Here is a 72089-nt window from a genome sequence, read left to right as displayed (position 1 = left end):
TTGAACGAGATTAAACATTCTGTCAGGAAGGGTAAAAGCGAGAACATGACTGGGAGAAAGAAGAAGAAGAAGGAAAAAAAAACGGGGCGGGCCGCCGAGCAAATAATCAATGGCTTCGAATGCAACTGTGGGTGAGGATGAGTCAGTAAAGTGTGTGCACAAAAGACATGAAGGCCACAGAGTCAATACACGCCGGCTGCAGCAAAGCCAGTTGTGTGAACACTGACGGCTCAGTTGTCCCTGCCTGCTGAAAGCACACAGGGGAGCGGAGCGTGGGTTAGAATGTGAACTCTGCCACTGCTCCTCATTGGTTTGTACTTCACTGTGCAGCACTTGAGAAAAAAAACCCTGTACAATTTGTAACTTCAGCCGCCAGAGGATTTGTCAACAAAAACAAAAAAGGACGGTTATGTCACAGCTTCTTCAAATATGGCCGACAAATGAGTCCTTTCATTCCGGGTGGATACTTCCCAGCAGAAACCAATCCCAGGATTCATTGTGCTTTGATGATGAACCGTTTTAACCGGTATTATAAAAAGAAACAAGGGGCACTCAAATTTTCACAGCAATAAGGCCGGGACAAGCTAGTGATGCCTCTGTGGAACAGACCGTCTCATTTTGGGTCAGCCTTTGCGGTCCACACGGCCCATGAAGACCACGTCCTCAACGTGCTGTGACCTTCAACGAAATTGGGGGATTTCTCCGGTTTTGATGATTGTTGGAAACGTTTTGTATAATAAGTACACAAGTCAACAAAGTATATGACAAAGGTCTGATAGTTTTTACACATTTTAATGAAGAATTCTTCCATGTCATATCTTTAATGTAAAAAGAGGAAAAATGCAAGGATTCGTCTGTCGTAAAAATGACATGTTACTGAACACGGTTGACTAGAGGAAGCAGAAAACTAGATTTCTGAACAAATGAAAAGGTGGAGCACTGGTATATTCATATATAAATTCTACTAGAGTCTGTGCTTCGTGTATTGTACAAGCCTGGTAGTGTGGCTTTGGCAAACACATGCTTTAATTCACTGAGGTCTGCTGCGCGCTGTTAAATATTAAATGAAAAATACTGGGAGGCGTTCCACGTTGAATTACATATCATCCTCAAAGCCCCCCCCCAAAAAAAACATGACAAAGTGGGACGAAGATATAAGAGGGTATTTTTAATTTTTCATACCTGCTGCGGCATAACTCTGCCTCGCTAAGCAAATATCCAGACAGATTTATGTTATATTCAGGGACACAACCACAAACACACACATCCACACATCCACAAATTCCCAAACACCTCCTCTGTCCTCTCAACGTCATTTCAAATCAGCTCTTTCTTTTCCCCTCTGCCTCTCTTCCCCTTTTCTCGCCTTAATTTCAGAAATTAATCACACATCACTTTGCATTACTCCTCTTAGCACGGAAAGCATTGAAGATGGTTCGCGCTGCTTTAGCCAGGACGTTGTTTTTCTTTGTTGTTGTCGTCTTTTTCTTCCTGCCCTGGTTGGTTTTAATGTGGAGCTCCAGCGGCGCGGCTTCAAGGTCGGAGTTGATGTTTGTGCACGGTTTGGATTTTCTGGCCTGATTCACAGCCACGAGCTGTCCATTTTGTTTCTCTGTCACTCTGACTGTGACTGTAGTGTCAGGTTTACCCTTCGTTGTGTTTAGCTTCGCTCTACCCTCTCCAGCTGAGTGTGCATCTGTCCTCTACACTTTCAGCACAACTTCTTCTGACTGTGTGTGTGTGTGTGTGTGTGTGTGTGTGTGTGTGTGTGTGTGTGTGTGTGTGTGTGTGTGTGTGTGTGTGTGTGTGTGTGTGGCCTCGTCCTCTGTGCTCTACATGTAGAAAGTACAGTGATGCAGGATGCTGGCTCAGTAGGGATGCGGCCGCAGGCTTTCAGTGCCATGCATTGTCATTGTCAAGATTCCTGAGTGGGTGTGTACACAAGCAAGCCACACACACACACACACACACACACACACACACACACGCACATGCACACACGCACACACACGATTACCCACCATACAAGTGTAATTTGTATTTCTTGAGGCTGACTTTTCCTCTTTACGTCTGCTGACAGAATGTTGACCCTTTCTCCACTACCACTCTTTTTCCTAACACCTTTGTGCTTTCAGAGAACCTGAGACATGATGTGTTAGTGAGAGTTCACCAGAATCTGACAACACACATCGACAGGATTAAAACACAACTGTGGGGGAACTGTCATTCCTTCTCCTGCAGATGTTAGTGAAGACACAGACACAGACATCGAGATATTTTCTTCCTCCAAAATGTAATCAATGCTAACTCTTGTTTTTCAAAAAGCTGTTTGTGATATCAATGATGATGATAATGATCAATGGCATAAACGGTGACAGTGCAGGGGAATGTGTAAATCATATTTGTAAAGATAAACCTGACACTCTCAATATAATATAAGATCTCTCTGGAATCTAAAGGCCAAACAAGGCTGTTATTGCACATCTGATCCCTCCCCTATTTCATTAGTAACTTACCATTAAATCTACTTAAAGTGTAAAGAAAGAAACAAATAAATAAACAATAAACTGGTTTTAAGTTTAGTCCCATACACTGTAATTAGAAATGGATGACGTGGCTTTACTTCCAACCCTCTGTACAGCAATGAAGCTTAAATATTAAATATATATATTAATATAATGATCAAAACAAACACGTTAGAATACATCAATGTGATAGGAATTTCAAATCCATCAAAAGTTATTCATCACAAACTTTGACTTTTTTACTTTCATCTGCTAACATGGACCTATGTGGCAACCAGCCTCCAGGGGGCGTTCGGGGGCCTTCATGTGCAAATAGAGCAGACATACAATTGTTATTGAACCTGATGCAACAAGAAAATGACCTGTCTCGACCTTGTCCTGTTGAGGCTCATGCGTTTGTTAGAGAGTCCACCTGCCATAGAAAACCTGTCCCATCACTGAAGCAGCTTCCATCACGAAAAACGCCATTTGCCTGGTTGGACCTTGAAGGATTCGGTGGTTTGTGGCCTCCTGACGTCTCTGAACGACTCTCAAGCTTCATGCGGTTTGAGAACAGAGCTCATCTGCCCTAATTGACCCTGGAGTGCTCCGGCAGGGTGCCAGCAGACCCCACTGCCTCCGCGGCCTTCAGTCTCTAATGCCCACTGCCTTAAGGATCCATCTATTCATCGTATCGTATTACGCTAACGGCACATTTCAAGGTCTGCTCGTCGTAAATAACATAATCCCCACATCTTAAGATGGTAGAATCCCTGAACCATCATGGTTTATTACTTTATGAAGTGATTTTCCTCCTCATATACTTATGTTGGTTGATCACACATTTACTCACCCACTTTTATATGAGCCATCACTCTTTGGAAAGTGTCTAAAGACGAAGGCGCGTCTCGGGCTCTAAAAACAATTATAACAGAGAACGGCGCCGGTATCGTATTTTAATCCTGTGCTTATAAGAGACGCTTATTGTTGTTGTCGTTAAATATATTTATGTTTTCTTAGAGTGTAAATTTTGGGGAAATAAACTCAGAAGTGGGAGTGAGTGCCAACCTCTTGTCTGGAAACACATTTCCATGGAAATACAATTCCACCCCGTACTCACCACAGCGCAATAACTTGAACAGATTTGTTTTGACATGATTTATAGTTTCATTTATATTCCATCAAAAGATGCCTTTAGGTCACATCTTCTCAATGCACTGTGCTGAAACCCGGCAGCACGCTCCTCCCTCATCCTCGCCAGCTTTGCGCATCTTATCGTCTTCTGGATTTCCTCATCCTCCCTCGCTTTTCTCGATACAGGAGCGTTGAAATGAAGAGCAATACAAAGTTGACTCCCCGGCTGTGACGCCCAAAGAAAAAGCCTTTTAAAGGACAGGTAGAGGGGGAAGGGAGGAGTCCTGTGTTTCAACTTCAGCGCTCAAAGGAATCAACAAGGTCCCTCGGGGAAGGGAGATAAGACGGGTTATACACAACAGTAATGTGTCAGCATCACTTAGCATCTTAACACAACCTCTGTACTTGTTTCCCATAAACATCATGGCCTTTTCAATATTTTATGATATTGGCAGGTTTCTTTCTTCATTCTTCAGTCAAAGGAAGAAGGAAAAAAAAGAAGTCAGAAGAAGAAAGTTTTCCTAGAGGGCGGAGTGATATTTAGAATTGTGACGATCTTTCAAGGTCACGATTTTATATCTCGTAGTTTTCATCCAGCCGGCTGCATCGTTCGGTTTATAGCAGACAGATTTTATGTCTGAAAACAACTTGTGACGCACCAAAAAAATCGTTCTCATTTTGGTGATAAATATTATTTTTCGTTCAACTTTTAAGGAATAATTTTGTCATCTTTCTCTATTTATTAAATATGAGGCTTGCTCCCTTTTTATATTGTTTTCTAAAGCCTTTTTTTCAATTAAGTCCAAGAACAAATAGAAAACACTTCTCACTGATTATAATTGCATAATTGATTGAGACTGGGATTGTGATTTCAGTGCAAACTTTTTCAAATCAAGCAAAATCGTTAATTTCATGAACACTGGCACAATGTTGTACCAACACAATATTCAGAAAAGACTTTCCCTGGAGCCGCACAACACATTTTTTTATCTATTAATGTTTTCCACCACATTCATTCCCATTCTATTCTTTGTCTAATCGTGGTGTTTGTTTAATGACACAGAGCTGACATGGCCCTGGGCACAGTCCTCATAAGTTACTTATAAGTCTGATAACACTGTGCTGGTGTGAACACGCGCAGAATTAAATCAACTCTGTGTATTCTTCTGTCATTGCCTTGCTCATGCACACACATGCACCAAACCGAACCCTCCCCACTCCTCCTCTTCCTCCCTTTCTTGTCCTTTTGTCTTGTGTGCCCTGCTTCTACACTTTCATTTCATTTTAATTTAGTTTACACATCCGTGTGTCAGCCTCAATCCTCCCTGACCTTGGTGCGTCCCTCTCCGCTGTGTAAAAAAAAAAGCCCACAGTGTCTTCAGGCCCTCGAGGATGGCAAACAGTCAGAACCTTGCCCATCATGACTTTCTACAGCTAATGCAATAACGCTTTGGAGGGAGTGTGGCAGCGAGCCCACTGCAGGCGACAGGGGTCCTATCTCTGTGGAACTATTTGTGCTTATGTATGCATTTGTAATGTGCGTGATTGTGCACCTGCACGTTTATAGGGGCTGGAGTGTGTGTGTGTGTGTGTGTGTGTGTGTGTGTGTGTGTGTGTGTGTGTGTGTGTGTGTGTGTGTGTGTGTGTGTGTGTGTGTGTGTGTGTGTGTGTGTGTGTGTGTGTGTGTGAGGGTTTAATGAAGCACTCTTAACTCCCCCAGGCAGGGGCGACTCAGGGGCAAGGCTACCAGAGTTTGCACGAGCACACAAAAGATTGCCTTAGTTCCGCGCCGCAGTGTTAAAACAAAGCGTGCACACATCACTTTTACTCGCCAATCCTATTCCCATAATCCTACTTTTATTGGACCGCTCGATACCTTGTGTGGGGGTCGAGACGTTTTCACAGCTCACCTGCACTTGCACATGCACGCCGTGACTCTCCGAGGCTCGATTGATGGATGCGAAGCTGATATTTCAGCCTCTTGTCTCACTTCAGGACGGCGTTGAATCGTTATCTCGATCAAAGGGAAAGAACCATGGTTTGAGCACATATTGATAAACAGGACGCCGCCGTGTCTCTGTTTTCTTTCATCAAATATATATTGTATCTGCATGTCTGCGTGCTGTAGAACACATGACAGCCCTTTAGAGTGCACTGAGGCTGCTCATCAAGTTTTATAATAACCTCTCCTGCGAGTTGGGGGTTTGTCATTATTAATTCAGCCTAATGCTTTTAATGCTTAGTGCTGAAATGTTTAGTAGATTCATCGGTGATTGATTGACAGAAAGTTATTATTTCTATGTCAGGTTATTTGGATTATGGACAAAATTATAAAAATTATAGACTTTATGGTGACGTGTAAGTGAAGGCAAATCATCTGGATGGCCCCCTGGTGGCTGGCTGCAGTACAGGTCATACACCCTGCCTCCTCCTGGTTATTAGCTGGGACATGGACTAAACCCAAAAGTCAAAGTTCACGTTAAATTGATATAACTCGAAGATAAAGATGGCTTCTGTCGTTTTCGGTAGTTCTTATCCCACTGATGGTTCCAATGGTAATTGTTCCATTAAGTTTGGTTTTAATTAGTTAATTTGATGCTATGAAAATGATGTGAAACCTCAGATGTGATTGGTCAAACGTATCGGTACGACCTCGATACCGCGGCTCGCCACCACCATCACTCCTCCTCCTCCATTTTCACTCTTCACAGATTTTATGGGCCAAATAATTCAGCAACTAACAAAAAAATTACGAGAGTATAATAAAGAAAATAATCATAATTTGTCTATATACATGTCTTGTCAAGCTCGGCCAGCAGTTATGGGCTGTTACCTTATAAATCCTGATGCAGTGGGTCGTGACTGGATGGCTACATTGATTTGCCCAAATTAAATCCACATTTTACAATTTAAATATGGCTATTCTGTCATATTTAACTTTTCATTACACTAATTGAAAGCATAAAAGTACTTAATACATCTTTTCCAATGTTTTTACAGTGTACGTGAATGACGAGTTATCATTAAACCTTGATAAGGAGGCATTCATGGGTCTGGCAATTAATTAGCAAAAGTATAAAGTTACAAGAACAAAAGCACTAAAAATCCGTTGATCCAATCGTCCCTTGGCTCGGCCTCCAAACTCCAGATTTACGTGATCGTGAGTGTTTGTCACCGCCCCCGGCTTCTATTGATTTCCGTTGGCAGCTTCCAGTTTGCATTTTTATGATCAAGTTGTCAAACAGTCCCACTCCCACTTTGACTTTGAGGACAGCTTAACCAAAGCTGTCATGCAAATTAGACTAAAATATGGACAAACTGTCTTTGAGGTAAGTGGAGTGATTGGAGGCAGAGCGCAGCAAAGAGAGTGCCAACGAGAGAACACGAGCGGGAAGGGATCAAAGCGGGACCGCTCGACGGGTTGAATACCAATAGGTGGACATTATGCCAGATACAGGACGGGTTTATGGTCTCGCTTGTATCACATTGTGAGGACCAAAAATCTGCTAGGGATCTTCTGTGGCTGCAAAAGGGATCCGGGCAACTTTAGGTCCAGTCTTGGTTTTACCCAATGGTTTTGACAAGCAGGAGGGTGTCAAGGGACTTTAGGGTCCCCAGACAAAAGGGACCCTGGGGGGGGGGACACACCAAGACACCAAACCACATGATTCCAATCTTCAGATGGTTCCTAAAAAAGTGCATTCTGTCTTTACATGTAAACAATAGTAAAGTGAAGTTTAATTGCAAACCCCCACCACCGTCATACACATGCATTTAGACGTCTTCAGCCAAACCTCTAAAATTACAAAGCTTTTGGCTGAATGTTCATGGCGTGGAGCCTCGTTCGGGCCGTTTCTGACCATGTAGTCATTACCGTCTCTTGTATTTATAGCCCATCATAGAATTAAAAGGAGTTCTGACAAAGTTATCATTGCTGTGGACTAATGAACACAGTAATTTTTTGGGTAGGAGCCCTCTCATATCAGGGCCCCCCCCGGCTATTGCCTGCTTTACTTACCCTGCTGCAACCCCCCTGTGGATAAGAAATAACTGTGTTCAACAGAGAGTTCCCGAAGGAATAGATTGGCAGCTTCTTCTGTTTTTCTCCCCGCGTTTGAATGTCTCCATGTGTGCGAGTGCTTGTTTCCCCTCATTATGGAGAAATCCTAATCAAACGCTGCTGAGGATCTGACCACCTGCACCCAGTTGTTCGCCAGCCCCGCGTCAATTGCACGTCTGCCAGCGTCTCTTAAAAAGAAAAAATTTCATCAAGTGCAATTCGGGTTTGTGCTTATTCTATAATTTAACAGCCACTTTTATCCAGAGTGATTTACAAAACAGAGTGCGCTGAAAAGTGCCCTCGCAAACACACTGCGAGTGCAGCTTGGCAACAAACCGAATCAAATCTTTTCACCGACTCCGCCGCACAGAGCCAGCGCTGAAATTATCCTTATTCATCCGTTTATTTCTCTGTCATCTCGAGAGGTGAGTTGGCAAAATACAAAATCCTCATTAAATAAAAATTACACAAATCAACCTTTTGTATCATTTGTAGGAAAAATGTCACAAAATGAGAAAAGTACATCTCAACAGAACGGAGAAACAGTGATGTTATTGTAAAAGGATATTGTCGCTGTTCCACTTGCTTAACGGTGACATTTAAGTTGATGCTGTGGTTCAGTGTGGTGTGTTCTCTTTGTGCCACCGGCAGCCAGAACCCCACTTTAGCTTTGTCGTGCTCTCGGTTCAGCCAAGTGAGTGACAGCCCACGTCGCAAACCAGCAGCACAGTCCTGGCAATCGACAGTTAGCTTGGTAAACATCAGTGGCACAGACGCCATTCTGTCAGATATAATTGGACTCCTCGGGGAGGGGTGGGGGGGGAGAATGATTCATCAAAGTCAAAGAGAGAGGGGAAGGGTTGCATTCTGGGATGAGTAAAAGAGCAGGGGAAGAGTGTGTCTCTGACTCGGATGTGTTGTAAAAAATAATGGTGAGGCGGTGGGTTCGGGGTGTGGAGAAAAGGGGGGAACGGGGACCAGGGGAAAGAGCAGAAAATGAGAAAACTGTGAATGATAAATGGAGGGAGTGCGAGTTCTGGAGAGCAAGGGATACAGGGGGGGGTGTTGCGTAACATTTATTCATGCGTGTGTGCATGTGTATGTCTGTGGGAATATGGGCACATGCACGTACCAAGCAGGAATTTTCTGTGTGTGTGTGTGTGTGTGTGTGTGTGTGTGTGTGTGTGTGTGTCCTAATCGATTCTCCCTGTGCCATCGTGAAGCCCCCCCCCCACTGCACCCTGCCTCGGGGATATTTGTGTTTGCCTGCAGTGTGCTACTTTAAAAGAAGCCCTGGGTAGAAAAAAAATAAAAGATAACATTTTTGCAGGAGACACACGAGCGGCAAACCCTCACACAGAATGGAAAATCAGCAGCGTTTCTCACATCTCTCATCGCTCCTCATCTGTCTCTCTCTCTCTCTTCAAGGGGACGTTCTCTCTGGCACCAGGGCACAGGGAGTACCAACCAACTGAGGAGGAGCCCGACTGCCAGTTTAGCAGCATCGTGGCCCCCGGGCAACACTGCCTTGTCCACTTTTTTTTTAACTCACTTCAAGAGATCCGGACACGAAGATAGGCCTCCTCTTCCGACAGCAGAGAAATGGGTCAAATGGTGAGAATGTTGTGGTGAGAATCGCTAAACACAGACGTCACCTGTTACCTAAAGGCTGTGGTTTCCAGCCCAGGTGTTAGTCATCTCCAAGGGGCCCCGAGATAAATTCAAGCTTTTTTCCGCTCATGTTACTTTTTATACTTTTGCCTCCTCAGTCTTCTAAAAAGTGTTGAAATAATAAGGCCAAATTAACTGGTCGGTTCATTTTCTCACAGCTAGTTTCCACAAAGGCCTCTCTTCATTTTAAGGGTTCACAAGCCACAGGGGGTTGGGAGGTCGTTATTAATATTTCACATCCCGCACATATAATATGAAACATCATCAGTGATCAGTGTCACGGTGGAGAAAACGTAAAGTAAGACAAAAGGAGTAAAAAGTAAGTGCCTGCAGGTCATCGGACAACACCTCTCTGCTATAGCTGTTAAAACTGAATTAAACTACCATTATTTATTCGTATTAATGTTTTGTTATTTGAGATTTATATCCAAGCAAAATTGGTGACTGTGACTGAAATATCTCTCCACAAATGGATATTGAACTTGAATGGCAACACATTTAAATTGTCTAGATACAGATTTGGATTTGGATCAGCACCAAAGTGAAAACTCTCATAGATATCAGTCCCGTAAATATATATTATTTTTCTTGGCCCATGTCCCATCCCTCCACCAAGTGTCATAGAAATCTGTGCATTGGTCTAGAATAAAAAATTGGGATCGTGTGAATCGGCATAGAAAGGTCTGGAGTTGACCCTGAGGTGGGATCAAGAATAAAAATGTACTATCTGAACTTGTAAATGTAAATAACATATATATGCATTGAAAACACATTTGATACACCACCTTTTACTGTTCTTGTGAAAATAGGGTCAGGAAGGGACAACTGGAGCCAACATGTTGCTGTGGGAGAGGCTGCGAGGTCAGAAGGCAGAAGCATTCAGACCCACAGTGCGCGTGGATCAGGGGCCCAATCGGGAAAATGCTGTCCTCCTATCTATAATTACCAGTGGCCGATCTTCATCTCCTCGGGCGCACCACTGTGTGCACGTGGAAATGTCAGACTCTCCATCAGCCCTGAGCGGGTTAGCTCTCTGTGTTAAACACTAGTGGAGGATGTTTCTGTGGTTTGGAGGTGAAACCGTGTCACTGCATCGCCCCGGGGCGTTTTCGTCGAGCAGGGGGGGGGTTGTCAAGTTTATCTGTGACGTCACCGCCTCACACAGAACAGACGCCCAGGCTCAGAGAGAGAGAGAGAGAGAGAGAGAGACACAGACACAGACACAAGCACACACACAAGCACACAAACAAATTATATAATCACAAACTATGACATGGCACTTGTCCCACAGAAACCGCCCTCCGGATAGAGAGGAGCAGAAATGGGAGCGTTAAGCTAAAAGAGGAAATGAAGGCAGCGACTGTGGGGAAATGGGGTTAGAATCGGAGAGAGAGAGAGAGAGAGAGAGAGAGTAGAAAGCATAATTAACAAGAGAGTGTGTGTTTGTGTGTGTTTGCCTGAGGCGAGAGTGCGGGGAAGGGAAGATTGAGCCGAGTGGATGTAAGGTATGAGAAGTGCAAGGTGCTGGAGCCGGAGCTGGAGGTATTAACTGTCTGATGACGACTCTAAAGCCTTAAACAAACGCTGCTCCCTGGCTGCCTCTCTCTGTCTCTGTGTTTGTCTGTGCAGCATCAAAGTTTTAAGGCGAGGGGATTTGCTGCCGCTGGTGGTGAGGTTATCGGAGATGTGCAGTCTATCCCCACCTCTCTCCCTCCGTCTCTCCGTCTCTGTGCTGTGCCCAGCGGATGTTTATCCAGGGGCCCTGAGCACACGGCTCTCAGTCGACTGGGCCTTCCACCAATCATACTCAGCCTGAATACCAACACGTAAACAGACAGCAGCTGCCAAGCCACTTGTGGTAAACCGCACGGGGGAGCGAGACGGAGAGAGTGTGCGTTCTGTGGGAGTTTGGGGGGTTTATGAAGGCTGGATCTAGGATTCCTAGGAGTCCTGTAGGTGCGTTTCAGCATCACCCTCATCAACTTTTTCTCTTCGCCTCGTGTTATGATGCCTGCGTGCCTCTCATCACCATCCAGCTCTGTGGCCAAGAGGTGATCGCTGCTGTAGCTTAATTTAAATTGCCCATAACTGCCTCGGAGATATTTTGGCTGCTGATTCAACTCCTGTTGCGATGCTTCATTTTATGTACATGGCAGCTTTACAGCCGAATCAAAGAGGGTTTGTTGACGGCGCTGAGCGTTCGCTGCTCAAGTTTGCTCTCACTGCGGAATGTGAATCAGGGATTTGATAAAGAATCGAGTTGGCCCATGTGGGCTTTATTGTCTTGATACTCTCTTTGATCCTCACAGGATGCTGCGGTTCAGACATGTTGATTGACAGCTTCCTCCGTGGTGCAGTTTCTGGCGCCGTTTGATGTCCTCGACGTGTTACATCTGTGTTATCTGACGCCAGCCTATACCCGACACTGTTTGGGGGTCTGTGACGCAAGGCTGCTGCTCTTCTAATCTGTGTTCAGAACACAGGGAGACTGGTATTTGCATGTGAATTGCTTTTCTGCTGCGTCTGATGTTGGGGCACGATAGCATGCTGAATGAGCGCCCTATGGGAGGAAAAGCAATTCTTTTTTTTTTTGGGCCCCCCCGCTTCTTTTATGTCTGACTCTTTTGAGGCAAGAGGAAAAAAACAATAGGTGAAACAGAGGCTCTGCTGCTGCATTGCTGCAGTGGAAACTGAGTAAGTGCAGGAAGAATGGTAAATAGACAGATTGGGGCGTGTGAGTAGTGTTTCGTTAGATGCTCAGCTGGGAGAGTTGGGAAAGACCTCCCAGACGTCCCATAGCTCCTGGTAACCCGGCATCCTCCCCTCACTTCCCTTCCCCCAGCCCCTATTCTATATCCTCAACTTCCCCAGTCACACTTTCTTTCGTCTTTTCTTTTTTCCTCGCTCCTCCCCCCCCGCCGCCCCCCGCTGTTTCGGAGCCAGCTGTGTAACTCTGCTAATGACGCTGAGAAAGCATGCTGTCAGCACATCCTCCGAGCCGCCGGGGCATGGTTACATAAGCTGGTTAACAGAGCAGGCCCACTGCCATGTCAACCCCTCATCATTATTAGGAGGAGGGGGGAAAAAACAAGGGAGAAGAGGAAGAGGAGAGGGACACGAGTGAACTGAACATATGCTGCTCACTCACTTTATCTCATTTCCTGTCTCCCACACACACACACACACACACACACACACACACACACACACACACATATAGACATGCTCTTCATCAACAATCATCATCCCACCCCCATCATCTGAAACGCAACCTCATTTTTCTAACCCCCCTCCCACCCGTCCTCCTTACATGGCAACAAAAATTATCACATGCCAGCAAATTCTTTTTCATCTTGTCTGCTTGGTCTACCACACACACACACACACACACACACACACATCAATACACAAACACGTAGACACTCACTGCTGCGGGGGCTTCATCCAGTCTTTTTATGTCTCTTTCAGGACCATCAGGAGGGTCGAGCCTCTCATGGTATCAGGGGCCCTAATTAGAGCCATCAGGTAATTAAGCACAATTAGTGGATTAACAAGTATGTTGGAATTGAAACGAAAGACCCCCCACCAACTCTTGCCGACGGCATACAAGGAGGAAAGTATGCCTACACACACACACACACACACACACACACACACACACACACACACACACACACACACACACACACACACACACACACACACACGCACACACACTCTCATTGGCCCTCCCCTCCTCCCTTTTCCCTCATCTCCCAATACTATCGTGGCTCAGCTTTAATGTATCTTTTAAGACCTTTGGCATCCCTGCTTAAAACACTAGATTCTTTAACAATCTTAAATCCCCCTGTTGTATACTCCCCCATCTAATCTCTAATCTTGAGCACAGCCGCAGAAGAGCCCCCCCCAAATAAGGAAAGAAAAGAAAGGCAAGCATTGCAGCACAAAGAAAAAGAATATGTGGATAGAGTGTAAGAGCCCTGGAATGGTTTCTGTGTTTCTGTGGCCCAGCAAAACAAAGTCCCTCTGACTTATAACGTTATTAGTCGGCTAACAAAGAGGAATGAGCTGCTTACGTGCGACAAATTGAAGCACCGCCCGAAACAAATGAAGCCTCACGAAAACACAAGCAAGGTTTAAAAACACGGTAATCCATCTTTCATATGTAAAGATTTACATTTTTCCACTGCTGCTCTCCTGCAGCACTTCTGGAAGCATTTGAGGGCTAACAAGTGTTAGGGTGGCACGGTGGTGCAGCGCTTAGCACCGTTGCCGGTTCAAATCCCGGCGTGAGCCTGTTCTCCCCATGTCCTCGTGGGGTTTTCTCCAGGTACTCTGGAAACCTCTCACAGTCCAAACACATGCAGACTCTAAATTGAGTGTGAATGTGCGTTTGAGACTTTTGCACATTCATTTATATGTGTAGCGTTATCAAGGCATCCATTTATATTGACTTAAAAGTAAATAGATATCCAGATATGCTTTGTTTTAGCCCTCGAACTCATTTGGAGTAATAGTAGCTTCGGTGCTATAAAGTTATGGGCGATTTGTGTGTGTGTGTGTGTGTGTGTGTGTGTGTATTTGTGTATTTTGCCAACATCTATGAGTGCATACGCTTTACCCACACCTGGAGCTAGGTATGTAAACTTTGCTTTGATGTTAATTAAATCCTGCATTGATTTGACTCTGCGTGTGTGTGCGTGTGTTTGTGTGCAAGATTTGCTTGTGCAGCAGCTTTTTTGGGCTATACGTTTTTGTGCATCTGTGTATGAATACTTTCCTTTTTGTGTTTAGGAGGTGAAGGGATTGAGGAGATGGAGAAGTAAAGAGGAGCAGAGAGGGACACATAAAGAGAGCATGGATGCACATGCACCAGCCTCTATGTACTTTTTTGTCCGCAATATTATGTAATAAAAGAACTGGCACAGGGGGGTATAAGCAAAAAAGCTTAAAGGAACGAGGGAAAAGCTGAAGAGAGGAGGAAAACAGCTGAGGGAGCCAGACCTAAATATTCAGAGATGTATCGCATTAACGGAATATGCTTCACTACAATATAGTGCGCAGCCATTTAGGGATCTGCCTTTGTCATTAGGCAAATTAAATCTTCTTAATGTTCCCTCTGTTTAGTAATGGAAGCTCCTCTGTCATCCCCCTCCGTCCCTCCTCTTGCCCCCTCCTCTCCCACTGTCTTGCTCCCTCTCGAGTCTCCCCCTGGCATCCCCGCGGTGCTCAGTACTCCGCAGTCAGCTTTTGCTGTCTAGCATACGCCATTAAAGCTCTAAGTACATCTTCCCAAGACTCTGTACTTAGCTGTGCTGCTGTCACTGCATTGCTGTAAAGCTCCTGCTACCCGGGCACAACACGGCCACGGCACACTGACGCCACATTTTTTGATTATCTTTTGCCTGCATCACAAATAGTTTGGGACCGGAGTCGCCTGGCAGCGGTGAATGCACCGTGAGGATTTCCCGTGATTAAAGCAGCACATTTAATTGCACATGCGTCCCAGTTCAGTTTCAGCCACCGTGACTTTGTGGGACTGAATGTGTTTGTGTGACGTAGAGAGACTGATGAGCAGTGAGTCAACCCCAGGCCCAGTCAACACGCTGCTCTTCAGCACCATGGACAGCTACAAGCCATTCTCATTTTGAGCGTCAGCATTAAAATCCTCACTGATCACCACATTTGGTTATTGTTTGAAAGTAGCCACTATGTGTTAGCCTGTTTACAATGTAGCTACCTGAGCTGTTGTGTTGCATTATTACAAAAATGACCTGATGGGGAAGTGCGGTTTTAAACAAATGGAAGTTCTCTGTAACTGCTCATTTGAAAATCAAGGGGGTAAAGATGGACAGACAGAAAGATTATGGATTTATTAGTAGTATTCTTAAAATGACCTATAGCTACTTTGCCCCAAACAAGATTTCTAGTGTTTGTGTGGATGATGACTTTCAAAAGACGTCGGCTTGGATAGTTCATCACAAAACTCAAAAACATGACATTTTAAGTAATTAGTGTTGTGGGAATTACAAGAGATCACATCACCAAGACTTCACAAGCAAAAAGAAAACATTAACAAAGGTGTAAATTCTCCCAACCAAACAGTATAAGGACAAAAGTTCTGAGGAGGAGTTGTCTGTGTGGACGAGGGTCTTTGATTACATCTGGGAAAAGCTGATATGATTTGGTTTAGTACTTTACCAACAACCGATTTTATAGTTTCAGTCGTGTTGAGTTCAGGGCTTGTTGGTCTAATGGTCGCCTTAAAGCTAATCACCAAGAAGGCCAGCGTGATTTTAATGGAAATGTAATCAAGGATTTCTGGATTCTTTTAATTTGATGCTGGGCTACAGTGAAAACATGCCCATTCTCCAGTGGCTCTCTGCATTTAATTAATTTTGTCATTACCAGTCGTCCTTGTTATTGGTCTCTTGTGGACTGCTGTGGCTAGGCGCAGTAATGTGATTCCAGTTCAGTTATATAGAGTTGTGGGAAGCATAATACGGCGGGAACACGTTTATTTAGTGTTCATTAACTATCACACACAAGAACCCCTCGAAAACGAGAAGGTTCATCTCCAGGGGTTTTATCCTCATTAATACACTTATACGACTTGAATGTACTGTTCTGTATTTTTTAAATCTTTCTTTAGCGGTATCACATACTAACGTATCCAGGGCTGACAGATATTTTCAGCTCACTGTACGCAGCAGGTACGCATAACCCATGGGCATCCATTACACAGTACTGCAGCAGAAAGAGCAGGAGAAGGGAGAGGGAGCTGAGAGAGCGAGAGTGATGAAGCTCTGAGAGACAACATGACGCCGGGAAAAGCGAAGGGAGAAAAATTAAATAATGGAGAAAATGGAGCAGGAGAAGACATGTGGGGGAGAGAGAAAAGAAGAGGGAGAGCGTGTCTCTAAAACATCTTTGAAACTCCCAGCAGAGGGGGCGCAGTTACACCTCACCGCCTGAGAGGGGCAGCAGAGATGCAGCTTTCCTGCAGCCACTTTTCTATGCCCTCCTATTTGCACAGAACAACAAAGACAAATCATCCCTTTCTTTCTCTCTCTCAATTACAGTCATACAAACGCACACATGCATGTTTCGCCCCCCCCCTCCTCCTCTCACTTTAAGTTTGGCGAACAAAAAGAAAAGAATGGAGAAAAAAGGCAGAGGAGGTGTAGAGACCACAGAGACTGCTTTTGCTGATTGGCGCAGACGTATCTCTTTTCCCCCGGTCAAACGCGTGTGTCGAGAAGATGAGTGCTAGCACCACTCCGCAGAGCCCATCCCTCCTCGACCACCTCCGCGTTCAGTCATCTCCGTCGTTAATAGGCGGCGTGGAGCTAGCAGGTGATCCGCGCTGACAGTGTGAAGGCACAGCTTGAAGCGAAAGGCTAATTGGTGTGGACTGACTTCAGAGAGAGTGTAGCCACTCCGTGTTCGAGTGGTTGGGGGAGGTTGCGAGGCCAGAGAGTATGGTAAGACATACACAGTGACAGGATCATATGGTGCAAAGGAGGGTTTAAGGGGCTTCTCCCTCTTTCTCGCGGGTCCTTTCGATCATTATCAAGGGGCGTCCTGATGTTTCAGTGCACACACAGGGGGCTTGTACTTGTTACACGGAACAACCGGAAAAGGCTCAAGGCTTTTTCTTGGTTGTCAGATTCATTCCCAGGTAGAACTCCACCGAACAACCAAAGCTCTAATTAAATACGTCTACGAATGTCCTTCCGAGCCTAAAGGAAGCCTTTACCGGGCTGCACCAAGTTCCACCTGCTGCTTAAACTGACAGAAGGCCTGCTGTGCAGCATGAAGTGTGCCCACCGTCATGCTCGCAAAAACACACGTGTGCAAACTCCCAATAAAAATGTAAACACAGTGTTGTCGTGGTAGTCCACTTGACATTTGGCTGAAATGTCTCTGATGCTGACACAGCCACTGCCAGGGTTGAGTGATGCCCCAGAGGCAGGATTCAGTGTTCACTCTCTGACTCATCAACACGTGCACACACACACACACACACACACACACACATATATATATATAGCCATGGACATCAGAAGCTCCTCTATGTTGGTATGAAGGGGTCTTCCCCATCTCTTTTCCCTGTAGAGCTTTGTGCAGCTCATCCAGCGGCATGTGTATCCACTGCTGCAGGGCACGCTGTTAGAAGAACTGTATGTGTGAGTCACAGGCTGCAGGGGCGGGACTTTTTAAGACAAACTGTACACAGATTCATGGCTATCTCTATATTCCCTGCACCGGACCTGTGGTTGAAATATATATATATATACACAGTATGTATGTACATATTATGCCTCTTTACCTGTGTCTCCTTCACCTCTCATCTAGATGCAAACACCGACTTCATGTATATTTTCGTCGCAAACCACGATCCGCGCAAGAATCAAAGTCGGGACCGAAATAACCTTACATTTATTTCCACTTTGACATTTCTGCAGAAGGTTAGTCCTCTGCATCAAGAACGCCAAGTGGGAGGGGGAGAGTAGGAGTTGAGAGACAGGGAGACGAGAGAGCGGCGTGCAGGCACGTTGTGAATCGAGCATGACCTACATGGAGGAACTTAATTAAGTGCGCGCGAACACCTACGCACTTTGATAAGACACCGTTTAGCTTGAAAGATGAAAACAAAGCACATGTATGCCAAAGTGAATGTCCCTTTGATGGCTTTGGCCACTGGAGAGGGCTTGTTGGTTCCATCAATGAGTTGCGTGTTGATGAGAAAATTAAATTTGCTTCTTAATTTTTGAGAAGCAACACTTTGCCTTGATCTTGACAGACACGATATGACTTTTTGGACGAAGTTTAGGTTCAAGTTCATCCAAAAGTTCAATTTTCCTCTGGGTCTAAATTTTCCTTTATCTTCAAGGCAATTAATCTACCCTTGAGCGCCCTACTGCCAAACAAATGAACAAATAGTGAGCTTACTCGCATTCCTGCTCACTTAATTAGGTTTTCTTCTGCCAAAATAGCCTCCAGACGTTCCCTGATCACCCCCTGAACCAGGCCACGCTGGGTGTCCTCCGTTTGAGCCTCACAGCCTCCGTGGGCCCACTCAGAAAGAGCTGTCCCTCCGAGGAACGCAGCCTCCGTCTGCCTGAGATATTTAGTCTGGTGTTAAAATCTGCCGCGGCCACCCATTGCCAAGCTTGTCATAATAACAAGCTTACAGTGTAAATGCCCAAGATTAAGCTAGATATTGGCAGTATGCTGCTGTGCCCTTATTTGTTAGCTTCACGCTAATCTGATATGCAGGATGACGGACGCCAGCAGTTTGAGCTGGGACAGTTGGATAGTGACATGTCAATATTTTGTCAGCCTTGCTCAGGGAACAGCGCCGGACTCGTACTGATCTAATCCGGAGAGACAGCAGGTTTCAGGGACAGTAGATGCTGCTATTTGTGTTTGTGTCCTGGTTGCCTGTCCTGGATTCAGTGTCTGTTGAATTGACGAGTTAGCAGAGCCTGACAAATGCTCGATCTGTGGGGGACCGCTGCTGATACTGATTCCAATATATGTTGTGTTGAGAAAGTCCAATGATTGGGGTCGTTGTTTATTAACTTTCAAGCAATCTATTTCCAAAAACCAGTTTGCAACTTATCGTGAAGAGACCGCACCAGGGTCTGCTCGTCTGTGATGTATATTCTGCGACATGGGCTCAGAGAATTATAAATTATGGAGCCGGAGCGCGCTGTGCTGCACAGTTATGTGACAAGACTATTTTAAAATGAGCTCAACCATCTTTTTCTTCACAATATTCTGGGAGGAAACAAGTTTTCATATCAGACAACAGACAGCTGCACATGCCCATCTGTCTATCTAATCTGAATCTGTGTCTGTGATAGACAGAATATCAAAGTCAAAAGTCAACCTTATCGTGAATTCTGCCTTCAATGGGATTGAAGTGCTGTTTCTCTCTGATCCCCGGAGTGAACATATCAGTATGCAACATATATGTAAGTATTCAAAACGTAATACACACAGGATGTAGTAAAGTAGCAGTTAAAGAGAGCAGCAGTTGTAGTATGATGGCAGTATTTAAGGGGAAATTACTACAAAACCCTGGCACATGTTTGCATTGAATAAAGAACGCACTTCAGACGAATGTACAGCCGTCGAGTGCACAGAGGTGGTTTCAGGGAAGAAGCTACACTGGCGAACATTTCTCAGAAGAATGTCAGTGAGGAATCCCACTAATTGAACCAGCGGTTTTTTGTCGCTTAGTAACGGAAGGCACAGCAGTAGCACGACCTCCTGTATATACGGATAAAAGCAGCACGTCTGGCTTTTTTCCACCAGTTTTTAGTCGCGTCATCTGAACGGCCCCTTATTCTCTTTATTGTTCTTCAGCCGGGTTGTTAGAGAACATTTAATCGTGCAGAGCGGAGTTGAGCAAAGCTATCATTTCATTCTTTGGCTCAGAAGAAAAATCAGATTTTCGCTGCTAAGCTTTAAGTAGCACATTCCTCCCGTTTAAATGCATTCTTCTCTCAGCGATGCCCGCAGCTCGTAGCTGCTCTGCAAGACGCTAGGTGTGTGTAATAGGGCTGCTTTGGAGAAGCTCTCCCCCAGCTGCCGTGCTAATTGAGGCGCAGAGACGAGCCCCAGCCAGATGGAGGGAAGATGCCGTAAATTGATTCCTCGCATTCGTCTTCATTAAGGTCTCGGCTCTGGGGCTCTGTGAAGAAAAAGTGAGATGGGGGGGGGGAAAGAGAGGGAGGGTAGGAGCGTGAAGTGGGAAAGCAGGGCAGAGGAGACCCCCACTCTGGCCCTGAGGACTCTGCTCTGCTGAGGTAACCTCTGACGATCCATAGCGGTGGATGTGCTCACGTTTTTTGTGTGTGTGTGTGTGTGTGTGTATAGCAGCAGTCAGGGGAAAACAAGAAGCCTTAAACTCCAATCAGTCTTTCAGAAGTTGGACGTCCATTCTGCCCCTGTTGCTTGCTGCCTTTTCTTTTTTTCTTTACCCTTTGGTGACCCTCAACTCCTGATCAAGCTCCACCTCTTCACCGCCCCCAGCACGGTTCAGCCAGTTCTCTGCCACTTTCAATTACGTGTTACCAGCGTCCACTAACTAGGGGCCTTGAGGAGAAACGCTCCACCGAAGCTCGCTGTAGGAGAGACACAAGTTCTCGTCGGTGTACGATGAAGCGGCTGCGCACAAATGAATCTACCTTTGTTGACCACATCGACTTTGAAACTCCCGTCCTGTATCTGTCTCCCTCGCAGGCCCGGTGATGCAGCGGCTGCAATTACCAGACAACACAGAAAGAATGATCTGTCACTTCCACAAATTACATTCCCCCCATACTTAATGGGCCCCATGTTTATGTAGCGATCCCCTCAAATTCTCACCGTGGGAGCAGTAACACTCTGTCTTCCTGCCACGCTCCGGGACTGCACACATCTTTAATGTGGCGCCCTAGCTACACCGCCACCCCGGCACCCGGGGAAATGGGTGGAAATGGAAACTGTACGACAACCTCACATGCAAACATATAAATAATGAACATGACCATTTTTCCCCCTGCAATTTATGCAACAAAAAGTATTCCGTTCTATTTTTCTTAGCGTATTGGAGGATTTGTCAACTGGTCGATAAGCTTCTGGAGCGTGCGGCGCAGAGGTAACATGAAAGGGGATTGTGGAATGCGAGGGGCTGGCTGGCAGGCAGGGGTGCGAGCGCTGTAGTTGGTTAGCTGTAGGTGGGAGGTTAGCGGGGGACTGGCGTTTGATGTTTCATCTATTATTCGTGCCACGTTACCTGGATTATGCGTCGACTGACTTGGGGAGGGGTTGTTACTTAGGCCTGTCACTGAGCCGTCCGGAAGGGATTTTTCATTTTTCGCTGTCTACTTCGCTCCCACTCCCTCGCTCGCTAACCCGTCCTTCCCTATACCCGGTAGCTATCCTCACTCCTCTCACCCATCCATGTGACATCCTATCACAGGCCCAAATCCCCGTTTCTCTCCCCCGTTCGTCCATCCATCCCCACTCCACCCTTCCTCTATCCTGCTCTCTTCCCTCAACTTCCTTCTGTTCTGCGGTGACGTTAAGCTGCTTACGGCATGTCTTGTTGCCGGCTTACAGAGCGCTGGACGCAGAGTTTTACTGTCACTCTATATATACAGGTACTTTATGAGTCACAGAGCCTCAGTGACTGCTTCCACTATTCAGGCTCTTGTGATTTACGCATCTGACACAGGGAATTTCACAGGCCCGTCTTCCTGAATTATTTTTGTTCTGTGTCTCTACAGTGGACATATTGCAGCCTCTTTTTCCACTGATCGTATAATTATAAAATATAATTCTCACTAGCAGGCTGGTTAGTTGTCGGCAGTGTCGCCTTTGGCTCCGACAACAGTGACACCATTTGCAAAATTCATTAATGGAAGGACATGTATAATTTATGTGTCGCCTCTGCCAAAAGAGAGAACCGTTGTTTTGCAGGACTCAGGGAGCAATTTTTCAGGTTTCTGTCGTTAATCCTGCTACAATGTTCGTCTGCATTTCACACATTTCCCATGCACCTCTCTTGTGGTAAAGAATATAGTGGAAGTTTCGTGCAGCAGGGTCTCTGAAAGTGATTTGAACTATTTTTGGAGCAGTTCACGACCTCCCGTTCGTACACACAAGCTTAAAGTGGCAGACTCTTGTCTCCTGAGCATGAACCTTGCCGGTGTAGTTAGCATTGAGCATCAAGTTTGCACACTCAGCTCCCAGTTGGGCAGTTGTTTTTCTCCTGTTGCCACTAACACCAGCGCACAATGACACAGTTTATAGGTATCCTCAGTGTTTCCCATTCAGTACCTAGACTGTGGAGACTCATCGTAGTCTCATTTGTCCCGTCACAGTTTGATAATGATCCGAAAAGTTTTATCACACCTCTTATAATAACATAAACAATCTCGGATGTAGTTGTGCTTCATTAAAGATCTCTTTGCCCCACTGTCGGTTTCTCTTTTACATCGACCTGCCAACAAACCTGTCAACAAAATGAGCAAATTGTCAATTTCTCAGGGTTTTGCTGTCTCAAGGCAGAACTTGGTGGAACATCTGCAGTTGTCATTTTTTTTGTTGTGCACTTTCCTGTGATGCGTGTGTCGTTCTCAGCAGGGAGGCAGACCTGACACCACAACACCTCTTCATGTAGCTGTGATTCAGGTTTGCAGGAGACCATTCCTCCCCCAAATATTACTGGCACAGGTAGAATCTAAGTTTTGATTTAAGTCAGGAAGCTGTTGAGAACAAAAATGATATGCCTCCATTTTGTTTGAGGTCCTTTAACATGTTCAAATTAGAAAAGCAATCCGGTTTTGTTCTGTGTTGAGGTTGATTGTCAGCAGGAAATATGATGCTAAAGAATAACTCGGCATTGAATTCACTGGTTTTTGTTGTATTTTTTTAGAAACAGTCGTACTCTGTCCTTTCGACCTCATACGAAATATCCATAACACACCCTGGGACACTTTGTCCCCAAACAACGATGCAATCGTCCCACGCCGTCTCTTTACGAGTCGAGTTAATTATGCATCCCTGCCATGATGGCTTGAGGTGATCGTGTTTATTATTGTATCTTTTTATAGACTCACTCATTATCATCATCCCAGCGTCCATAAGATCAATCCCAGACGTAATTGAAAAAGATAATGAATTTATGCATTTTCATTAAATGCTGCAATAATATCATTTTTCTTCACATTGAGATAATTATATCTCGGCATATTACAGGTTTTCTCCGGTATAGCGCCACCCCCCCATCTTGTCCCCTCCCCACATTCTGTCCCCTTTTCATTCTAGTTCCCCTTCTTTCCTTCCTCTGTTTTTCTTCCAATGAATACTAAAGCTCAGCCTTGGGGCGTAGATGTATAGTTCCTGCTTGTGCATTTTTAATTTCATCTGATCTGCGGCCTGGGGATTTGGCAGCCGTTTCAATGGAGAGGCTTCATCCCTGTGCCTTTGGAGCTGACCTCAGAACAGCTTTGCATCCTTCGAGTGCCTCTGGACCACAGCGTAAAAGCCCACAAGGGCAGCTGGGTCACCTCACCATATAGCCTGCTATGGAATTACTAACCACCTTCTCTTGTGATCATGTCAACTCCTGACACTTCTGTCTGCGGGTCCACCTCCCACCGTGTCTCTTCCCTCTTTCACTTTCCCATTCCATTCTTTTACTCGCCTCCTTTCATCCAATATTTGAATTCATTTTAAGTTGGTGCTTTTGAACCATATTCACTTTGTTTGTGGTTACCAGCGCTCGTATATCTGGCACTTATGAGGGCGCTGCGTCCTGACTCCTCCATCTTGCTCAGAAAAGGTCTGGACCTGTGTGCCACTTTGTGTTCCATCAAACCTACTCTGTCAGTTTCCCTGTGTTTCCATCCCGACCTCTTGACCTCTCCTTGCTGCTGGTTCTCCTCCACCACACTTCACACGACCGTGTTGTGTCTCCACCTTTGCCTTGTTCACATGGAGAAAACCAGTATTTCGAAAAAAATACTCTTTTGGTTCCCTATGATTGATATTTGACTTCTGTCTCATGGACACTCAAACACACAAGAAGAAGAACGAGAGAGACATTTACATTGTCGATTCAATCGGCACAAAGGATTGACCTTTGAACTAGGCACACGTGTTCGAGCTTGTGAGAAGAAATTAAACTTTTCATGAGGGGAAAAATGCCAAAGGGCGGACACATGACTTAACGCAGACGGAGTAAGAAAGGACGAGGGGTCGCATGAAGCTTCCCGAGGTCAGATTTTCTCTCCTATCGCTGCTCGTTGAGAATTCAGACGGACAGAAAAGCAGGAGCTGGCAGGGGCAGGGACACGAGCTGACAGCGGGAGCATAGTCACTAATGCACAGCCGATCGCGCTCCGCAAATACCAACTCAACTCCTTCAGTAAGCGGATAAGTGGATCCTCAAAGGGTGCATTTACAAGAGGGTTGTTTACATAGCCTTGAATAAAGGAGGACTCAAGAAACACACACACACACACACATACACACAGGCATACATATACACACTACTTCCCCTTTTTCACTCTAAATCTCAAAAACAAACACGGACATTGAAAAGTGACATAATTAGTAGGGTAATCTATTTGCAATTAACTGTACCGCCTCTGTTGGAGAAACAGCAGACAGATGTTTCATTAGTGTTGATGAAGGAAACTACAAACAGACGCTGAGGGTCAACAGTCTGGGGAGAAGTATTTTATGATGATATAATGCACCATACACTGCATACACATCTTTTATGATTCTGTGTAAGAGTTTGTATCTCTACAAACAGCCTCCCCCCACTCCTTTCTCACAATATTCCCTTTGTGGGTTCTAGTGTTTGTGTTTCACCGTGCGCTCGTGGAGTCAAAAATCTGCATTGGTGGTCACGTTAATTAAAAAATAATCTGTTAATCATTATTCTTCACTGATTTCATTACTCACTGACAGTTGTAATTCATTACAGCATCCGGCTTTGACCTTTAAAGCTCAAATTAACTTGGTTGCGTCCCCTGAGGGTGGAGTTGTCAGTCAGGGCAACAAATTTACATGATGCCAAGGTCTGCGTCCTCTTTTTATGTCCTTTCAAACTAAAAACATCAGAGAGACAACGTCTTTTGATTTAGCTTTCTTGAGCTCGTATGCATAAAGAATGAAATGGTAATTGGGGGTGTGGGCATGTTTATACGCAGTGCAAAATACCCCCAGGCAATCAGGAGGGGGTCCCGTGCCATGTGTGGTTCAAAACAGAGTGAGTAATAAATGAAAACACTCGGCTGTATGGATTATATTCACCCGTGTCTCTGCGTGTAATTAGTTTTTGCTTTAGAATGAATCGTGGATGTTTTAAAAACTACGGCCCCACAAATTCAAAGGTTTTAAAAAGCAGCTGAAATGAGCCGTTCACAGACATTTTCTATCAGCGTTTATGTTTGTCGATACGAAAACCGGTATTTAACAGAATAAGGATGATGAAGAAAAGAGCAGTGCAGAAAAGATGTGACTTGAAATCTATACATTTCGTCCTTTTTATGTTTTCTAATCCGTAATAATTGATGATAATGTTTATGGTTGAAATGTGTCCAAAAAAAGCATCAGTTACATTTCTTTGTCATAAGGGTTTGAAGAGAACATCTCAGGAATCATTGAAATATATATATTGGCCGATTTATCTGTATCTCAAATTGTTTTTACTCCCTAATGTCAGGCCTCAGCCCTTAAATCAGTTTCGGTTGGGCTGTGATTAAACAGAGTGCCACCACAGCCACTTGCTGCCAACGTGCCCCAGTCTCCAAAACATTCTTTTCCAAATTCTCCATGTGTTGAAGTGTATCCTTCACCACTAATTGCCAATTTCACAAATGAAATAACTGACTGATGGGCTTCCGTTGGAAAGAGACATCAGTGAAAGTTTTGACAGGACAACTCCAAACTGCCAGGAAGCTCAATTAACCAGCGGGCGTCAGTATGTCAGCAGCACCAACAGACATTAGCTGCCTCCTCACTGTCAGTCACATTGTCTGTGTTGCTCTTCGCTGTTCAGAAAAGAAAGAAACCTTACATTTAGATGAATACAGAATAACTTGCGCTCAACTTTTAACACTGAAGTTCTAGGTGTTGATTAATAGTCTTGGTATTTCACAGTTTTAAAAATACTATCGGGTGATATTCAAAGACGGCAGCACGCCTAACTTACTTATCACTAAAAGCTATAATATCATTTCTAAAGTTAGGGTTTAAATTGCGGTGTATTATAATTTCCAAGTAGAGCGCTAATAATATGTTACCAGCCGTCTGTGCAAATTATGGATACACTAATGCATAGTGCGCAAACACACACACACACTCAAACACACTCAACCCTCAGCGTTTACCCTCATTGCACTCAGCCCACACATCTGTGCAGCATGCAGCAGAGAGCAACTTTGTAAATATCCCCAGTAAAAGTGGAGGTGTGCGTCTCTTTGCAGTGAGTCACTGACATTATTAAAAAAGTAAAAAAGTAAAAAAAAAGGTTTTAGGGCTGAGATTAAAATGATGCCTCTTTTTATGGTTCCCGACAATGCTGTAAAAAGTTTACTGTTCACCGTGCCCCCTTGAAAACGTCTGATGCGTGAACGAGAGAGGAAAGGACGAGTTGGAAAGAGGAGTGGAGGAAAAGAAAGTTCCTCAGAGAGGAGACAGACGAGAGGAGGATACGGAGGAGAGGAAATACGAAAGAGAAGCCAAAAAAAGTGTGAAATTTAATAAAGTGAGAAACCAAAACAGCCAGAATAGACAAAGTTTGGCATAACACAAAAAGTAGGGGCAAAGAATCTTAATAGTTCATCATTAAAATATCTCTAATTCTTAATCTTCATTTATTTTCTGATGTTTTATAGTTACGTATTTGCACTCATGCAGCACGCCCACTTTCTCGCCGTGACATTTCCGGACCTTCTACGGGGAAAACTTCAGTAAAAGGTCTGGACCAAGGGACTCAGCCATTTTTATGTTCTCACACAGAGCGGGGGACCACACGGGCGCATTAGACATTAAGCAGCAGTTTGACTCTCGGCAAGCCGGAGAATTTAGTGCCTTTTGTTCCCAAATCTCTCTCAACATGTGTCCTTCCTCTCCTTCATTGAGCCATAAGGTAAAAGAAATTATACAAAGAATAAAAACACAATTATATTGGATATTTTGATACAAAGGCATGAGAGAGCAGATTAGGACGCAACTTAAAATGGATCAGAACAGCAGGAAAGAAAAAAAACGACAAACCACTTAATATATGATTTATCCAAGGTAGTTGGAAAATAAGTGTCTTTAAGAATCTATTTCATGTTTAGTGATAGTTATAGCAATTAGATTTGAGTGCAGACTCCAGCAAAAAACATCCCCTAGGATCCAATTTAATTTAGCGATGAGTGAGGAAGCTCTCCATCTCACCGTCTTTGTCCCGTTCTCTATTGATGTTGTGGAGTGGAAAAAAACAGTTTCCCAGTTTATCCTGGCATATGTGGAAACCACGCCCGGCCGAGCACATCATCCAACCTGCCCCTGGATTGAGACCCCAGAGGATTGGCGGTTGTTACGCTGCACGTCGCCAAGCTGCCGAGTCTGGCCGACAGCCGCTGTCTGCAGCCTGTTGATGAACTCCAATCAACCTTCCCTTATTTGACGCACCTCCCACGTCCCCCGATCCTATACGAGTTTGGAAGAATCTCTGTCACGCCACCTCCGATCGTTCAAAACTTCCTCTTCACAGACACTGAGGCAGAGTCGTGTCTCTGAAGCCTTTGCTGCGATTCCACAGGTGGGAAACATGCTCCCATTTTCTTCCTCGTAATTACCCTGAGACTTTTTTAGCTTTTTTTGCGAGCAACCAGTTTACGTGTCCACTCTCAAAGAGCATCAGGTTGAATTTAAAGCCTAATGTTACACGATGGTTAGTCGGTGAAGGTTAAGCCGAGGCCCCTTTGACTGGGTGAAAAGACTCATGGGCAGGTGCACACGGCTCGTACCCAATTTAACACCTCACTTCAAATGAGCTCTGATGGCAGATGGCAGATGATCTCTTCTAATTGTGTGGCTACTGGCTCTGGGGGGGGATGCAGGTGGAAACGTGGTCGGATTAGGAACAATACGTTATCACTGAGAGCGCTCCAGCCCGGCTTCAGTCCAACATCCTTTTAAAAAGCAGTATTCTGATTTTCTATCAGTAGATTTTCACTAAAACTTGTTGAAATGGACCGAGAAAGATACCAGTAAGTTTCTGCTGTGGATCTGGACAAAGGAAAGGGACCCAGGAGTTTTTCAGTCACATTGAGAAATAGCAATTTTTGGGACATTTTCACCAATTTCCCAGGGAGTAATTCATGGATTGGTCATTAAAGAATTTAAACATATTAAGGGGAATTGATAATCTGATTGAATTTCGGCTGTGTTATGTGCTCTACTGAGTGCCATTCAAAATTCTTATGGTGCAGACAGGCCTTGATTTCTTTTACGGAATGAATGAAGACTGCAAGATCTCTTCATGGCCAAAAGCCCAAGTAGATTAAAAAAAAAGTCTTCAGCATTCCCAACCTTTCTATGTTGAAATCAAACTGCGAACACAAAGAAAAAGCAAACATTGAGATGGTGAAAGGGTTTAAACTCCACTTACTAACTGAGCTGGTTACAGCAGCGGCAGCAGAACATTGCTTTAAGTTGTCTTGGAAACCGAAGCACGTGGATAACATGTTCCAGCACAGATGGAGTCTGCTGTGTTTGGATGTCACAGCCACACGCGCCACCTTTCCTGTGGGACTACTCAGTATATCACGGTCAAATGATTCTCTGGGTTCTCCCGCACCGGGCTTAATGGGGGCTCGGAGATAGTGCGCGACGTAATACACCCTGCTCCGTGTGTCAGGTAGATTTGATTATGTCAGAACAGGTGGGCAGCGAAAGCACAACTACCCCTCATTCTTGACATCGAAAATTGTCTCATACACCCCGGCTGCCAAATTGATGTGGAAATGTCTGCGCCGTGCACAATGGGGCACAAAAATAGAGCCACATGTCTGCCTCGCTGCCATTTTAGCTTTGCCTCCTGCCTTCTCTCATAGACTGGGGGCTTTGATCATCGGGTGATAGAGCTCTACCTTTCCTCCCACTTCAATTCTTCCGCTCCTGATACCCTCCTTTCTTCACAATTTCTCTCCACTCCCTCCGTTCCATTCTCCCAATTTCCTCATCTCTGTATCTGGCTTTTTTTTTTGCTGTCTCACATCGAAAGGTGGAGAGAAATTGAAAGTCGTCCTTTTCTTTGTCCGATCCTCATTCATCCCCGTTGGTTTCAGACCGTGGGTCGCATCAAAGACAATGACATTTTGGGAAAATACCACAACGTCTCTGTCTCTGATCTGTCTGAGCTCTTTGACATCTTCTATCCCTCAGTGGCAGGGGACGCTTCTCTTTTAGTCTCAATTACATTCAAGATGTAACTTCGGCCACTAGGGGGTGATCTCAATCAAAACAATAACGAAAAGCCTATTTTTGAGGACGTCCTGAAGCAGAGTGGGATCATGGGAGTTCTTGTCTTCACCACCAATGCCAATGTAAACAGTTTTCTTCGTCAGTTCTTCTTCGGTAAAGCTGATAGGACACAATTAAAAGGCGACCAAAATAAAACGTCCCGTTAGCTTGAACAAAATTGTGGATTTTTCTGGGTTTTAAACATTGTTGAAAACATTTAGGACAAGCCAACAAAATATATAATGTAGGTCAAGTTGTTGTTGAAATTTCAATGAAGAATTGTTTTCCATTTTCAACAAAACTCTGGGTTTTGCTTGTTTCGTGCTTTCATGTGTTTCTGTGGCTCTGTCTCATACTGGCAAAGTGTGTGCGCTCTATAAAATGTCCAGGGTCAAAGAATATGATATTGCTCTCGTAGCAGTAATAAGAAAATAATGATCTTTTTAGAGAGTCTGGCTGCTGATCAGATCCTCCTCGAATCGGTTTCATCTTCCTCCTGATGAATGCCCGGCATAATGGCGAGGTGAGAGGCTCAGGCCAAAGTGCAACTGGAAGCTTTGCACCCTAATGGCTGTCATTTGTCCCTGCCATATTGGGTGGCAATTGAATAACTTCATTGGGTTGGATGAGAAATGGCCATTTTTTGGTGCATTTAAAGCAATATCCTCTATAGTTCTGCTGGTCATAAATCACCATGGACAAAGGTAGAAAATGAGAATGGCAAAGGAATGCACAGATACCAGCGAAAAAGAATTCAAATGGGCCAGTGGTCACTTGTTGTCAAGATTGAATTAAGATTAAATGCATTTCAAAACTTCTAACGCAAAAACCTCAGCTACACGCAGCATCTATTGCACTTCTGTCCGTCCTTCAGATATATTATCGAAGACATTAACTGTAACATCGCACCCATATTTAATATTTACACTTCTTTACATTATAAAATGAACCAACAAATACCCCTGATTCTTTTTTTCCTTTTCTTTGTCTTCTATCTTGCCAGCTCACCTGAGAGCTTCCTTGGTGCTTCGTTGATCAGATGTTGTTTCTAGTAATTGTGGGTGAAACACTGGAGCAACGGAGATTAGTTGCACCGCTAAGAAAAATCTTATTATAAGGAAAAAGTCAAAGGGAAAGGGATAAACGATGAGATTAGACTGAATGTGTGAGGCAGTTACACTGAACTTGGAAGATCTGCCTTTGTCTCCTTGCACCTGAAACTCACTACAAAGTTGTTGGTAACTTTTCATCAATTCAAACCCATAATCTTAAACTTTTGAACTTTAACTTGATATATATATATTATACATATATATGTGTGTGTTCATTTTAAATGCTATAATAACAATAAAAAACAATAAGACACAACAAATAGAAGAAAAAAAGACAATAATAGTATATTTATAATAAAATTTGTAAAATTTAGTACAATTGACACTGTAGATGCAATAAAATAATGTCTATAAGCCATTGATCGAAAGCCAGGGTCAAGAGATTTTAAACGTGGATTAGAAGATTGAGCATGACTAGAGAATTTACAACGATAAACTAGATAAAATCACACACACACACACACACACACACTGTAGCCCCATCAGATCAATATTCACATGTACTCGGTGTCTGGAAAGCAGAATGAAGTGTGATAGATGCAGGCAGATAATCACGGGCTGCTCGACTTGGGGTGGAACTCTTACATTTTCACTCGTCAATGAGATGCCAAGTGGAGCTGATGCCATAACCGCTGTCAATCAATATCCCCGGCAGCTTGTGTTCCCTCTGATGGAGAATAACAGTCATCTGACCCCACCTATCTGCTTGACCTTCACCATATCTGACACCCACACACATATACACACACCTACACTTACCATACTCACACTCGGTCTACTCGGAGGCGTCGCACACACACATGTACACACAAATGTGCACAGTGAATGAATGCAGAATCACTGTGTTGAGAATGATGGGTTGTCTGCTTCAGGGAGTAATGAATTTATATCCTCCGTCAGCATCACTGAAGGACAGCTGGCTCTGCCATAACGCAATGGACACACACACACACACACACACACACACACACACACACACACACACACACACACACACACACACACACACTGCTACCTTCCTGAGGGTGGCACATACAATATGTAGAGATATAATGTCCCTTTTTAATAAAAACATTACGTCTAGCAGAGCCACTGTTATTGTCAGAACGGAGATAAAAAAAAAATGGGGCCCAGAAAAATACGTGTGAGATAAATCAAAGTGGGAGAAGGAAGAGAGATGGTGAAATCATCATGAAGTCCTTTGCAAATAGATTATGTTTATGAGAAATATGAAAGAGAATGAAACACAGTCAGGTTTTGGATGTTTGACCATTTTTTATTCACAGTTCCTCAGCCTCTGTTTCTGCCCGTCTTCAAAAAAGGGACTTTATTAAACTAAGACGGTTGTGTTCAAGCATCCAGATTTGTACATTTGAAAAATTCACTTCTTTTTTTTATCTGCAATGTGTTGGATGCACTTGCAGCTTGGAGCCAGTCAATCATTTTGAGTGCGCAAAAAAAAAAATTATTGATTGAAAACACAGAAATCATTAGCGAGGGGTGGGGGGTGTGGGGGTAGCTTGTAATTCAACACAGGCCGATAAGGATACTTACAGCAATCGTGGCTGTGAGGCAATATTTCACTTTAACAGCCAGATGGAGGAGTGTGAAGGCAGAGTGTCCCTCCACCATCATCATATATGAGCTCACAGACTTCCTGAAAGTCACACATGTGCCGCAGCCTGAAAGTCACACATGTGACGCCCACAGATGGAATTGACGTAAACAGAATCTCCAACCAGCTATTGATTCGATTGTTTTTTCTAGTTTTCTATTATCACCCTCGGAAATGGCCTTTATGTTTGGGACATAACACTTTAGGGGGTAGGTAATGTAACAGGAAATCACCAGGGAAGTATAGTGATAGTCATATTATACAACCACCGTTAATTTGAACGAGTTCGTCCGCATCAGAGCATCTGTTTAATTTTAGACACAACGTGGGGACAAACTCAATAAACCTTCACTTAGAAACAGTTGTTGCGGTAATTATGTGCATAATTGCTGTTCAGAGAAAAAGCACATATTCATCTCCAGTTACCTTTTGCTAAGAGGGCACCTGCTCGATGAGTCATGCTTCATTATAACCCCCACACACACACACACCTCCCCCCCCATCTTTTTAATGGACCCAGTAGAGGTGTTCAAAGACGAATGAAAGAAAAAGTTAGTTGCCAACGCACTGAAAGTGATATTTTGGAGTTTGCATGTTGTGACGCCTCGCTTGGACCATTTGTGGTTGTTTCCTGTTTTATTTTGTAATCACTTACCGTTCGTATTGAGCTGGAAATGGATCTGAAGGGTTGTAGTGAAAATATATTGTACCACAATGAAAATAACAGTCTGGGGTCCATATTTCTTATAAACCAAGAACTTCAAACTGTTTGTCCTGGATCACGCAGCCTGCAGGCGGTTGTATCTGTATATCAAGATGAATACATGTAGTAAAATGATCACTTGTGCCTCAAACAACTTTTACTTTAACAGCATAAATGCTTGTTTTACTTCCTGCCTTTGTTTTGCCTCGCTCTAACTCCGTTGCCACTTATCTCTGCACTACCTGTAATCCATGCTGCACTTGCCACTGGGATCAGCGCACACTGGGCGTACGGCACAGTGCACAGGGGCCCGCTGCACGACTGCTGAGCTTTGAGCGACGTGCTTGTGCTGCTTCAGAGCTCAGTGGTGCCGTGTGTTTGAAAAGTCCCATTTGTCGAGCTTTCCAGTCATTCCTGATACTAGTTTGTATTTCTCACGTTTTACCTTTTGTCTGACTGACATCGTGTGTATGACCTCAGGCGGGCGAGTAAAGACTTTGATTTTGACATTTTGCTCGGTCCCCGGTGCGATCGCTGCGTTTGAGTCTATACCCTCCTGGTTTATGATTGTTACTCATGTAAGTAGCTGGTTCTGTCCCAGTCTTTCTGTCCGTTTGTTTAAGCTAAAACTGCCAAATGGATTTCCACAAAACCTGGTGGAAAGATGCGGCATTGACCAAGAAAGGAGCCATTCAATTTTGGTGCATTGCTTTTAAAAAATATATATATTTTCATGATTTTACAGGGAATAATTCATGGTTCTTGATTAAAAATCAGGCTGATTAGGGGCCTGATATCCATGAGAGTGTGTACTGCAGCTTGATTGAGATTAAGGGGACTGTTGGGCCTTGGCAGAGGTTTGCGCTCCGCTACTTTCTCTAGTCTTTAGTCATGCAGTCATTTCCCTTCAGTTAATTACCGAACACAAACTATTATAACCTTGGTAAAGGGTAGTGATGAATTCTGAGGTGTTGACACAGGATTCCTTGTGACTCTCAAATCAAGAAAAATCGTGACTTTATGTTTTCTGTGCAGTCTTGGTAATTTTCCACTGCAGTTCTTGGAGATGGCACATCAAGCATAAATGCATCTCTGCAGGAGTCAAGGTAGCGTGCTTAACCAGCGTCGGCTACCTTTAGTGGAGAATTACATGCTTAGTGGCACCGCACACACACACACACGAGCCCACCAGGGGTCTGCCAGTTTGTCTGAATATGCAAACAGTGCATGGGACACCGACATTGCATCAGTACCCACAGCAACTTAGAAACAAAGGTACTTCAGTCACAGGCCGGGGATTTGAAACATCCTCATAGATTCTACACCACTGTAATCCAATCGCATTACTTACAAAAGACGCTTTGGCTTTATACAAATATAAACACACGCAGACACGTACGTCTGTGTACACACGTACAGTTTACAGTTTGTGCAAATGTTGTGCAATCTCCTGCACACAAGCCAAAAGCGTCTCAGCCTGTTGTGGAGGAAAACGGGAGGGAATCGCACGGAGAGGAACAAGGGAGGGGGCGGCAGCAGATGGTGGGACAGGAAAAGTTTCTCTGTTGGTATTAGGCAGGAGTTCGGAAGCAGTGATTGTGGCTGAATGCACTGGTATAATGAAAACTGTAAAGACCTGTGTATATGTGTGCCTGTTTGTTTGGTGCAATAGTTACAGTATATTTGTGTGCATACGTTCATCCAGTTGTGCATTAGTGTGCCTTAAATACTGATCTTTGGTCAGAGGTTTTAATATTTAATCTTAACATCAACATTCTGTGGCAGGAGGAGGAGCTGGCAATCTTCTATTATATCTTCTATTTAATGATATATCTTTAAAGGAACACATAACAAAAACATTGTTGAATGAAAGCAAAGCATAATGACAGCATGTGTCTGCAGAGAACCTCCCACTGCTTTGTGTGTGTGTGAAAGACAAACTCTGAGTAAACTCTGGAACCACTTCTCCAGATTTAACCCATAATTCATGTCTGAAAACGGCTTTTGATTGAAAGTTTAGTTCTTTTCTTCACCGGCCTTCATCTACACTCTCACCCTCAGTTGTGCCAGAGTTTGGATCTGTCATTGACTCTCCCTCTCCTCCTGTCTTTCCTCATGTTGTTCTCTTTTATTATAATCAGCTCGAGTTGTGCAGGTCAAACAATAACCTGTGGTTGGGACAGTCTCGGATAAACTTACTGGAAAATATCACGAGTTCAGCTGGGTCGAGCCAAACAATGACAAAGCAGGGTGCCGAAAAAGTTAGAAATAACTTACAGAGATATTGTATGCTATAGGACTCTCGCTCTCACTCACAAACACACACACACATACACACACACACACACACACAATATGTGTTACCAAACTACTTAGTAACCAACATCTATAACACTTGTCTCTGCACCTAGACTAGAATTAATAGGTGGGTCATTTTGGATTTGGGTGCCTTCATGTGCAGATTGGTTTATATAACAGGTTGGGTAGATGCAGGTAGTAAACAAAACTGCAAATACCACTTCATATTTGGAACATGAGCACTGATAATGTAAGTGCAGGTAGGGAGAGACCGACTGAGCTACTTTTAACCACAATGGCTGAAGTACTTATGTCTGAGGGGAACCAAAAAAATCCATGATCATCATTACATTTTCTCAAACTCTTAATAAAGGTTGCATATTCAGCCGTTTTGGTCACAGTCTGGAGCTCGACTATTTACCCTTGAGTTTGTTTTTTATCTTTCTTTGCGATTCTCTACTTTTTTCTCCGAATCCGATCATCTTCATCAAAGGCAACTTGTATCCATCAACTCATCGATAACTTCGGCAGCCACAGGTATAAAAACTCCGGTGACACAGTAGATGGCGGTCGTGCACCTTGATGTCGGTTGCCACCCGCCAATAAAACGAACAAAGAAGAGGAAGAAGAAGAAGTATCTGCTTTGGGGATATCTGCCTACCGTGCTCTTATTTTGGTGAAAGCAAATTAGCTGTATCTCTACCACGACTAATTATATTCATATCTTCAGCTGTTGACTGATGCTGTTTTCCATCTGTTAATCCCTCCTTTTTGTTTTCTGATTGATTCAGAGAGAGGGAAAGAAATCCTAAAACCAGAAGATGGGTACAAAAAAAAGAAAGCTTTACACCTTGTGTCAGCTCTTTTACAGATTACTCTTGCATTTAAAATCAGAACATCATTTTTATTTCTTTTCTGCGTGTGGTCTGAAGTTACACTGTGCATATCCACAAGCAAAGCACAGACACACACACCTTTATACACACTCACAGGTACGCTTGTCCCAGTGGGGGGGCTCAGGGGCTCATGGTCAGCATGGATGAGGGTTGTAATTACACTGGAGCTCTGTGGGAAAGTGTATTTTTTTTTCCAGAGCTTAAGTCACTGCCCTTATCTACCCTGGCTGCTCCCTCAACCAAGGAACAGCATTGTTCCAGGGAGAAAGACACTTGTGTGTTTACACGCGTGTGTGTGGACACGTATGATGGGATTCGATGCCGAGATAACGCAGAGGAGCTCCGTTACAGAGTAAAAGGCTTGTGAAACACACACCCACAGCCTGAGATGAAGGAAAATTGAAGGCGAGCAAGTGTGTGCAGACGACTGGGGGAGCCGCAGAAGGATAGACTGTCCGTTTACAAAAGGGATTGCACAGGTAATTTTGCCACTTCCCTGGGCTCCCTCACCAGGAGCTGTACACGCCGAAGCACAATATCTCGCGTTTGTGCAAACAGATTTCCTCTCACAGAACTTGTTTGCTCAACCAAATCCAGCTTAGAGCAGCCGGCCTCCTTCCCTGGTTTGACTGCGGACAGATTTACAGCCGGTTTCTCATATTAACCTGATGTTATGAGCATGAGGGTGCAGGTCTGGATAAAAAAAAGTTATCAAGTGGACAACTATTTATTGCTGCTGTCTGCTGAGTGTGTGAGGGGAGCGAGAGGTGGCTTGTAGCGGCGCCCGTGGAGTGTGTGGTCGTCCACTGGCTACGCCTGAGGTCCAAGGTTGAGACAAGATTATAGCCCCACGATAATGAGGTGTCATCTTCTGTCAGGCACAGGGTGGAGGAGACAATGACACACTCTCTCTCTCTGCGACCCTCCCACCCACACTCACACAGACATATTTAACAGCTCTTGCAGTTTCTCCGTTTCACGACAGATGAGTAGGACAAAGAAGTGCTGGTTCTGACAGAAGTGTGCAAATCTTGCATGTTTGAGTGTCCTGCACTCAGCGTCTTATCAATAATAAAGCCCTGCACTGTGACAAGTTTAAGTAAAGAGCTTGGACAGCCCACTGAATCATTTAATGGCCGGACTGAAGCTGTGACACGGCTGTGGAAAGGACACGGAGTCTATGGGGGCAGCCCGGCTGTGCTGCATGCACAACAGTTGTAAGTGCAACCGGAGTTAGAGCCCTGATATGGAAATGTTGTATGATAGTGGGGATGTTTTCTTGATTGTATGGTCCTCATTTGTATGACTCTCCATTGTGGACTCACGGAGAAACTGATTAGAATTTGGGGGTCAAAGATTGACTGATTAGATTTCAGAGGTCAAATGTTACGGTGACCTCATATGAGTCTGAAAAATAAAGTATGTAGACTGAAACCGCACCGAAGCGCAGACATTTAACCACAGGGTGATAACTCTAGGTTATATAATTTAAATCAAACCTCCATTTATTCACGTGTCAATGGAGGTATGGGAATTTCTGTGCCCATTCCTTCCAACCGCCCCCTCTGTTATCTACTGTACATACTTTACTGTGGCTTCCACCCCCTGATAGTGTGACACTACACTTTGTCACTCGTGAAGACGTTCCACTCTGTAGTTTCTCAAGTTTTAAACAGACTTTATCTTATCCACAGGTTTCCACTAGAGAGATAGCTTCGCCAAACTTATTCCCTCGCCCGCCTCTCCCAGGATCAAGTTTTTGATGAGTTGGCCCTGGTGAGGTGCTGTGCAATCAAATGCATCAGTGCGTAAGCCAGCGTAAAATGTCCTAGGAGAGAAGGGAGGGAGGGAGGGAGGGACGCCGCGAGAGGCAGGAAGAGGGTGTGTGTGTCAGTGTGTGTGTGTGTGTGTGAGGATCGATCACACCACAATGCTTGGAGAGGCCAGAGTGACCAGCCATGAAATGGTTGCGTCCCCGGAGAAGGTGCCACCATTACCCACAATTCTCGTGCTGTAGCTCTGCAGGGATTCCCACAGATATGGATATGCATACAATACATAATTATCGACATGATGAGGGATGTGAGTGACTGTGTGTGACTGTGTGTGTGTGTGTGTGTGTTTCTTCTGCTGTGGGCTTCATTTCACTACCCCCGAAAGCTGTAAGGTGTGTGTGTGTGTGTGTGTGTGTGTGTGATGCTTGTCCTGCCTCAGGACGCAGAGCCCCGCTGGTTTTAATTGCAGCAGGATGAAATGTAATCTAATCAGGATTTGTTTAACACCTGGGGTTCCAGGTGAACGCATTAAGTGAAATTAAGTGTGTCACCTCCGAGCTGTCACACGGATGTTTCTGCACAGTTGTCGTCTCGGCTGTGTCTGCACATGTAAATGCCTCAGGAAGTAGGAGAAAGAAAAAAAAATCCGACAATGATAATTAGTGGTGAGTGCTATTTAAAATGTGAGCTACACCAACTTCATGTTTACGTCTGTGTAAAGTTTTGCTGTACTTTCATAAGTTTTTTAAAGATCTGTCATGACTGAGACACTGAGGAGGAACGTGGTGTTTTTAGTGGAGAGCAGGACTCAAGTAAGAATCCTATGTTCTCAGCATTGATGAGTCTTGTTCTGATATATTGAAACCGAAATTACCGAGATATGTAACATGCGTCCTTTTCCTTTAAAAAAAAATGTTTCCATTGCACATTTCTATTATTGAAAACCTCACGTATAAGGATTCAGTTTTCCAGTCACATCGAGTCCCACTCAGCCTGCCAGTGTTTACAGTTCCATTATCAGAGGTGATCTTGTGTGTGAGACAGCAACTTGAGTCTTCGCTATAAACTGAGAGCGCCGCTTGAAGATCCAGGATTTCTGAAGCCGCAGATGAACTGTAAAGACTCTGGTTAGGATACTTCAGTCTGTGATGTCGTTCCACCACTTTGGCTCACAGTGAAGTATCTCAACTATATATGGCCACTATTGTATGAAGTGCAATGAAATTGGAGAGTCAACATGTCAGCATTGTTGTTGTGAACCCCTGAAAATAAAAATGACTGACGTGTCTCCACTTCTTTTGACTTTCCAGAAATGAAGTGAAGATAACCTGAATTCTGCCATCCGGCACATTGGGTTTCGAGGTCCCACCGACACACGCCCTCGACCAATTCGTAAGTCTCAGGCTATTAATCCTCAAGTTTCACCCCATTGTTATAGCATTAAAAATATATATATTGCAGCCAGCCACCAGGGGGCACTCAAGAGGATTTGGCTTCATTTGGGGAGCAGTCATGCCGTCCATTTTTATTCCTGGTCTATGCTGTGAACATGTTAGCATGTTGACATTAGCATTAAGCTCGAAGGATCCAGCTCAGTGTTGCTAGCCTCCCTGTAGACTTTGTTTAAATTTATCTCTGATGAAAGTGCGATGGCAAATTGCTGGAGAGCCCTTTAAACACCTCGGAGACGTTTTGCTAATTATTTTTTTAATCTTTGCTGACCTGTGTTTCCGGAGCCAAGTACACAGACCCAGCTTTTTTTATTTATTTTTTTTAAACCCTATTACCTGCTGGAAATCTTTTCCTGTAATAATTTGCCCTCTTGTTTAAGGTAACAGACGCCTCCGGCTGCAGATAAAGTGTTATATACCACAGGTTAACATTTCGTTAGAATGCCCTTGGTGAGGGGGTGGGCCCCATGGGTAGATAATCTTCCCCTGGTACGCACACGGTGCCATGAATAAGTCATCTCTCGCCGGGACACAACCCTCAAGTTCAAATGATACGGATTTCATAGCTCCTGCCGAAGCGCGGGAACGACGACCCACCGGCAATTCTGATGCATATTATAGCAGTGTGGCTTAATGGAATGAAGGAGAGGCGGTGCCGCAGAAGCAGTGGGGCTCTGAGTATTTTTAATGCCGCTGCCCCCTGCCCACAATCATACACTCGCTATCAATAATCGTACCCCGGCGGAGGTGTATTAGAAGATATTCACCCTGATGGGAACATTTGTGCTGCCTTTTGTTCGCTCCTCTTTTAAATGCAGTCATTCTGCCTCACTCTCCTCATGCTTTTCTCTCACTGTGTGAGGTCATTGTAATGAACATTTCATTTTTTTCTGTCGTTTCGTGTGATTCATTGTCGGAGGCTCTCAGGGGCAAAGTGGGGCCACATGAAGAGGGATTCTGCCCCTTTGTTAATGTATTTATTCTGGGGCCCCCGTCAGTGTCTTTGGGACGATCGGCTCATAGTACTCACATCATCGTGTTGTGGAAATTACAAGCCCGGCGAATGCCCCAGTGATTCACCGCCACACTTTTCATTCAAATATGCCCACAGAAAAAAGAACGAGGGGCCACAAAAGAAATGGGAAATAGTCTTTCCATCAGCGGGAGTCCTCATAAATATTGTAATTGTGTGGTTACAGAAAAAAGGAGCGCTTGTGAGCCGCCGTGCTGTGATTGACTTTGAGTGAATGCTGTCTCACCTTTTGAACGTATCGAACACGAACACCGGTGACAAAAAGAAAACAAACACAATGGCCTCTTTGTGAACACAACATTGAAGTCACCTGAGTCCTGCAGGCGACATGGGAAGAGACAAAAAGAAATGACATTGTCTTCTTTTCCTGTGGAAAAACTCCCAGCGCCATTACTCGCCGATATGTGCTGACTCGTTACATTCCCCCCTCTCAGTCTTAACAATATGAACTGAGAGATGTGAGCAGAATGGGATAATGCAGCATACCGGAAGAAAAAAAATTAATCAGACCGAGGCTGCACAGTTGCCAAGGAGAAGCAGAGAGTCCGGTTTCTTTTCCCCCGGCCAGCGTGACTCCTAATGTGTGCTTCAATTTGTGCGGAGAGCCCCTCCAGTGTCAGGCAGCCCCTGGCATGAGCAATTGCCCCGAATGAAGCACCAATCACCCAGTTTCTCTTCTCTCCTGTAGGGCCCTGATTTCACACCACGCTGACATGTTATTGGCCCATTCAAGACCCGAGCCCCGGTGAGTTATAGACACGCAGAACAGAGAAAAATCCAGATTTGTAACTTCTTTTTTTGGGGGAGGAAAATAGACATAGCTCTTCCATGTCACACTGCCAGGGAGTTGTTTTGTACATTTCTTCACCGGCGCCCCGAGAGCTTAAGAGGTTAATGGTTGTCTGAAGGGCAGGGGGAAAAAATAAAAAATGTAAAGACCGCAGCTTACTGTGGATAATGTTCTGCAGCAATGTGACATTCTGGCATATGTGACTGATATCACATTAGAAATATGTTCAACGGTGTCAGGGCTGATTTATTGGAACCCTGGAATAAATCGGATAAGAACAAAACGTTCATAATACCTGTTTCTGGCACCTGTGTGTAGTGATAAATAACAACCCATTCATTTCTAATCGTTATAATTTATATTAGACGGCAAAGTAATTCATGTTAATGGATTAAATGGAGTAGATTCCAAATAATGAGACCAAACGAAGAACCTGGACCCAATGATGATGATTTCAAGAGAGGGCGAGCAAAGTGTAAGTGATTGTGGTGGGTCTCTCTCCGAAGCCGTCGCCAACGCACGCTGCAAATTGCTCGAGAAACCTCTCATACAAAATTGATCGCACTTCTTCCTAACTAACGCTGAATGCGGCTCCTCATTCCCTTTGATTCATTTTCATCCATATTTAAACCTCTCCATTCTTAAATTATTCGCCGATGTCATGACAGGAGCCGATATTAACTCCGAGCACAGAAGCTTTCAGGATCTTTTTCGAGATTTCCACCAAGTTACTTCATCTAATAAATCGCAGCGGGCTCTTATACCGTAAGAGCATCGCATTCCATCAATTTGTGGGATTTTAGCCAATTTAGTTTAAGAATGAATTTGTGTTAGCGCACGTCCTTGGAACCACATGAAATCGTGTTTCGTTACGAGACGCGCTTATTAATTCAGATATCTGTGTCACTCTCTCAGAGCTCGGAGGCGCTGGGATTTCCAGGCTAATGTTCATTTGCTTATTCCTCTGATGTACAACTTTGGATTCATAACCATGCACGCAACACACACACACACACACACACACACACACACACACACACACACACACACACACACACACACACACAACTCCACTATCACACACTCACACACACAATTAGAAAAACACACTTGCTAACACATAGTCCGACACTCAGAAGTACATAGGTGTAAATACAAAGCAGAATAAACATACACATATATTTATACGTATAAATTAGCATATCAGTGAGAAGCAGAAAGTCCTTTGATGTTTACATGCTGTCCTTTGCATCTGTGGATTTATTATTCGTAATTATTTTAATATTCATCGCTTGGAGAAAGCTTCACGTCTGTGCTCGGTGTCTGCACCCTGCGCACTGCATGACAATTAGTGCCTTACATAAGCAGTAGCCAGGCACACACCCACACACAAGCAAAAACATGCACAATCACAAATGGGCACACACACACACACACACACACACACACACACACATACACAAACAGATAAGAACATAACAATACAAACACACAAACAAACCACAAACCCACTTTTGTATCCTGCGGGAACGTGATTTACGCCTTGAAAACTATTGCATTCCTCTAATGGCTTGCTGTGCGATCGTGTGGCGTACATCGGTAAATGACCGCCAACTCCCCGACGTTCTACGTGTATATATGTATTTGTTGATATACCCTTTCTTTAAACACCCTGCGTCCCGTCTTCAGCCTCCCTGTCCTTGGCGGCCGCTGCGGTAATGGCTAAAGTGATGAGATGTTCAATGTTCTAAACGCAAACGGCGCACCCCATCACCAACACCAATAAAAACTGAGAGCTGCAAATGCTGCGACCGGTCTCACCCTTGCCCCAGGACGTCCATTAGCATATTAGCCCAAGTGCCTGTGTATATGTGTCTGTATGGGCGCATGTAGAAAATGTGTGTGTGTTTTTCCCGGGCCCCGCAGCGCTCGCGTGCTCGCATCCTGTCTGAGATTGCTGCAAAGGCTCCGTTACCTTTTTCTAAGACGATCTCAATCAGACCGCCTGGATGAGCTCGATGGCCTGAGACGGAGAGAAAAAAGGGAGGGGGGGGAAAGGGAGGTAGAGGTCGTGAAAGATAGAATGAGAGAAAGTGTTTGCAAGGACACGAGGAATCGGCGAGAGAGAACCCGCGGAGAGACACGAAGCGACAGACACACCGACAGACGGACGGGGAGGACGTGAGAAACAAATGAGAAATAGCATAAAGGAGATCTGTCCTGTTCCCTTGGTGATCTGAGTCATCTTTATTGGCTGGATATGATGCTATGTTTGCGCTGATTAGTCTCACTGCGAGACTGGGAAGTATGTGTGTGTTGGATGAAGCTGGAAACCATTATTAGACGTAAAAAAAACACCTTAACTACCTCAGGATCTGATGCAAACTTTTTATTCCCTCGGAAATCTTGCATATGATCTGTGTGTGTGTGTGTGTGCGTGTGTGCATGTCCGTGTGTGTGCATGGTTTCATAATACCCTATCAAGCGACAGTCTTAACTATAACCAGAAGACCTGCAATCAAAAAGCTCCATTGCTATTTTGGTTCACCCAATAAGTTTTTGTGAAAATTGGATCCAGGGCTAAAGAATTGAAAGCGATGAGCGCCACAGCTGAAGCAATCCACCGGCCTTGAATGAACATATTTATGGGAAAGTGACAGATCAAATCCAATTGCCTCCTCTATGACTCGATGCAGCCCCTTATTCACGTCGAAGAGGTAGGAGTGTAATGAGGTTTTGACTGCCTGGTGACTTTTTTTTTTTTCACAGATGAATGACTTACAGAATGTAGTGGCAGTGCAGTGCGCCACTCACAGGGTGTCAGGCCAATGATTTTGTGTGTGTACAGCACAAACACGTCAGAGAGAAAATGTCAGGGCCATGATTTCAGCAGGTATAGACATTGACCTGACCCATTTTTATATGGCCTGTTATTAAAGTGCAACTCAGGTTGTATTTTTCTATTTGAGTCTGAGGGAAAACCAGCTCAGCCCGACACGAACCCAACCAGCATTCAGATTGTTGTGTTCGGATTCGACCTGAGCCCCATGCAGTTATTATAAGCTGCACTGAGTTTGTGTTTCCCTGACACTGACACGCATTTTTATTTGCGGATATATCCGAACAAATTGCACACGTATGTAGTCAGATGAGCTTGAACACTTGACGTTGCTCCACATGTCCGTGGGGCCTCTACCGCGGCCGCCAACAGTTGAGACTGCAGATTCGTTGTTGCTAAGGCAGCTGCAGGGTACAAAGTCGATTAACAGCCTCACCTTTGCTTGTTATTTTGTTGTCTACGATATCTGTTTTCCCAAAATTCTTCCACATGCCGCTTCTCAAATGCTTCAGTGTCATGACTGCCTCCTCAGGATGGCTTTGTTTGCTATCGTCCTCCATTTTCGTAGCAAAATAATGTGACATTATCGACTTTCTTAACTTTACTGATAGTTTAGGGGGCGTGCAAACAGGTCAAGCTGATACTGATCGCCCTCTGCTGGATCACGAGGCAAACTACGATAATCTGATGTTCTCTGAGACTATATTTTGAATTAAAACTATACTACTATATATATACAATATATGTACATTTAATTTGTGAGGTTTAACATTTGCTGTAATGTTAAACAAGGCCACAGTCTTTCCTCCAGGTCTTTGTCGCTGTAGCTCCTTTACTGTCAACCACCTTTCCCAAGAAGCATCGTCCCGGTCTGAAAAGACATCACTGAAAAGTTGCATGTCGAAGCCAGACATAAAACAACAACAAAGAGTAAGAGAAACAAAGTGAGAATAACTTGGCTTCTGACATCCACCCTCCTCTTCTCTTCTTTGCTTTCAAGCTGAATATAAAGTAGCTCTAATAGGAAATATGCTCAGCCCCTTGATCCTCCCCTTGATTTTTCATATATATTTCTTTTTTTTGCAGACTGAATTATTACTTTTTGCCTACTGCTGCACTCTTTGACCAAGAGCTGAAAGAAATAAGAAAAACTTTAACTCAGCTATCTACATCCCAGCTCATCATTTTAAACAGTTTTTTAAGGCCTCTTAAAAGTCTCATCTAGATCAGTGGTGAAGCAGTAAATATAGTAATCCTGTCATCCGATAGGTCTCGCTGTTTGGATGTGTTTTTAAACATACTGCAGGGCTGACTGTTGTTTTTCTGGCTTGGCCAAAAAAAACCAAACATTTGAAATGCAAATCAATGTCTCAAATGAAGCAAGCCCTTTCATATTTGGCACACGCATTATCTAATCGCTATTTGATTTCACATGCAGGGGCATATCTAAGTGAAATCAAATAATCTTTTTAAACTCCCCCCACTACCCCAAACATTAGCCATCGGATTCCGGGCAGGGGCTGAGTAGACTACTAATGCGCTGGCAATTGAGATCTTAAGTGTCCTTTCACACTCTAATCAAATTGATTAGGTGGTCCTACTGCAAGGGCAATCTGGCTGTCCTAGCTTCGAAAATCCTCAGGCTTTAGTTTTCTCCATCTCTGCATCTGTGCCGGCTTAGTTCACTTTTAGTTTGATTCAGCTCAATTGTAGTTTCACTGGATTAACAGCCGCGGCCTTGGATTTCCAAAAACAAAACAGAACAATGACAAATTGCATGGTTGTGAAATATTGCAACATGCAAAAACTATACAAGAAGGATTTAAGAAAGTACACACCAGTACACACAGTACATCTACTGTATACAGTTGAAATTGGTGTCATGTTCCATCAAAGTAATACACTTAGCGAGTACATATAAGTACACAACATATGCAGTAAAAAGATACAAGAAATATTTCTATATGTTAATAATTTCACCAGGAGATTAAGTTGAAATCGTTATATTTTCTGTCAGAAAGGTCTCAGAATGCCTGAGGTGGTTGTAAATAATATTTATATGTTAACACTTGATCATATGACCACATGTATGAAAAATGGGTCGCTAGTAACACATCTACAGCAAATTACCACCCGAACCCTGTAAGTTTGCTTCAGCTCATTGAAGCACCTCATTGTTTTTTGTGTGTCGGTTTGATCTCACTGCTCCCATGACGTACCTTTAAAAACTAGTCAGGCAACACCAGCTTAGCACCAACATGTCTGCAAAGGACAAAGTTCAAACTGTGTGATGAATATAGTAGCAACAAAAACAGCTAAAATGAAAGAAAATGAAAGATTCACATCCACCAAGTTGTTCGAAACGTGACTAATGTTGGTTCGGGAACTATCTTCATCTTTAAAAAAACGAGTTTGTTTGCCTGAAAACTCGAGATTTCGACTTTGACCCTATAGTTGATTCTTATTTTCTTTTTCACTTCAGTGTAAAAGCTCAGTACATCTGGTGTTTTGATTCAGGTGGGTATTTGTCTCTCCTACCAGAGCAGACTGATCGTTTCGGTTACTGTACCCCCCCCCCCCCCGTCCCCTGCCACTGTTTCTCTCCGTCTTCCTTCCTCTTTGTCTTTCCTTTTCTATTCTCCTCCGGTTTTCTCGGAGGGTCTGCTAAAGCCTCTGATCGTCTGTCTCGCAGGTTCTTCTAAGATAAAGCCACCTTTCACTGTTTTGAGATCAAAGAGCGAGTTTGCATAACGGCAGGAGAGGAAGGAGGGAGCGGGAGAAGAGAAAAGCAGAAGAGGAGGAGAATGTGGATTCAGTGGAATAGAAATGGTTCGGTGACACTTTCTCTGAACCTTCTCTTTTAAGACTCTTTTCATACACTGTCCCAACCATGACCAAGTAAATCTTATTAGCATGTTAGGATTCCATACACATTCATTTCTTCTAGTATATACCATAATAGAAATATACCATAGCATTTAATCTAATGGATTCTGCACGTTTTGTGCTTCATCAGCATAAAATGTCCACATTCTAATATCATAACGTGGTTACAGCTGAAGAAACGTGTTGAAAACTTGAAGTTCAACTTGAAGGATTTGTTACAAATTCTAATTATCTGTCTCACATTTATTATTATGGGATTATTGTCTGTTTAAAGATTCAATTTCTAGCTTTTAGTAAATAACTGTCATATGGATCAATGGCCACTGCAGCTTTGGGTATTGTGTTCTATAACAGACGTCTGGGGAAGCTCATAAATGGCTTTTACAGCGAGATTCCAATAGTCAATGTGGAAATGGAGAATAGAGATAAGTGTTTAGAAAATCAAAGAATAAATTAGGAAATAAAAATGTTTTAATAGGTTTTGTCTGGCGTTTGTGTTACAGTCCTTGGTTGCATGCTTGTGATATTAGAATTTGCTTTTTATTTTGAGGATAGGCAGTCAGACCATATCTTGAAAAGATAAAAAGATTGTATTGTGATTGTATTGTTTACTTATTGTTTGTATACTTCTGTACCAGTAGGACACAATATTCTAGCTTCATTTTTGTACAACAGGAGGAAATGGATACGCGTCGTCCATCTTTGTATTCAGTCCGTGGTTTACACCTGCTCCAAATGGCCTCACAGGAAAGTTTGATGCCGCTCTCGTCCACTTGCTGGTCGGGTCACACATCCCCCCTGATCTCTCTCTCAAAGAACTCAGTGTCTTTGTAGTGATGCCTTCTCTTCTACCGGTCTGTCCTCTGAGGCGTCCACGTGGAAGAATTCAATAGATAATCTGAAAGCTGCTTTGGAATAATGTAGGGCCAAATGGAAAAAAATCATGAAGCAGTGAATAAACACAAAGGATAACTGACCTGATGAAGCTTTGACCAATGAGAGCAAAGTGTGTGCACTCTGCGGGGCCGTTGTATTGAACACCTTTTTTATTCTGCTGCCGAAGCTAATAGAGAAATGGAGACTTTAATATTTTTTGGCACAATAAATTAGAAAGGTGCTCAAGGCAGTCAAGTATTGCCACAAAGCATATTGGACAGGAAAGGACGACGCTCACGCTGTCACGAACAACATTTCGAGGTAGATTTCAATCTCAACCAGGCTTTATGGGATTAAGGTTGTTAAAAATGTGCTTATTTAATTTCACATCCCCACTAAGATATTTCCGGGGTGAATCACCGACCAATAAAAGCCAAACCGCATCACAGACTTTACAGAAGAGACACGATGTACGAGCCGCTGTTAACTGAATCTTAATCCGAATATACACACTCGCCGATGTTCACAATAATATTAGAAATCAGGTGATTCAATTATGATACAATAAAGATGAAGGATGCAGCACTGATGGCTGTTTCTACAAATATACTTTACGTTCCACATAACCTCTTCAGTGTTTGAGCGATAAAACCGGCCTCAATAAAGGTGAATAATGATTTTAGAACAGTGTGATGCAGCTTCAGTACCTGCAGTGTACTCGATGACACGGTTTGACTGTCATCAGAAAGAGCTGCGAACCACATTTCTTAATTGTTAATGGGGCCGCACTCAGACATTTTGAAAAGAGGAAAGCTGTAAGTCCATCAGGGCAACGAGCGCTGAAATGATTAAGAACTTGATGTGCCAGGAAACATTTTTTGTCCTTGGTGCAGGCCTGTGGCTTCCATTACGAGGTCAAGACGCAAAACAGTTTAAATTCACAATTTATTGCAACAGTCAAAGAAGACGACCGTGTCTGGGAAAGTCAAAAATGAACCTTTTCAGTTTCATCCTCCCTGAATCACCTTGTTGTATCTGACTTTTACCAGCATATAACTTTGACCTAATCCTTAAGGATTGATGTAAAAGATGTACGCGTCCTTTACGTTGGCATGGCTGTTAGGCAATGCATCCACTAGAGGGCAGCGCAGAGTCGAGAGCTTCTAACAACAACAAACGTGGCGACAACATTGAAATTCTCTCCTCAGAAAGTTCCGATCATTGTTGAAATTTCCTCCCTAGTGTCCCACGATCGTCTTGCTTGAGCTGTTGGCAACACTGCCCCCCAATGATTGCTGATGGTACTGCTTCGTGTTCTTTGTGCCGTTTGTCAGTGTGGTTTGAGAAGACGTGCACAAATACCGATGAAGCAGAGTATGGAGAGAAGGTTCTGCCTGTTTTCACAAACGTATACGTCGAGCATCAATGAGCTTTTAGGGTATTGACTCTCTCGTGTAATAATATAATAATAATTTTGTAATTTACGTGTTAGCAAAATGCCAATAGCTCAACTGGCTGCACCTGGTTTTGGCTGAGGCTCGTCCTGTATCATGATACGAGATTGTGGATCACGGTCTCAGTTTCTGAATCGTTCCACCGTTACTAATCCCCATGTACTGTAATGGAGCTTCACGTTCTAGGTGAATAAATCCCCTCTGGATCAACCTGGCGGCAAACGAATGACGAGCCGCGATTGGTTTATTCTCCATTCATTGGCAGCAAAGCAAGACTGATGTGCAAAGCAATACCTGTTCTAAGATACGGAGCCCTCATCCAACACCGAAGTGACTCCAGCGCCGAGTGTCAGCCACGCTGCGAGACTGAGACAGGAGGAGGTGAGGAGCAGAGAGAGAAAAGGCTGCTGCTGCTGTGAGAGAAGCTGGACAGGATAAAAACAAACCAACATCCAGATTCCTCATCCGAATGAGCACGAGCGGGTGGAATTTCACATTTTGTACTCTGTGATATTCTGACATCAAGACAGGTTTATGCGAAAGGAAAGGATTCGCACTAAGTGTACAGTCACTCTTCTTTCCTCGTTTCAAAACACTCCCCCTCCCCCAATTGCCTTCCTCCCCTATTCTCACTCGCTTATCTCCTTTTCGTCCTCCATCTCTGCTCTCATCTATTTTTCTCTTTCTTTCCTCGCTCTCCCGTGATCATCCTTTTTGCTTTTTATCGGCTGTTCCCTCAACCACAGTAGCTTAATGAGCTTCTTCTTCACTTTCTTCATTTGTCAGTGCAACCCCTCTGCCTCCCTCCATTCCCATCTCTCTCTCTCCCCCCCATCTCTGCAGGCTTCTCCTTTAAAGCACTAATAACTAGGCCTGCTACTACGTTTGTAACCTGCCTAATAACATTAGCCCCAACAAATCTCCTCTCTTGCTCTACTAGTGGGGATTTTGTACTAATCATACTTGATGTGCTTTGTGTATTGCTGTTTCAGGGGGGGGTGTGTGCATACATTCGGATATGTGTTGGCATGTTTGAATGCGCATCTGCATGCGTGTGTGTTTAAGCCCTCGCGTGCCAGCTTCATCGCTCCTGGCAGACGGTTTACGTCTCCGGTGGGACAAGATATTGCAGTGGGACAAGACGAGAATACAGGGAGAAACAGAGGGAGGAGGGTGAACCCCGGTTGTAGAGACAGTCTGCAGGCTCGCTATCAGCGAGGCAGAGCTACGGGCCGAGTGTGCAGACGCCTGAGACACTGAGAGCCGGAGCCCCAGAGGCCACACGTCACTGCGGCGGGTGTCGCTCAGTGTCGTCATCCTCCGCAATGGTGCAAACGTGCCCCTGCTTTCTGTGCACGTGTGCGTTAGACAGCCACTTTGCAACAGCCAGTAAAGCTCCTGCACACAAGGGGATATTAGTACGTGTGTGCATGATTTTACATATTAAGAGTGCTCTTCTGCAGTGGAGAAGCCTGATGATCATAATTTTCATTGTAAAGTCGTAAAGTGGTGTTGTGACCGTCCTTCAGTCTTTATGTTGGGTTTCCTTTGACTAACCACAACATGTTGTATAAACTGATGTAAGACTGACGGGGTGCGCCCATGTAGCACCAGCCTTATTTTTTTAATTCCGCTCAATGAGTTTAAGCACTGCTCTTTTTCTTGCTACTGCTTCAAGCGCTTTTAGTTGAAAATCTCTGAACTTTTCAGAAAGCAGCCAATGTCTGTAACATATCAGATGAGGTTGGACTCGAGCTCGATCTGGCCTCGTCTGTTTATCCCGAGCTGTACGATACGTCAGACAGAAACCACCACAGCAGAGACATTAAAACCCACATGTGGGAGCAGATCTGGACTCTCAGGATTTCACTTGGACACGTCTACACTGACCAGTGGACGGAACAAGTAACACTAACATCAACTGGGTCACTGTGTAATCTCCCAGAGCCGCGGCGCTCCGCTAAATGGCTGAAACACGACACACCAGTGCTTCCTAATTACTCAAATCTATCGCTCTTATCTGATTAACGATACATGTACAGTCGTTTCCACTTTAGTGCTCCATCAGGTGCCGACAAGTATATGAGGAATCGCTGCCACATCTGATTAAAGCACCTTTTAACCGTTCACCTTTTGGATTTGATAAGCTCCCTTTTATGTTTATCCAGTCCCCCCCCCCACCTATAGATAAAAAGATCTATTATTTACTTGACACCAGTTTTAACGAGGGAGCCCATTTGGGTTTAACAGCCTCTTACAGGGGATCAGATGGATGGGGTGGAGTGTCATTGATGGTAATCAGAGCTCTCCAGCTGCTTCCTGTGGCTCGGAAAGGAGGTGTGAGATTTGATGACAGGGTTTAATCACCTCCCTCTCTGACTCTGAGAGGCTTCGGGTTTTAGCTTCTCATCGAACCCTGCAGTTAAATGATCTTGAATGTTCTCCTTCAGTCTCTCGCGTCCCTCCTTCGCAATCATTTCCCCTCTGTTCCAATTTGAGCCGAACGCGTTATGGTCCTTTAAAACAAATGTGTCCGCGTCGACGGCAGCCGAAAGGTCGCCGGGATCACCCTGGCATGCGAGCGTCTCAAGGTGATGCAGATATGTTTGTGCGGTTGTGTCTGCGCTATTGTGTGCGACGAACATGCACCAGAGCAGACGACGGCACAGTCAGACGGAGATAGAGACAAAGTGTGTTTTTTAAGTAGGGGGCCAGGGGGCTAAAAGTGTCTGACAGGTAAATCAAAGACTCCGGCTCTTCCGAGTTCACACTGCTTATCTGTCTCACTCAGGATTCCTGTGGGAGACGCTCGGTGCCGTGTGTCAGAACCCACTCGGAGAGGAAAAAGTCACTCTCTTTCAACACACGAGTGGGAGCGGCGCGCACGAGGGTGTGTGTGTGCGCCGCCCGCATGTGCGACACGGTGCGGTGTGGCTTTTGTATTGGCGCTGCAGTGTGATTTTTGACAGTAATGATGTGGGGCCTTCACAAATTGACAGACAGCGAAGGAGAGAATGAGAACAAGGATGGGAGCCGCGGCGGGAGGGAGCGAAAGAGCCACGGGGTCCTGAGAGGAAAAATTTGTCACGGTGAAGCGACGGTGGAGAATAACAGACTGCAGAGGTGTAGACTACCTTCTTCACTCCGTCTTTCTTTGTCCTTCTACCGCCGTCGTGTCTTTCCTCCTCTCCTCTCTCTCCATCCACCCCCGTCCTTCAGTCCAGGGTCGCAGGCTGTTGTCGTTTAACACGGCAGGTCAGCCTGGTTCACTGTCATTGAGGAAATAGGGTTAGTTACCTTTTAACCTTCGCCTGCACACAATCCACCATCCAAATAAAAAACTGCTCATACAATGAGATACCCAGCGATCTATTCTTCTCCCCGAACATTCTTCAAGCTTAGAAATACAGCCATGCTAATCCATGTAATCTGTTCGGAAAAACATTACCTTTTCTTTCCTTCCTGGGAAGTGTGGCGAACGCGCCGCTCTGACACTTTCATTGTAGCCAAGGTGCTGCGGTTTAATGGGGAATTTTTTCACAATGGGGCCGTTGACTTGACTGAGATTAATAGAGGAGCCAGGCAAGGCGATAGAGTGACTTTACCATAACAATGGCTGCTATCCATCAGCAACGCAGCCCAATTGCATGTTTGTATGAAATAATCCATTACAGGCAACAAAGGGACAGCCACGGGCCGCGCTCATCCCCGAGCGTATCCCCGGGGATCGGAATACTTCCCCTCCTAAGGAAGAAACATGTCACAGACAAGGCTGATGGTACATACGCCTTCACCTTGTCTCATCACAGCACCGCATCGGTTGTAGCGTTCACCGGTTGTATGTGGATTAGCTTGTTGTAGTGATTTATCAGGCCTGTCTATGCACATGAGCTGTGCACATATGACCTCTTATGATCACACGTTAGCATAAGGATGAAAAATCATTCTCCATATTGAAAACGAAGCTAAATTGCTGCTTTGACTGACACGTTTTCTCGTCGCATCGAGACGCAGCCTCCGGGCTTAAGTGAGAAATGAATCAGGGATATTCTTTGGAGAATTATGATCCGCTCTTTGATAAAAAAGATGATTGATATATTATGAGATATGGAATGATAATTTAAAGATATAATCCGTAACAATTTCTTAATTAAAATGTCTAAAAAAACACTACACCTGTTATATATTTAGTTGACTTACATTATCCAAAATGTTTCCAAAATCCAAAACTCCCATGATCCCACGCTGCTTCACTACATCATCAAACTAGTTCTCATGTAATTTAGACTCCTGGTGGCCAAAGTCAATAAGTTATAAACTATTAATCTTCATTTCAATCAAAAGGACAAAATAAAATGTATTATTTTGACTTACTTAAATCACTCACTTTTCAAGCAGGCAGAGAGAAGGGATGTCATTTTTTTTTTTTTGGATGACTTATTATAGACATAACCTTGCCAGGGCTTCACATGGATGCCAGTTTGTTTACACTGGAGACGAGGCTAACGGGCAGGAAGCCGTGTGTTTACTGGGTTCGGGGGGGTTGTCTTTTTTGGAGTGGGTTTTTCTGTCTGTGAGGGGCCCGGGCTCTGGAGAGCTCTTAATGAGTGTTGATCATGTTAGGCACGGTGTCAGGAGGAGGAAAAAAAAGGCGCTTTCATCGCTATATCCTCACACGCCGACCTACATGCGCTGACAGACGTGTAATAAAATACGAGCCTGTTGCAGACATTGACACTATGAGATCTGGAAACTGACGAGTTCATCCTCCTCGCGTCTTCTTGAATAATCACTCTTTGCCTCATTTTTGATGCGTGTGTGTTTCTAAAAGGGGAATACTGGAGCCTTTATATCCCTACAAATCCCCTTCCAATCCTCTCTCCCCTGGTCCTTTTCTCCCCACACTCTCACCAACCTCCCTCTTCAAACAGCTTGTATCTCCTACACTGTCGATCTCTATCTGTGTTCACTGTGCTTCATCTCCCCGCTCATTCCTCTCTCTTTTTTCCCCCTCTTCTCTCCATCCCCCCCTCTCTATCTCCTTCTCCGTCCCCGTCTCTCATTACCAGTCTGCCTCTTTAATCTCTCTGTATTTCAAATTGTTGCATTCATTTAAAAAAATATGAGAAGAAGAGCGTTTATTTATTTATTTTTTTCAAAACCCAGTCGCCAGAATCTCTGGGGGGTTTTTCCTCCCAGTTGTTGCCGGAGCACAAGAATGCATCTGTTTCACTAAACGCTGGCGCCCAAAGTAATTAAAATGTTGCTGGAACAAGTGAAGTCCTTGAACCTCCGCCTCTCTCTCTCTCTCTCAAGCCTTCTCTCCCCCTGTTGCCATGGTGCTCGAGGCAAACAGTACAATGTGTGGTAAGCCACCCGCCACCGCCTCCATTACAGAACGAGAGCTGCCGCTTCGGCGCTCTCTCAATTTCTCTCTCACTCCCTCTCTATTGCTCTTGAGAAAGTGTGTCATGATTTTCTCTCTGAGCCCCCCCCCCCCTCTCCCCACCACTCTCTCTTGACATCAAACCTGGCAGCAGAACTCGTGCTTACTTAAGCCCTCGCTCTGAACGACAACATTGTCTTAACCTTAACAGGGTTAAAAAGGTTTCCTCTGAAAGTATCCGTGGAATCACAATCCAATTAACAAGTAGCAAAACAGAAAGTTAACCAGAGTGGCTTCCTGGGTTCAGGTCAGTTCATGTTGGTTTGGATTGAAGAGAAGAGAGAAAGTCCTTAAGTGGTTGTGAGAGGAAGTGTTGAGGGTGATATAATCATGAAACAAATTCAAATCATAGCTTCTGGTTTTCAGGGGTTCTGCAAGTTTGTTTAAATGTTAAAACATGTTCTGTCATGTGTTTCTCCATCCATCCATCCATCCCTCCATCCATCCATCTATGCATTCATCCCTCTATACATCTCTCCACACCACAGAGGATCGTCTCAAACACCTCATCCAATACTTTCTCCAAATCAAGGCCATGGTTTATCCTGAGTCTTAATGAAGGAACAAATTAAAGTCTCTAATTAACCTTACCCCAATCTGTTTGTCTTTGGACTGTGGAGAAAACCCACATAGAGATGGAGAGAACATCCTAACTCCTGCTCTTTATCGTGTCGGTCCAATATTTCCAGTGGGTGTTTCACTGAGGTGAGAGCCGCAGGACATGTTGCTCGTTATTCTCAAACCAGGGAATCCTCACGTCCTGTAAAGAAGGACCTGCACTTTATCTATTTCTCCAGTTATGTATTGATTTTTGTACTAAGCAGACAAGAGAGCACCATCAATATGTAATGAAACGATATGACCTTTACTCAACTTAAACTTTCCCACTTCCTCCCTTTTTATTATCCACTCCCTCTCTTCCGCTCCACTCCCTGTTAAACCGACGGGCGCCGCCGCACCTACACGGACTGATGACTTTGCGAAGTCCGTGCCACTAATGAGCTGACATCAGCAATCCATCAGCATATGCAGCAGCTTCACGCGGGATCCAGTCCCACCCATAAGATAAAATACACAGCCATTTACCCCGTGACCTACTTTGACCTCAGAACATCCCTCTTCAAACACCCACAAAGCACATGACTCAGTCTCCCCTCCGAAGCTGCATCTGATTAACACCAATACTGCAGCCGTGGCATGAGTACGGATACTGGCAGGGAAAGGAGCCCGTGACTCCTACAGCCCCGGGCAGGCTTTCCATTTCCTAGAGTTAGGTTTGGGATCTGCAGCCAAGCTCGCTTCCGTGGTGTTTTATGGCAGAGCTTGGCCTCTCGATGATGGGCTGGGTGCAGCCGAGCGGCCTGCCAAGGGCTTGCATACAGCGCCCAGAGCTTGGTATCTGCACATGAAGCTCCACTTGGCAATGTTTAATTGAAAGCAGTAAGCATATTCTCCTTCGAGCCCCCTCGGCTGTCCACGGGGGGTCCGATGCCTCAGGACCATCTCTGTTTTTCTCTGCAGACTGAACCTAAACTCAACCTGCAAAAACTGAGAGGGAGAACGAAAATCAGGCAACACAGGCTGTTTTTCCTCTTTGTTAGTTTCTTCTACATTTAGAGATCGTTGTTCCATAGGGGTTCCACAGTCCCTGCCATTGTCCCCGGTTGGCCTGGGGAGAGTTTAGACAACCTCATGCCTCTCCCATATGCTTTGTATCAGCAGTTACCCAGCCAAGCTGGAGGCACCATTCCCCCTGAATGACACTTTGGGTCTGTGTGCTGGTGGGGAGGTATTTTTTTTGTGTCTGTATTCCACCTGGATCTCCATTTGGTAATGACATTTTAATCCGTCATTTGAGAGGTATAACATGTAGCATTGTAACACCCATAAATTATTACTCAATTAATTTTGAGAAATTAGTGTAATTACTGTGAACCAATTAGAACATCCCTGAGACAAGTGGCTGCCGTTGCTGACACTGTATTAGCACCACACAGGACATCAGCGTTACTGCTTAAAGGAGTAGTGTGTAGGATTTAGTGGCATCTAGCAGTGAGGTTTAACATTGCAATACCTCTACTTGTCCAAAGAGTGAAGGAGAACATACACTGGCCTTCAGATAATGATAATCTACAGCTATGAATAAATAAAACACAAATACTATCAAATATAGTGAACTTGAAATAAGAAAATATGTGTTTTAATGTAAAATGTAAGCCTAAATGTTCATCTTTTCTAATTTTGTAAAATAAAATATAGGCAAAACATAGACGCCAATAATGATATACATGACTTGTATCGGCCCATGTTTGATAGAATGAATCAGGCTTTAATTATATTACATTTTAGCCAATGGACTCCTACACAGTTGTCCTTTAACAGCATAAAGCAGAAGCCATTTATGGTTTCATGTAAAACTGGCTGGTAGTTTCTCTTCTGTCCGTTTTCTTATTTTATCAAAGCAGTTTTCTCACACACCTGATCCACAGAGAGCGGACGAGCAGCTGCTCTCAGCAACAAACGCAGTGAAATGTGGAGTTCATTTTGAGATATAAAGAGCTACACTTTATAGGCAGGAATGTAAATGGAAGAGTATGTACTCAGAATACTGGCAACACTTTAACACTGCAGCCAGGTGTGTGTGATGTCAACCAATTTGATGACGAGGTCAAGGGGTCGACGCAGAACAAAGCTGTTTCATTTTTTGTCGGTGCGGCCCCTGTCGGCCTGCTCATGTTTTATTCACCGTGCCGGTGGTTCACCTCTCACTTTCCTCTGTTCAAACGCCAATCATTCCAGCCACGCTATCCGCAGCCCAGTTTCCCCCGCATGCCCAGTGTCCAAACAGGTGCTCCGTTCCAGTTGAAAATGAGCGATGAGGAATATTCACATCATCCGTAGTAAAAATTGACATCGATGCTTTCATATCTTCTGGCTCATTTCCTAAAGACGGTTAAACGGCACATTAAAACAGCCAAAATGCGATGCCAAACGATCACATCTGTGTGATTCTGTAATCATTGCTCATTGCAGCACGATTTGGAGAATTTCCCCGCACATAAAACCTTCAGGTCCGGTTATCAAATTCCCTGACAGCTGACAGTTTACCCACTGTCAAAGGAATGAAAAAAAACACTTCATGGCAGTCCTGGTATCCATATGTGCTGCCGAGATATGAGTCTCGGCTCAGTGTCGTCCTGCTGCTCCTTCCCCTGGCCCTCCACCGCCCAATCCACTCTGCTCGTAAACCTCACTCTCCCAATTTACTCTCCCTTCATGAGCCATTACCATCTCACGTTATCGGCAACAAAAAAGAAAAGAAGTCAGTGGCTTCACCCCCTTTATCTTTTGTGTGCTCCTTCAATATCTGGCACAAATCAAATATCTGCCTTTCTGCATGCCTGCTCAGTCACCCGGCCGCTCTTATCTCCCTATGCTAACCCCCTGTTGGATATGTAAAGAGAGGTATACTCTCTGTCTACTTGCGTTACCCTGAGCACACAGCGGTTCCTTGAGCAAAGCACGCTGCACAGAGAGAGGACACAACATGTGAAGTAAAAAATACAGAGAAATAAATTCACAAACTAGGGGTTTCAGTCGGACTGAGCTCACACAGGGGAGTGTTTGCTTTGCTTAAATGTGTTATTTTTTTTTTATTTGTTATTTTATTCCTTTGGGCCTCGAGCTTCCCTTTTCCATCATGTCTCCTTTTCTTTTGTGAGATGTTGTCGGCTGTGCGGTGAGACTGTGAATGGGGAGGTTACACAATCTGAACTGCGTTGAATAGAACCTGTCCACGTGGACCCTTCACGCGGATGTAGCAGAGGGTATCTTGAAAGCACAGAACAACAAAAGGCTCCTCTCACCTCTCTGCGAGCCTTAACTTGTTTTCAATTCTGCCGGAGCCAGCGCCCGGCCTTAACTCCATCATTTATTTCCCCTCCTTTTTGGTGTGTATTTTCTAGTTCTGTGCCACGGTTCGGTCCACGGCTGCAATGACACGTACATCGATTTAATTATAATAAACAGGTACGGAAGCTTGCCGGTGACTAATCTTAATCAGCTTGATTAATGATGTTTGTGAAGCCAGAGTCGGAGTAGTTCTCTCTCTCTGCATGTGTGTGTACATGCGTGTGTTTGGTTTACTTGTTTAAGTGTTGGGTTTCAAATAAGGGAACCCGCCGGCTGAGTGCACATGGGCAAATCCCCTCCCTAGTCACCACACAATCTGTGTGCGCCACTGATCTCCGAAAAACAATCCATGAATCATCATTAGTTATTATGATAATTATGCACATTCCCCACTATAACGCAGTAGTAGCTTCCCCCAATGCTGCATAAATCCTCCGCTCGGTGAAACTCGAGTGTGGATTTCAGAATACTTTGTAACAGTCTTGCCCTCTGGTACTTCGCTGCTGCACGGGTGATGTTTTGGGAGACGTTTGTATATGCATGCAAATCAAAAAGCTCTTCACTTTATTACTCATCTACTTCTGTAAATGGGACATAATTGCAGTGCAAATAAAAGAGATGGTTTATTCAGTGTCATCTTTAACCGCTCGCTGTTCCCTGTTTTCAGTTCAGAATTACTTTGAAATTGCAAGACCCTGCAACAACCAGTAAAACATATTTTCGCATATTGTTAATTACTAAAATGTCAGAAAGGGATTTTTGTCACTAGTTGGTATCCTTTTTTCTTATCCCTGTGTCAGGGACAGCTACACAGAGAGGTCAGGCCGAGGTCTGCTTACCCACTGAGAACCGAATGCAGTTTGCACGACTGTGCACTTCTAAAGCAGAAACTACCAGTGTAACAAGTTCTGCCTGCTGGGGATGGTAAAATATTAATGGATGTATTTACGGCCAACCGAACGTTTCACACTGCCCTATAATTAAGCAACAGTATGAAACCCAAAGTTACAGATCTGCTACGTTATTATGAGAAGTGTAAAATAATTTTCAGGTCATTATGGAATTGTGGCAGAACGAATTACACCATGGCGACCCTCTATAGTCTTGGGAATTAATGGGGAGCTTTGTGTGGGTGCATATAAATGGATATAATCAGCCACATAGTTTTTACAAAACCATTTACAGTGATCAACTGCTTAAATGGATCAAAAAGCTTGGCACAGATTCACTGCAATACAGCTTATTTCACCCATGACAACATATGCAGATACAGTTTAAAACTGTAGAAAGTCTAAGTAGGAGACGGTCACAGAGCTGTTTATCTTCATATGCTCCTAGTTGTATTTCTTTGTATTCATTTGATAAATATATTTCATAAATATTTAAATATAATGAGTATATAATTGACATATAAATATGAACTGTTATTTCCATGAGAAAAAAAACAGAAAAGATGCAGTTATCATAATCAGCTTATAGTGATGAAGTTGACCCACACGGTCATGATGAACATAAGCGGTTTCTACTATGTTAATACCACTGTATATGATCCCATGTATAGTAGGAACATCAATTGGATATTAACTAGTACACTCATTTATTAATGCAGTAGTACAGTGCATCGCTGAATGGCCGCACGTGTGCCTGTGCTCAGCCGCCTGCATATATCTGTGCAGATTCCGTGCACTTTTAGTAGCACTCGCATTATCCTCCCAGGGAAGTTAATGGAGGAAGAAAGTCAAACAGAGGACGACGCATTCACTCTCTCTCCCTCTCTTGTCCTACACACAGATAAGGAGATGCTGTACGCGAGGCTAATGTAAGCCCGCAAGACATGCTCACCATTTCCCCCTAATGTTCCACCTATTAGTTATTAATGGAGGAGCTACGCACACTGAAAGTGAGCTGGTGAGCTCTGGGATTGGCTGCTTTGTCCCAGCCCTGTCTGTGTTCTCACTTTGTAAACCGGGAGGAACAGATGATATCCCCGGACATAATCCTTCACATTGGTACAGCCTGTAAAAAAAACATTTTATGGCCAAGTGTTCATGTTCAGCTTTCACTGAAATGCAACATGATGAATACTTCATTCTTTAAGCTACATCTACAGGCACTCGCTCAAACCAGCAGCACAGCTACCGCCACCGTCCTTTTTGCTTTCTCATCCTCGGAGCGCTGCATCTGTGTACAATATTGTGGATGGCGGATTGTCTTGGGCCACGACGGGCCTACATATCTCCGCCCCGCCCCCCTCGCCCATCGCCTCCTCTCCTCCTCTACCTTCGCTTATCGGCACCGCTCACACCTGTGGCAGGCCAGCCGCCCTCCACAACTCTTGCCAGAGGCCCCAGACAGGATGGCTGCAGATAACCTTTAAATCCAAGAAAAAAGATGGTAGGGACAGAGTCGGAGGGAGAAAGCTCTCCATCCTCTGCCAGGGATTGTGGGGCCTGCTGGCAAGCGGCCACGCTGGGGATATGCCCAGGCTTAGCTTCATCCCTGAGAATTGGGCTGTGGGCCAGTCTTGTAGCTTGACCAAGCGAGAAGGGGCCAGAAAATAAGGCGGCTGTACTCTGTCTTCTGGCTTTTAGGGTGTAGTGTTAGCAATGGTAAGCTTGTGTGTCATGCAAATTAAGGGTAAGTCGCGAAGATTGGACTGCGTGTTCGTCTCCCCTGGCCTCTGTCTGGGGCAGGGCGTCCCATGGTCCCGTGTGCAGCACCAAACAATCTGTTTCAGTTGACAGCAACAACTTAGTCCGCACCTGGCAAAGCAGTAGGGGAAGAGAAATGAGAAACAGAGCAAGAGGGATGTAAAATGAGGGTAAAGGAATGCAGAGAGCAGTTTCCGTGGCCCCTCGGTGTAGAACAGCTTGGCTTTTGCAGTTGGGACGTAAAGGCAGACCGAAATAAATTTTCCGGAGAAAGGGTTGCTGTGACGACAGCTCCAGGGCGAAATGTCCAATAGAAACAACGAGCCCAATGTGTTTACTTCCTCCGACTCTCAATTCCGCATCATTACTCATCCTTCTCAGCGTGCGCCCGGCAGCCTCGCCACCTCCAAACTCACACAGAAAATGCAGATGCTCACGAAATTTCAACCAGTGATTTATCTCGCCCCCCCCCAGAAGCGTCTATACACTGCTGCTGTTATTGAACTTGAATGAGACAAAATGATCAGGCTGTGGGAAGGACATTATAATATGTCACAACATTACTATTCTATGAAAGTTCCATATTGTGTTTCTGTCTCATCTGACCTTACACGCAGCAGACATACAGTAATGTGGGCAGTGGCTGCACGCCAACAGGATTGAGTAATTACAAATAAATCAAGTCAATGACATTCCCTCTCATCTTATATCATTTAATTATAACAAATCCTTCTCAGCTCCTAAAACATAATCACGTTCTTCCACACACACCGGCCTCATGAGCACCACATGTAAACATGGGCCTACCTTCACATTGACCCCGGGCCACACAGGAACCACCTCTCCGCAGACTGGCTCAGTAAATCCTGCACAGGCAAAGTAAACATCTCATTATTTGATTCTGTATTCTTAAGTTATTTGTCCCCTCACAAAATAATGACTAGCACACAGAAGACTCACAGTATTAAAGGAGACTCCTCCAGGACCCGTGTTTTCTCTGTGTCCTCACGCCAAGGCTTTACAGGTGCTTTAACAAAGATATGACAGCTAATGCTTGCTCATTAGTCTTGGAGCGTCAATAAAGCGAGGCCTGAGTGTCGCCCAAAACAGGGGGAAAGGAATCGGCGAGCGAACCAGGCGGCGACCTGAGCCATGTAGCAATGAGTGCGGTGAAGTGAGGCCACCAGGTGATCCTGTGCGGCTAATGAGGTCTGCAGTGGAATATTGTAGCGCACCTAACAAGTTCGTGCCAGGGGCTCAGTGCGCTGCCCCTCCCCGCCGCGGGAGGGATGAAAGAATCTGCAGTCAGAGCAAAGATGGCAGCTCACTCTTTGTGTACAAGTCCTAATGAACAGAAAAATACAGCAAAAGGAATAAGGATGATAAGAGCACCGAAGACTGAGTGCATGTGCAGACGGTTATATTCTAAATGGACTGCTTCATTTATCAATCAAATAAAAGCAAATGTAGAAGTATTTCAGGCTGATACAGCTTTATGCCATGTAGATATATAGCATGATGGAGCAAGTGAGGCCTGATCTCAAACATAAAGGTCTTTTGTATTCAAAAGAAAATCTCTTCCACATCATATAAATGGGTTCAGGAGGTAGACAAGGCCGTCCACTAATCAAAAAAGGTTATTAGTTCTACTTTCCCTGGGCAAGATACTGAAATTGCTCTTGATGAAGAACCATTGGTTCATATATGTGTGTGTTATGTATGCGAAGTAACATTTTCTCACATCTACCAGCCTCACTGGCAGAAAACCTGTGGGAGGGAACTGGTGGGAGGTAAAAGTGTCCAGCAAACTACCAGTATAGCCACAGGTGGGAGAGAGTGATAAAACACAGCCCCTACTCTAATCTCCTCGTCTTAGTGGACTGTTCTGCGGCGGCACCACGGTGATCAGAGCCTGCCGACCCTTGGCTGTATGAAATGCCAGTGATGGTGTGGCTGTTTTTACAATACACCAGACAAAACAATCCAGAACCCTGTTTATCTGCTCCGCATGAGGCAAGACACGCTCCACCAATCATCAGTCAGCATCTACTGTCAATCATTATGTTTCACCCCATTTTTTATAGCAAATAATTAACAATAAACATAAATCAATTGGACATTTGGACAAACATCAGTGTGATAAGTACCAAAAATGAAATAACCGACTTCTTAGTTTGGTCCATGTCCCATCTACTAACACGGAGGAGGTGGGGTTTATGACCAGTGGCTTTACTTTTGGGAAGCTGTCAACCATCTTTATATACAGTTTATGTTATGTTCTACAAGATTAGCAACAGTTCTTAACTCTGTCTGTGGGAAGAGATAGAAAAAAGTCCTCAAACACAAACTGTGCAAACAAGGAGTTCAGCTGAAGCTCCTCGCCCCTCTGCTCCTGCACGCTGCCCGAGCAGACTGACGGGACACCTGAATCACTCACCCACTGAACAGCAACAACGCTATCTTCAGACACAGCAGATTAAGGAAAATCCCATCAATGGACTCGGCTGAGAACGGCCCGTGAGAGAGAGTCTCGAGATCCACGGGAGACGCCTGCTAGAGCGCAGATAGACAGTGGATTGTCCTGATGATTCGTGAAAATACCACAGGGAAGCGAATGTTCTGTCGTGAGGATAGATCCGCTCGGCTCATCTGATCTAGTCTCATATCTGACTCACACACCATTTATTTGCTGGTGCTCTGCCTCTGTCCAGGACGTCATTACATCCTTGAGGTGTAATTTCAAATATTACACTTGAGGGTTCAGGTTCATTCACTTCTTGAGTGAATTCTTGGAAACTGCGGAATTGGGAGCTTTAAGTTAACCCTTGTCATTAGCCCGCAGGATTGTAGAGTCAGGATGGGGAACTGGGCAGCAGCACAGGGAGACTTTGTGTCAGATCGGAACTTGTGACATGAGGATTGTTTAAACACAATGAGGAGATCGCATTTGTAAGGTTAGATGTGTAGAAAAAGCTAATTCATGGTTGGAGTGCTGGCCAATCACCAAATCATTTAGTTCATATCCTGCCTTGTTTATCCTTTTGCTGTTGTGTCTCAGATGCTCTTGTTTTTCACACAACTACTCAATTTCCTGGCAATACCGGCACAATGGGGAGTGAAAGAAGTGTGTGCCAAAAGAATATGAATCCTCACAGGATTAATTTGCTGCTGATCATGTCTCGGGTTTTGGCAAATGGTCACATAATTATCCAACTTCCAAATAAACAACAGACATAATTGACTTTGCCGACTTGGCAGGGGAAGACGATTTTGGATCATGCTTTGCATATACATGACACATCATTTGAAAGAGGACAGCGAGTAGTAAAACGGTCAACTATCACAACTAAAGCTCCGAACAGACGGCCGTTGTCAAACAGTAGTGACCGCTCTTAATGGACACTCTCGTGTACCTTTGAGGCTGTTGGTTAATATTAATGAAAGGCGTGTGTCACACAAAAGGCCGTATTTATTCTCATATTTGCTCAGTGAACCAGGCAACTGCAGACGAGCCTCCATTAATATCACTTTGCCCCACCCGCGGGGTTTCACTCTCTTCTTATTGGATGTTAACGATGTCTACACCTGCGCCTGTGGCGGCCGGCCCCCAGTTTGGACCGTGGCCATCACTCATGATGGTGCTGGCCCACAGGCCGGGACACAACTGGCAGGCCAAACCAGCCGGCATCTGTTGGGGGTCAGTGCGGCCATCGCTCTGAAGAGCCCGGATGCCTGCAGCGATTTATTACTCGTTTCTTTTCCTCTGCACTTCTCCCCCCCCCCACCCCCCACCCAAGAACTCTATTCTACAGGCTGAGTGCAGGCTTAATCAGAGCTGACATGCTGAGTGTCCTTGGGTGGACTGACGTAGCTATTGCAGGTGTGTGTGTGTGTGTGTGTGTGTGTGTGTGTGTGTGTGTGTGTGTGTGTGTGTGAGTGTGAGTAGTATGCTGTGGTTGTCTGGCGGCACTGAGAGATGCACTCTGTATTATAAGCAGCAGTGTAGAAGGATACGGTAACAAGCATCTTGTGCAATCCTCACAACGTTGTTAGACGGAGCCAGGAACACAAGTTAGGCAATGACAGGAAGATGATACCTTTATTTAAATGAGGCTGCTTTTTGCATCCGTGTTGTTTGTACAACTCATATTTTTTCCCCCCACATATATAGTATAAAAAACATGAATGCAAACGTATTTACATCTGCAAGCCAAATTGATATAAACGCGTGCTTCCATCTGAGTGTTACTTGTTTGTGTCTGTTACTCCCTCTCCCTCCCTCGGCGTGTGAGAATCACGTTCTGCTGAAAGAAGCAGACGTCTGGGACATCTTCTAACATCTGCCTGCATTTCTTTGACCTTCCCCTTGGATCTCTAGGAGTTTGCATCTTCCATAGTGTCTCTTCCCCCCTCCCCCGTTTTGTCCTTCTCTCCTTCGTAGACCTTGAATTTGCAACTTTTTTTCCCCATCAATTTCCTCTGGAATTTCCATATAATTGAATCCACAGATCTTGATTTATCGTCACACCAGTAGAAAAGTTCTTTATCCTCTCGCCCCCCTATGTGAGACATTATGGGGAACTGGCCTGGGAAATACTTTTTGGTCTTATGATTGTATTCCATTAGGATGTTCTGCATTCTGCTCAGGAGGTACCGGAGTCCCCGTTGTGAGCTTCATCTGGCATTAAGTCGAGCAAGTGGAACGTGGGCTCCTGACTCCGACAAGGGTATGTCCCTCTGTCACCTCTCATGTTTGTGAAATATATGCACGGGATGTTAAAATGCTGCCGAGGTCTGGATGCCGTCCAGTTGGATGACATTAAGGTGGCGTCTCGGTTGTTTGCTGATGATGTTGTCATTCTGGCCTTGTCAGATCGTCACCTCCATTGTGCACTAGAGTGGTTTACAGCTTCTGTGTGATGCACTCGGAATGAGAACGAGCCCCTGTAATCTGGAGACTGCGGTTCTGTCCCAAAGGAAATGTTGAAGTATCTTAAGAATCAGTTTAATAGGGTTCTGGCCATAGACTGCACATAAAGATGGACGACGCAGCTCCACCTCTTCTCTGAAGCCAAAAGATCCTGAATATAGAATTTGGGGCCAAAGTGATGCTGGGCTGTGGCATCAGGGTCCCACCAATAGAAACCGTCAACCAATCGTGAGTCGGCCTCAGCTGTCAATCATATCATTATCAGTCTGATAATGACTGAATATATCTGATGCGAACTTTGACTCTTTTGTTTAACCAACGTTCCCATCCACTAACATGGAGGAGGCGAGGTTGATGATCGATTCTGTAGCCAACCACCACAGGGCAATCAAGATAATTGGATTCCCTTTTTAGATGCTTTCATGCCGTCCATCTTTATGTACAGTTGATGGTTTCTGTTCTTTTTCTCAAATCTTGTTCACGCACGTTCTCTCCTTTGGGCTCGCGTACTGATTGTGTTCGATTTCCCAGCCTGCAACGCTCTATTTGTCTTCTCCAGCCATTGGGGATTTTTACTCCACATCTGTTAAATCCAGTTTAGTTACTTTTTTTAAGTGACTGTGTCGTATCACAGTTCACAATAGAAACGAGACCGTCCTTTTGAATCCCGTCCAATATTCACCCTGTTGATCAAAGCGGCGGTGCCAGTGGCAGCTATGTCACAGGTTATATGCATATCACCCACAGCCCTGGCAACAAGCTGTTGCATTCCAAATGCTTCAAATCTGCTCCCGTCTCTTCCTGAGCTTGCGACTTGAAAGACTTCTTTTATTTTGTTTCATCTCATTTGAACTCTCAACCTTCTGTTCTTCATGACTTTTACCTTCTTTCATGAATTACAGATTTACGTTAATTGGCAGACTTTGAATCCGTTTCTTTGACCTTCTCCCTTCGACGTGTCTCTACCTGTTTTCCCTGCCAAACCCCTGCAGATGTTCCTGTCTTCTTTTTCTAATTTGTCTCCCCCCTCTTCCTGTCGGTGATGTTACCTCTGCTTCCGCAACATCTTTTCTCCTCAGCGCTCCTCTGCTCCTCGCCACGCTCTCGCAGCGTTTTGCTGATGTTGCACGTGTTTCCTGCAGATATGGGGCAAAGCTATCAGCGCAGCTTGATCACGCTCATCTGTTGTTTTCCAAACCAAGATATCTGGAACAAACCATATTCAGTGCTGTGTTGGGGAACATAGATAAAGACTTCCTCTCTGTTTGCTTTGAAATATTAAGTCTCTTACTTGAGATACGCTCTTGTCTTTCAAAGCCTCGGTTTAACACCATTGCAGATACATACAAGGGCCGAAGTCATGAACTGTATATTAAAAAAAACGGATGCTCCGGAAGTGTGAAGCCTCAATTGCCCCCAGGTGGTTGGCTGCTGTGAAGGTCGTAAACCCCGCCTCCTCCCTGTTAGCGAAGGGGACGCCCTCTAATGACAAAGTTTACATCACATGGACCTTAGCGGACGTTGGCGTAGCACAGTAAGTGGTGGCTTCCTCACACCCTTCATTAGGATAGATCACCTCTCACTGGAAGGTCATTCCTAAGGGGCGTCACACACTTCTCTGTAGAAAGGGGGAGGGGAGCAGAAAGGCAGAGAGAGGAGAAGTCACTGAGAGGTACAGAGGAAGGGGAGTGGGTGGGTGACTCTGAGATTTTTGCCACATCAGCCCCCTGGTTGTTAGCTGCATGTTCTCGTTGTAATGAGGCGGCCGACACCTCGGCAGCCATTCAAGGCCGTGATTAACATGTATGAGCACGCCGCTCCGGACGATACGTGTGTCAAGATGAAACACAGTAATTGTCTCTCTGGAATAATAAAACAGTGTCCTGCAAGGGAATGGAGAAACACACACAGAGTGACAATAACAATAACACAATCACAATTGCAAAAAAACTTCTCACCTAATTGTTCAGGTCTGCAGGAGAGTTGTGACAGAACAATTGGAGACACTGTTTTGCAGGTATCGTTGTGCGTACCCACAGTGCATTGCATTTCCTTGTGTACTTTTATTTTTTTGTGCGTATGGATTTGCAAGCTCGAGCTCAGGGACTCTCTGTCACCCACCTGCACCTCAATTTATGGCACCGGGCAATCCTCCATTAATTAGAAAGAGTGTATCAGCAAGATTAATGCTGCTGATAAGGAAGTTAAGCCGATGACTCACAAGGGAGCAGACAATGGTTTACATGGGTACGTGAACTAGACCCCTGAGATAAATGGGTATTACCAGGACTAAGATGTAAAAGATGCCAGCAACAACAAATCAAGGCAGGTCTTATGTGACTTATTTCGGGGGATTATGGAATCTGGGGGTGAGAAAGTGAAAAAAACTGCTTCAACTGCGATGAAAAGCTTGGAGGTGACACGACACTAGTTGCTTCGGGTTAATGTGACGTTTCTTTTGAGCTCGCGAAGAGAGAGAGAGCTCGTGCTCATCCAGGACGTTTTGCACTTTATTCTCTGTCGTGCGTTCAACTGGCAAGAAAAACAAACTATAGGTAACAAATATTCAGGTGGTGTTTTTCCACAGGATTTGGAAAGTTTCCAGTCGGAGTGTCACGGCAGGGCAGTGCAGTGAGAAGTGTCTGGAGTAAACCGAGCCGACTCGCTCTGACTTTTGCATCATTGTTTATGCTTTTTGTCAAATGTATTTTTATTCTCTGCCGTACCGCACAGGGGCCAGGCTTTCATATGAATAGTTCTTACCCGGAGAATTTATGGACAAGGCAGCAGTGTGGTAAATAAGCAGTTATGTGTGTTTGTGGCTGTGAAGCAAAGGCAGTAAACACAGGATCCGTGTGTGGTATGGTGTGCATATGTGTGTGTGTGTTTGTACATCTATAAAAGAGACAGATGGCGGGGTAAAGAGAGCCGGGGAAATGAAAAGTGGGCCCATCAAATGTTTCTGTCATCCTTTTCCAAAATGCTGCATGCTTTGATGCCTCACCCCAAAAGAAGGACACACACCATCCACAAAAATCAACGTTGATTTTTATGGAACATGTTACAAGTGGAAAGGTTTTTTTGTGTGACTCAGAAAGGCAATAAAGTGCCCCTCCAAGATCTGCCTCTTCTGATGTATCGCTTTATTTCCGATTGTGCTTCCCGCAAGCTTTCTTGTTCTCCACTGGCCAACAAGTCTGCACTTATCTGATCCGCACTCCCCTTCACATTAATCTAATCTCTCTCTCTCCTCCTGTTCCCTCCTGAAGCCGAGTGACCTCTCTCCCACTTCGGTGTCTCTGGAGTTTTTTTTTTTTTTTACAGATAGCAAAGGAAAAGTTTAGCGTGCCTTTAAGGGATAATTATCAAACAGTAAAACTCCCACACAGCCCTCGCTGGGTAATTGCATTTCCCCCATCTCTCCTCTTTTGTTTTTTTTTCTGAAATTAAACCATCAGTTTCTGTAAAGCCTTGACAATTCACAATCCCTCAGCATCCTTAGTGTTCTGAATGAAACTGAGAAGAGGAAGTGTTGTCCATTATGTTGTTGCATAAAGGTTTTCCTGCTCATACACATTTAGCTTTTCTTCCCTCTCACACACACACACACACACACACTCACACACTTCTCTCGGTTGGTCTCACATTCACCCAAACAACAGCCCAGTCCATTTGCATTCTGGGCAATTACATTCAATTTGTAAACTGGCGCTGAACTTTAGTAGAATTAGATTTTGCTAACAGGCATAATGACATTTAATGGAGCATGATTTATTCATTTCTCTTTCATCAGGTCAAGATGTGCCACAGCTGGGAATTGAATAATAGCAGATATTTTTGTTTCGCTTGCTGCCTGTTGTTCGAAAAGACCAGCGGTGTCATTATCAACACTTCAACCTGGCCGCAACCTAATAACTTTTCCATTGTTCACTAATTAAAAAGTCCAATATGCAAGTAGAAGAGCACTCAGCAGAGCGTGTACCTCCACCGAGGCCCAGCACTCCCCTTCAATTTAATTTGCCCACTGCAAATTTCACACATTCATTGACATTAGTTCCTTAAATTTGTTTCGTAATTTGTTAAAATCAAGATCCATGAACTATTCCCTGGGAATTTCTTGAAAATGTCAAAAAAACACCATAACTCACAATTTTGATGAACGTGAAAATAACTTCTGAGAGTTGGAATCCGTTCAGTAGTTCTAGAGAAATCCTGCTTCTGAGCAAACAATGGGACGGGGATAAATATGTTATTAGTGGCGGCAACTACATCTTCATCCTGTAGTTAACACGTTTTTTGCGCAATTCTGCTGACAAACAAACAAACCAGCCAACAGAGAAACAAATAAATGGACACGGGGAAAAAACACAACGTCCCTTGCGGATGGTAATAATCAATCCAAAGCACAATGAGGCTTCTAATACAGAAGTGAGGCCTCGAGGTAAAGAAACAAATCGACGGGTTCGCATCAACAGATCATTTTTAAATTCCATTCTTTAGCCAAGCTCCACGACGACCAGCAGAAACTAGTATCAACACCTTTTCAGAGTAAATGTACTCACAGTTATGTGTTGAGCTTCTTTTAAGTATCAGTGTGACTCATTCAGCAGCTGCTTTTCCTTCGGAGGAAACCAAGTTATTTGAATTTGTAAAAGAAAGTTGTGTAGTGTGTCATGACTCACACTGATTATGATTCATCATTCTCTCTGAAGATATTTTCCCTTTCACACATTGTCATATTGTCCTTGTCCTCGTGGAATTGTTCTATTACTCTTGCAAAGACGACTGGTAGACTCGGGCGTGTCCTCGCATATTAATCTCCACATCCCAACGCCGCGTCCTTATCGTATTCTACCTCAGCGGGGAGAGAGCTCACAGACAAAACAAAGGACTGTTCAAATAAAACAATAAAAACGCAACCATTCAGAATCGACGGCAGACCGAGTGGAACAAAACAATCCTAATGATCAGGACTGGGACTCTCGGGCCTGCGTCTCTGCCCGGCCAGTCGACACCCCAATGCATTCAAATGATATTCCAGCATCCGTGTTTGAGAGTGTGTATAGTATATTTGACTCGTATAAACCTGCACACACACACACACACACACTCAGTCTGATGTTTTGTTTACACATTTCAGTTTCTCTCTGAAACAATACACTCCTCACTTCACTTTCCAAGGTGTTCTTATCTAGGGGAACGCTGGTGCCTCGGGACACACATGCCGGGTTTGGAGACAGACAAAACGGGTGTTTTTTCCTCCTCTCCCTCTCTCCCTCTCTCCCCCACCCCCTCGTTTCTCTCGCTCCTCCCGAAATGAGCGCACTTCTTCCCCACACATCATCACAGCGCCTGTCATCGTCACCTGGAAGATGAAGAGGCATCAGGTTGTGTCTGCTGAGTTCGCTATCTCCACTGTGTTTTCTGGCTGCCTGTGTAACTGCGCTTATCAGATCCCAGAGAAGTACTCGGCCGACATCTCAGCGGCAGACCAAAACTCAAATTGATAGCCTCCATAAGAGGAACTGCAGTCTGGAGCAGTGGGAACTTGAACTTGCACTTACATTAATGCCTGCTGCACACTGGAGGATTTTTTAAGAGCTTAACACAGACGTAACAACAGATAAAACAGATTTTTAATTGTGAGAACCACAGGGTTCAGACCACACACTCTGCGTTTAAACTAAACAATTTCCTAACGCCTAACGCATGATCAACAGTGGCTTCAGAATATAAACATGGAGGCGGACTGCCGGCTTCATCAGCTGGTTGTGCTTGTAATAAACAACAAGAGACATTAAACAAGTTTGGTACGGGAGACAAAAATCTAATTTATGCTTTAGGCAACCATGTGTCGGTTCAGTGGCCCTAATTATGTCCCCTCACGCTGCAGGACCATTTGGCCGGATGTTCTTTCCAGATTGGGATTAATCGAATCGGACCATAGGTTCGCCACTTTACGTTACAAATTTGATTCACGCATGTGCCGAGATTCAAACATTTTGAGAGTTTCTATATC

The sequence above is a fragment of the Hippoglossus stenolepis genome, chromosome 22 (genome assembly GCF_022539355.2).
Source record: "Hippoglossus stenolepis isolate QCI-W04-F060 chromosome 22, HSTE1.2, whole genome shotgun sequence".
Lineage (NCBI taxonomy): Eukaryota > Metazoa > Chordata > Actinopteri > Pleuronectiformes > Pleuronectidae > Hippoglossus > Hippoglossus stenolepis.
The sequence above is the reverse complement of the archived record's forward strand: the minus strand, read 5'-3'. Positions refer to the sequence as shown.